General features: G+C 46.8%; 3 protein-coding genes across 3 annotated transcripts in view; all 3 read left to right on the plus strand.

The window, feature by feature from the left end:
* LOC129546036 (uncharacterized) overlaps positions 1 to 4,245 on the plus strand; it is a 9,987-nt gene extending 5,742 nt beyond the window's left edge. Inside the window, exons 5-6 of the mRNA XM_055410731.2 lie at positions 1,662 to 1,753; positions 3,966 to 4,245. Coding sequence (XP_055266706.1) covers positions 1,662 to 1,753; positions 3,966 to 4,148 — 275 coding nt within the window. The 3' untranslated portion in view covers positions 4,149 to 4,245. The remainder of the gene's footprint in view (positions 1 to 1,661; positions 1,754 to 3,965) is intronic.
* Positions 4,246 to 12,650: 8,405 nt separating this feature from the next.
* Positions 12,651 to 19,097, plus strand: LOC129546028 (uncharacterized). Its single transcript, XM_088830445.1, has 6 exons — positions 12,651 to 12,728; positions 13,325 to 13,416; positions 14,658 to 14,814; positions 17,068 to 17,157; positions 17,624 to 17,715; positions 18,808 to 19,097. Exons 1-6 carry the CDS (start codon positions 12,659 to 12,661, stop codon positions 19,012 to 19,014), a joined length of 708 nt encoding a protein of 235 aa, XP_088686571.1. The 5' UTR covers positions 12,651 to 12,658; the 3' UTR covers positions 19,015 to 19,097.
* A 12,548-nt stretch (positions 19,098 to 31,645) lies between these two features.
* On the plus strand, positions 31,646 to 51,469 carry ZIM2 (zinc finger imprinted 2). The gene is made up of 7 exons (XM_055410619.2): positions 31,646 to 31,700; positions 34,601 to 35,102; positions 36,808 to 36,911; positions 37,515 to 37,562; positions 40,875 to 41,001; positions 43,383 to 43,475; positions 45,057 to 51,469. Exons 2-7 carry the CDS (start codon positions 34,724 to 34,726, stop codon positions 46,007 to 46,009), a joined length of 1,704 nt encoding a protein of 567 aa, XP_055266594.2. The 5' UTR covers positions 31,646 to 31,700; positions 34,601 to 34,723; the 3' UTR covers positions 46,010 to 51,469.
* Positions 51,470 to 62,633: the final 11,164 nt, after the last annotated feature.

Here is a 62,633-nt window from a genome sequence, read left to right on the forward strand (position 1 = left end):
GTGGGGAAGATCCCCTGCAGAAGGAAATGGCAACCCGCTCCAGTGTTCTTGCCTGGAGAATCCCATGGACAGAGGAGCCTGGTGGGCTACAGTGCATGGGGTCCCAAAGAGTCGGACCCGATTTAGTGACTAAACACAGAGCTCCTTGCTGGTCCTGTTCGTGGTCTGGCCTCATGAGGGAGGGCTCCTGGGTTTGCTGTGACACTCCCTTTTTTGAAAACTTTTACTTTGCAATAATTTTATATTCACAAGACATTGCCATCATAATTCATCAAAATTCCAGGGACCCTTTATCCCATTTCTCCCCAGTAACTTGATCTTATTGGATGATAGTCCAACGTGAAAACTAGCCCACTGATAGTGGCCCCATCCCCATGTGTTTTTACTTCTGTTTCAACACATCTGTAGCTCCGTGTAACCATCCTACAAAATAAGATGCAAGCCACTTCCTTAGCTACCTACTTCCTTGCCAGAGGTAGCGACTTCCCAGCTTCTCGTCCAATCTTCCAGAATGTTCTGTGCTCACTCATACAGACAAGGACGTGTGTGTACCTGGCACTGGGTATTTATGTCTGATAGGCGGTGTGTACTGCAGTTCTCGCTCCCACTTTCTATTCTGTCTTATTTCACCTAATTCTCATCTGGCACGTAGTACCGGTCACCGGCCTGGTGCTTTCCCTGCATCCGGCCACCCACACTCCACGACAGCCCTGTGAGAGAGTGACACCGACGGCTTCATGTTGCAGATGGGAAATCTGAAGGGTGACAAGTGCGAATAATCAGCTCACAGTGGGATCTGAACCCTTCTGGTCTGGGGGTCTTTGACCTTAAGCACCGGGTCCCCTGTCCATCTTGAGGACCCTCCCCAACAAGAGGCCCGGTTTGTGTTCCAGCTGCCTGGCGTTGCACGGTCTGTCTGTGCTGTGTGCGCTAACTGGTTCAGTCACGTCTGACTCTTTGTGATCCCATGGACTGCAGCACGCCAAGCTTCCCTGTCCATCACCAACTCCCAGAGCTTGGTCAAACTCATGTCCATGGGGTTGGTGATGCCATCCAACCATCTTATCCTCTGTCATCCCCTTCTCCTCCTGCCTTCAACCTCCCCAAGCATCAAGGTCTTTTCCAATGAGTCAGTTCTCATCAGGTGGCCAAAGTATTGTCTTCTTTGGGGAAACCTTCTTTGGGGAAATCTTCTTTGGGGGAACCTGTCTTCTTTGGGGAAACCGAAGTATTTTCTGGAGAGATATGCCACAGAGGCGCCTGTGTATCAGCTGTGCCTTCCTCCTGGACACGGGTGCCCCAGGGCGTCACTATCTCCACAGCCCCCTGTTGTCTGATTCCAGCCCCTTCGGTCACTGACATTCTGTCTGTTCCCTGGGGACCTTCAGGATGCAATTTAATGCATGATTGCAGGCATTGCTGTGCAACCTCCTGCAAGTGTCCTAACCTCTCTGTGCCTGTTTCTTCATCTGAAAAGTTGGATGAAGATAATAACCAAATTAGATATTACAGTGTAATATATGCAAGAGTGCCTGGCACAGGACAAGTACTCAACACATGTTCGTTTTTGTCAATGGTTTCATGATAGAGATCTTATTATTACTGAGTTTCTCAAGCCTCAGAGGGCACGATTGCCTCACACCTCTTTTCTCCTTCCCCAGCCCTGCTTTCTGAGAACCCTGAGGAGCCTCGAAAGAAGCCCAGAGGAATGAAGGGAAGACTGTCTTTCAATGTCCTGCCGTTCTGTCCCATGGTAAGCCTGCTTGTTTCCTCCCTTTGACCAGAGATCCCCTAGGTTATGAGAGGTTAGGCACCCCCACCACCCTCTCTGCCCAGGAGAGACCCTTGGGTGGCTGGGTATCCCTTGTCCCCCACCCCAGGATGTGCCCCCCTCCTCTCAGGGGTGCTGCCCTCTTTCCTGCCTCCTCTCTTTCCTAATTCCAACTTCCAGTATCACCTCCTCCATGAAGCCTCCCTTGCTCACTTTTGCCCCATTTCCCTCTGACCTCTTGCCTTCCTGAATTTTCTTCAGCGTTATTATTGCTACCTGAGAGCATATCTTGCAGCTATCTTTTTAATCATTTGTCTCCCCTATTAGAGTAGTTTTGTGGGGTCAAGAGCCTCCTCTATTGTGCAATGACATATCCCCTGTCTAGATCAGATGTAACTGTATACGCTCTGTATCAGGCACTGTATACTCTCGGGCTGATTAAATGAGGGAATGAATTAGGGAACGGTCCCTCCTGCGGAGGCAGCTGTGGCCTTGTCCACCTGGGTCCCAGTCCTCCTTCTCCTACTACCCACCCTGACTTTTCTGGGGGGACCACCTGTCTCCACGCACTTTGTATGGATCTGACCCCATCCTCAGACCAGCTCCCTTGACCAATCAGAGCCGGCAGTGCCAAGGTTCCCAGTGATTGGTCCTGGGCTGGCACGTGACTCATCCTTGGCCAATGAAGTGTCTGCTCTGACTCTGGGCTTCATGACCCGCAAAGCGAGAGGCTGGAGGGACCCTGGTGAGAACCAGGGGGCCCGTGGGGAGGGGTCAGGGGAGGCAGAGGGTCAGACGCCTGCGAGAACGTCTTTTCTATTGGTGCCTGCAGCAGTCCCGGGGAGGACTCTTTAGAAAATCTTGTTAAGAAATAATGTAATCAAAAATTTTACAAAAACAGTCCAGAGATCATCCGAGTTCACCAACTGTTATCACTTTTTTCTGTTTGCATGTTTTCTCATATATGTACTATATACATGCTCCTATTCCTCCGTGTGTTTCACTTTAGAAAAAGAATACTCTCTTATAACTGTGGGCCTGCTGTGATCTTTGAGGTTTTAACCCTGATACGCACTTTCCTCTCACCTGCTGTCCATATTCTTGGTTTGTTCACTCACTACATGCAGGCTGTTTGGCGTTCTTTCTCCTCCTACCTGGGGCCAGGTATCGCACTTGGTAATGTATCTTTGGGATTCCCAGGTGGGACTAGTTGCAAAGAACCCGCCTGCCAGCGCAGGAGACATGGGTTCAGTCCCTGGGCTGGGAAGATCCCCTGGAGGAGGAAATGGCAACCCACACCAGTCTTCTTGCCTGGAGAATTCCATGGACAGAGGAGCCTGGAGGGCTACCGTCCGTGGGGTCGCAAAGAGGTGGACACGACTGAAGCAACTGAGCATGCACACAATATATCTTTAGTTCTCTTTGAGCTAGACAATCCCCTCAGTCTTCCTTTGCCTCTTATGACAGATGATTTTGAGCATCCAAGTCACACCTTGCACAATATTGATTGCCTTTTCTGTTTTGTTTCACTTCTACAGTTGTTTGATTTTTATGCTATCCCCCAAATGAGATTCAGGGTAAGCTATGATCTCTGGAGCACCACCTAAGTGATGCCGTGTCTTTCTCAGTACATCGCATTTAGATGCACTTGAATTTTGATCCACTCAGTCGAAATGTTTATCCCATTTCTCCACTGAATATTTACTGATTTTTCTTTTCTCTGTGCAACTAACTAATAAGAAATCAGTGGGGAGATGCTTGTAGATGAGCCAAATAGTCTAGAAAGAGAGAGCTTTCTGACCAGTTCATTTCAGGTCCTATTCCCACCACGGAACTAACCGTCAGCTTATGAGATGATAACCCTACATCTTGTATCCATGGGCGTGTACGGGGCAGACGGTCCTTGCCTTTCCCTAACCGCTGTTAGGATGGGACGAAGCAGTGATTCTCTCAACCAGAGGCAATTCATCCCCCAGGGGACACCTTCAGTGTCGGGATACATTTCTTCTTTGTCACAAGTAAAGGAAGGAAGCTACTAGCACCTGGTGGGTAGAGGGCAGTGATGGTGTTTAACATCCTGCAACGCACAAGATGCCCCCCAAACATACACACTGCGCTGAATGGCCTGACTCTGAAACATCGCGAGTGGGACACCACCATTCTCTTCCTGCGTCTCTGTTCTCTTTCCTTCCAGCCGAGTGTCTGCTTCACCTATTACGTGGAACCCGATGACACTGAGTCTGAGCCCCAGGTGGCTCCTGACACTTCGAAATCGGACCCGAATTGCACCTTTGTCCCTCTGCCGGTGCTGGAGTTCCGCGAGGTCAAGGTGTGCGAGTGCCCGCTGTGCTGCCTCAGCTTCGTCACTGCTTCCTAAACGCTGAGGGCCCTCCGCTTCCCGCTGCTGACCGCGCGCCCCCGAATCATGCATGCTGGGCTATCGTGATGTAAAATCCCCCAATCCAGCGGCTTCAGTAAACCCAACTTGCTATCTCTCTCAAGGCTGTGGTCTGTGTGTGAAACTCCCAGGGCTGGGGCGGTGCAGCTCCGTGGAGTTGGGCAGCCAGGGTCCTTTGACCTCGGTGCTCTGTGCCACGTGGCTGGAGACGGCTCACCCCCACACCCAGTCCACATTCTGGATCGGGCAAGTGGGGGGATGGGGAGAGGGGAAGCCAGGCCTCAGTCCTTCAAAGGGCGACTCCTACAAGAAGCCGAGATCAGTTTTCCTCACAGCTCATTGGCCAGAGCAGGTCACATGATGACATTTAGTTGCAAGGGATGCTGGGAACTGTAGTCCTTAGCTGGACAATCCCGTGTCATCTAACAGCTTCTGTTATTATAGCAAAGGAGAATGAATAATGTGTCCACCTCGGATCAGGTCTATTATATCAATTTATCCCCAGCACATGTTGTGATGAACACATGAGTGAATAAATGTGCTCTTCAGTTATGTATCTCTCTCCCATTGATTAGGGTCCCCTCTGTTTTTAGCAGGATAAAAGTGTTTGAGCACTGACCCTGTGTTAGGCACTGAGCTAATGTCTTTACACATGTTGAGCCACTTAATTCTCACAACCTGTGGCTGGTTCTACTATTATCCTTCTTTCTGAGATAAAAGAACAGAGAGTCCACGTCACTTGCTTCAGGTCACACAGATCAGAAGGAGCCAAGGCAGCATTCAACCCAGGCAGGCTGGCCCCAGAGTCTACGCCCTTAACCATCATGGTATCTGCCTCACAGAGGTGAATAAGGGGAGATTCCCAGGTGGTCACGCAATTGTGAGTCGAAGAGCCTCTTTCAACACTCAGACCTTTCAATTCCCTTCAGTTAGCTCTTCAGATGCTGCAGAAATACTTGGAATATGTGTGTAGCAGGTATCTGTAGCCACAATAGTGCCAGCTAACAACCACCACCACAAAATCCATAGAAGGTGTTCACGGAGGTGAAAACACACAATGTGAGAGTTTCTGTTTTATCTGGGGGATTTGGTGGGGATTATAGCCCAGAAGACAACCTCTCGGAGAGCTGTGAGGAACTGCTCCAAACAGGTAGGTGAGAGGTCAGTTTGCATGTGATTTTGGAAAGGGGTCCATGCAATCAAGGGCATACCTCAGCACAAGGTTCATGTTGGTCATGATACATGGACAGTTAATGTGATAGTGCTTTTCTAATTGGAAGGACTGATGCTAAAGCTGAAACTCCAATACTCTGGCCACCTCATGCAACGAGTTGACCACTGGAAAAGACTCTGATGCTGGGAGGGATTGGGGGCGGGAGGAGACGGGGATGACAGAGAATGAGATGGCTGGATGGCATCACCAGCTCGATGGACATGAGTCTGAGTGAACTCCGAGAGTTGGTGATGGACAGGGAGGCCTGGCGTGCTGTGATTCATGGGGTCGCAAAGAGTCGGACACGACTGAGCTACTGAATTGAACTGAACTGAAGTAAGGAAGAATCTAAGACTCTTGGGTCCTATTAGTTTCTCCTGAACATATCTAGCATCAGAGGTGTAACTGAACCCAAGTTTGGCTACCTGGCACTCATAAGTCAATCATTCAAGAGGCAGATGTCAGTAGACAGGAAAGGTGCTTTAATCAGAAAAGGTGAAATCTGGGGAGATGGTGGACTTATGTCCAGGGACCAACTCAAGAGATTCTGCTCAGCCTTTTGCTTGTTCAGTTGCTAAATGGTGTCCAACTCTGTGACCCCATGTTCTTTACCATCTCTCAGAGCTTGCTCAAACTCATGTCCATCGAGTTGGTGATGCCATCCAACCATCTCATCCTCTGTCGTCCTCTACTCCTCCCACCTTCAATCTTTCCCAGCATCAGGGTTTTTTCAAATGAGTTTGTTCTTCGCATCAGGTGGCCAAAGTATTGGAGCTTCAGCTTCAACATCAGTCCTTCCAATGAATATTCAGGGTTTATTTCCTTTAAGCTTGACTGGTTTGATCTCCTTACTGCCCAAGGGACCCTAAGGAGTCTTCTATAGCACTGCAGTTTGAAAGCATCAATTCTTTAGTGCTCAGCCTTCTTTATGGTCCAACTCTCACATTTGTACATAACTACTGGAAAAACCATAGCTTTGATTATACAGACCTTTGGGGAAATGGAGGAATCTCTGTGAATTGTCAAGGCAGGAGGTTGGGTTCTACACCATTCTCCATTCTATGCAGAACTGGCTGAGGTCTCTTCAGATGTTACCTTGCCCATTCAATCTGCCTTCTGGATGCTTAGGGGCACTTTGGGGGAAGAGAGCTAGTCACGCTTCTATTTATCCAGGAAAAGTATCAACAGGTTAGACAAGGCATTCAGGAGAGCATATTAGTTCAGTTCAGTTGCTCACTCGTGTCTGACTCCATGTGACCCCATGGACTGCAGCACACCAAGCCTCCCTGTCCATCACCAACTCCCGGAGCTTACCCTAACTCATGTCCATCGAGTTGGTGATGCCATCCAACCATCTTGTCCTCTGTCGTCCCCTTCTCCTCCTGCCTTCAATCTTTCCCAGCATCAGAGTCTTTTCCAATGAGTTTGTTCTTCCCATCAGGTGGCCAAAGTATTGGAGTTTCAGCTTCAGCATCAGTCCTTCCAATGAATATTCAGGATTGATTTCCTTTAGGATGGACTGGTTTGATTTCCTTGCAGTTCAAGGGACCCTCAAGAGTCTTCTCCAACACCACAGTTCAAAAGCATCAATTCTTCATAAGTTAGGAGTTAATTTTGATTACTTAGTGATCTCATTCCTATGATTAGTTTATTTTAGGTTGGGGGGGAACATAAATGAGCAGACAGGAAACGGACGAAGGACTTGCTTTCAGAGGATCCTTTCTGCCACTTCTCCCAGAACATAAGTGCCTCACCTGGATCTTCACTCTGAATTCCTTTCAGAGTGAACTGTAGGTGGTGGTGTGTGGTGGGGAACATCCTTTAGTTGGCAAACTTCAGGAACAAAAGACATATGAGGTCAGGGAGGAGGCTCTGCTGCTGTTTCTGAGCTCCTCCTGGTGCCTGGTGGACACTGGTCCTCAGCTCTCCTAGGCTGGCTTCTCCTGGGGGACTAGGGAGACCTGGCCCTGCTCTCAATGTCTTTTCTCCTCCAGCACAGTGGCTTGGGCAGGTTCATCCTCATGGCACTGGTAGAGGTGCAGAGGAGAAATAAATGTCATTTCACAAACACTTTTCAACCTTCTGCTGAATCATATTTTGCCAGCCTCCTCTGGCGAAAGCACATGCCATGGCCAAATGCAAATTCAGAATGGGGGGCACTGCACACTTAAGCGGAGAAGGCAATGGCAAGCCACTCCAGTACTCTTGCCTAGGAAATCCCATGGACGTAGGAGCCTGGTAGGCTGCAGTCCATGGGGTCGCTACGAGTCAGACATGACTGAGCGACTTCACTTTCCCTTTTCACTTTCACACATTGGAGAAGGAAATGGCAACCCACTCCAGTGTTCTTGCCTGGAGAATCCCAGGGACGGGGGAGCCTGGTGGGCTTCCATCTATGGGGTCACACAGAGTCGGACACGACTGAAGTGACTTAGCAGCAGCAGCAGCAGAAGCAGCACACTTAAGGGGCAAAGGGGGTAGACATGAGGCAGGGTGGAAAACAGGCCATGTCTGCAATCTACCTCAATGCAGAGTTGTGATCACATCCCCAACTTCCATGGGCTTCCACCTGTCACAACACAAGAGGGTTCACCAGTCTGGCACCTGGGAGGGAAGCCAGGGATAGGGGAGAGCCCTCAGCAGCCATGTGACCCTTCTCAAGCATCAGAAGAGCCTCTGGGAGGATGCAGTTATCAGTGTGAGGGGTGAGGAGAAAAGACTTTCTGTGTAAGTCAAATGTCCAGAGACCTCAGAGCCTGCATGCCACAGAGAAGCCCACAGGAGTCCCAAGGGCGGGGGGCTCACCTCAGGTGAACTTCCGCAGAGGGCTCACCCCTTACTCATGACGCAAAACCCATACCTCCGGGAAGTGACGATGCACCGAGGTTGGAGGGGGGTGGGGGGCTTCAGGCAGGTCTCCTCCCTGCTGCTCCACCAGAGAGTTCAATCTGGAAAGACAGTAAACTTTTTGAGTGTGGAAAAAACCTACAACTGAAACGTACATGAAAACCATGGAGAGCCTCTGTAAATAGTGATTTCCTTCATTTCACCGCCAACATCTTCGGGTAGACCAGAAGTTCTCATGCGGGGTGATACTCTAGCGCCCCCTTCTGGAACTTCTCTGCAACGTTGGCGCTATTTCAGGTTGTCCCGAATTGGTGCCCGCTATTAGGCTCTGATGAAGAAGCAAATGGCAACCCACTCCAGTATCCTAGCCTAGAGAATCCCATGGACAGAGGAGCCTGGTGGGCTACAGTCCATGGGGTCGCACGGAGTCAGAGATGACTGAGAAACTAACACACTAGACTCTAATGGATAGAGACCATTCTAAACATGGTGCAATGCACCAGGAAGACCCCCTGCACAAAGAATGTTCAGGTCGCAAATGTCAGTGACACTCTGGGGGATTGCATTTGAGAAGGAATTAGGTACAATTTTCTGGCTCTCCAACACAGTAATGACTAAGTAACCACATGAAGCTAATCGATGTAAACAAATCAATCTTAAGTAAAATTCAAAACAGAGTTTCTTGGCAGCTCAGGGCAGGATTCAGCGAACGAACGTGGCCAGAGGCTACCGCCCTGGACACTACAGATACACAACATTTCCGTGGCCACTGAAGGGTCTGTGTCAGGACTCATTTATATCCCTTAGGTTATCACACACCGTGGCCCCCAGAAAGTGAGGCTGTGGGCTTGCAGCTATGAAAACGTGGAGGAGCACAGTCTCCAGAAAAAATTTTATCAGTGCATCTTCGGGACTCTTGACTCCTTGCACAGTCCTCTGGGCACTTTGAGTCTCAGAGTGGCCAGTGCCTGGCCCAAAGGGCACCCCCTCGCCTGGGAGAGATTAACCAACTGGTTACTGATAGTATTAAATAAACCCTAACACTTCCCTGGCTCTTTCCATCTGTCAGGTCCGGTGCTGAGCACTTTCCACAGATGAGCTCATGTAACCTTCACCAGAGTCCTATGAAATAGGAACTAAAATGATCCCCAACTGATAGGAAAGTCACCCAGGCTCACCAGAGCTGTTTTTAAAGGTGACTGTTTCAAGTTTTGCACATATATCAAGAATATATTACTATTTTATAGTATATTTTACAGGATTTAAATTTCCATAAACTATATATATATATATATTGAAAACACAGATCTGTTCACCTTTCTGTCCAAACTGCACTTTTCACAGCAACTTTTTGGTTTATCTACTCCAGGAGCTGGCACAAAAAAAATTCTTTAGGACAAGGATGGGCAGATTATGACCATCCAGCCCACAGACTGTGTAAACAAGGACATGCTGACATAACTCCATCCATCCTTAGGACTGTCTAGGGTAGGTTCATGCCAAGAGGAGCAGCTGCCGCACAGAGCTGATGGCTCAGGTGTCTAAAATACCTGCCACACACCCTGGCCAAGAAAGGTGACTGGCCCGGAACTGAATAGACGCAAACTGCAATCAACACGGGTGAAGGTGTGAGAATGATCAGAAACAGGAGGGAAACTCTTGAACTTCCCGTGACCGTGATGCCCAACGTTAAAAGATATTTTGTGTTTGAGTCCAGGGCACATGCTATTAACACATACGTGTGTTTCAACATGTGTGGCATTTCTTCATACTCTAAGCACAAGTTTAGAACCACTGACTTACTCTTACGACCTGCACAAGGTCATTCTCATCCCCTTAAGACCTGCCCATCACGACCTCCTAAATCGGTTTCTCGAAGCAACGAAAACAGGTCCCCGACCCTCCCCCCCTAATAAGCAAGTTGCCGCGAACCTTCTGACGCCTGTGCTGGTGTCAGAGGCGGTTTGAACCACCTGACTCGGCCTTGGGGGCGGGCTTGGGGGTTGCGCGAGTCGCCGAGCGGCTCAGCCTGTACATAAGCGCGCGTTTGTCCACCGCGTCCCCGAGCGTCTCCGGAGCCGGCTCTGCTCAGGCACCAAGGACGCGCGCGGAGCCAGCCCGCCTGCCCAGCCCAGTGGTCCAGACCGAAGCGGTCCCGAGGTCAGTCCCGCGGCCGCCGCTCCGCGGGGTCTGCACCCGCAGGGCGGGGGGCGCGGGCAGGGTCCCCGCGGGGAGGGCGGGGGCGCCCCGGGAGGAGGTGCGGGCGCGGGGGCTGCTGCCTGGGGGCCCCGAGACCCCAGGGCGCGCGCGGTGGGGGCCCTGGAGAAATCCAAGTTTTCCCCTGGAGGCGGTGGAGACCCTCTGATCCTCTCCACCTCGGGGAGACACCAGGTCTAAAGATTTCACTGGTCACTGGGAGAAGCGAAAACTGAAGGAGACACAGGAGGCTGGGGTGTCCGGAGGCGGGGATCCCCTCCAGGGCAGGCGGAGCGGAGCCCGGGTCCTGGTCCCCAGGATTTGGGAGCGGGAGGGCGTGCCCGGGACTTTGCAGTTTGCTGGAGGAGGCGGGAGGCACAGGTTTGCTCTGCACACCAGACAGGGCAGTCGGTATCGGGGCTCAGGTAAGAAACTGGCCACACAGAAGATGGGAACATGATTCTGGGGGAGTCCAGAGGGCAGTGTGACGGGTGGGGAGCCGGGGAGACCCTCTGGGTGAGTTTGGGGTTCACTAAGGGCGCAGAGCAAGGTTCGCAGATGAGGAGTGCGCGTGGAAAACAGCTTTTGCGCCTCCAGCGGTTCTGTGCGCCTGCGTGGCTGCGGGTGGGGGCTGGGAGCACGTTTGGGGCGCGCGGTTTTGAGGGGCAGCCTCTGGGGAGGGGCCCGGGCGAGGCTGAGGGTGGGCCTGGGTGTCCGCCAGAGGGAAAGAGTGCTGGGGAGGGTGAGGGGTCGTTTCAGCCTGTGGGTCTGCCTTTGTGCCTGTCTGGAGGGTGTGTGCGTGAGAGAGAGAGAGAGAGAGAGAGATCAGGACTGCCTGTGAGGAGTGCGCTCAGCGCTGAGAAGCAGGCCTGCCCACCTGAGCGGTGGGGGTCTCTGAATTTCCCTGGACTCGTCTGCAGGTGTGTTTATGTCGTCACGCCCTGCTTTCCGCAGTCTGCATCTGAAAGCGTGTGTTTCCAATGATTGTGTGTGTGTGAGTGTGTGTGTACTGGCCTGCGGTTCCCGCGCTATTTGACGCACCCTGTATTCGCAGGATTATGTGTGAGGGTCTGTGATGGGTCTCATGCTTCTTCAGAAAAGGCTTAGAGGAAGAGGTTTGGCTCTAGGTTACCAGATAATGTGTGCTGAGTATATGTTTTTAAGCATATTTAATCCTCATGTTTAATCATTTATAGTCTTCATTTTCATGGAGGGGAAAGCTGACAGCCCAAGAGGTTAAAAAAACCCCGAATCAGGGCTTGCCAGGTAAAATGCAGGCTGCCTTCTTAAATTCAGACTTGAGACAGACACTGAATTACCTTTTAGTATAAATGTGTCACAAATATTTCCTGGGAGCCCATCTGTAAAGATAATCTAATAAATTTTTAATAATTTTTTAAAAATGTAGACATGACCCACGAAGTGTTTAAAGACTACTTAAACTAAAACGTAATTTGTGTATCTGAAATTCAAATATCCGTTTACTGTATATTTATTATAACGTTGCTGTTGTTAAATGTGGCCAACTTGATCGTTAAGATTCCCAGCTAGTGACTGGCAGGCTGGAATCCCCCAGTTCTCATCCCAGACACACTGGCCCATGTCCTGCCCAGGGTGATGCTGGGGCGGAGGTGAGGAGCCTCCTCCTTTCAGGGCTGGCCCTGCCCCAGGGCTGTGCTGGGGGGTCTGGGGCCCGGCCCCTCCCTTCACCACAGTCCTGAGGGTGGGACTGATGCCTCCTGTACCTGGACGGGCAAGGACAGGAGCGGAGGGCCTGTCTGAACCCCTTGGGCAGGCTGCCTGGTAGCCCTGGGACAGAGCTGAAACACAACACTGGGACTGCTCCACGAGTGCACTTACTGAGTGCCAGCTGTATGCCAGGCTCCAGAGGCCCTTTCTATCCTAGTTTACTGAGCTGCACATCCAGGGTGCTGGCACTTTGTGTCATATTTCTTGTGTTTCTTAAAGGATCATAAACCCACGGAGCCTGCCCTTTCCCTTGCCAGCCACCATGCCACACACTTTCCCCGGATCACACACTGGACCTTGAAGCAATTCTGTGGGGGTGGCATTGCCAACATGCCTGTTCGGCTGTTGGGGCCCTGAGGACTTGGGGAGGGGATGGAGCTGTGAGTCCACCCGACCTCTGAGTCCACACCCAGGCCGCCTGGCTCCACCGCCCAGGCACCAACTGCTCTGTGTCCTGTCCTCAGGGAGCACCTGTGGAGTCACCATGCTGCCTCTGAGCTCCATCGAGGGCCGGGAGACTGAGGAGGTGCAGACCAAGCCGCCCAAGAAAGGAGGTGAGACCCGGAGAACTGTGGGCAGTCGGGAGTGGGGGGTCTCCAGGGCACAGCAATGACCCTGAAGATTGGCCCCATCACCAGATGTCTCCACTGGCTCTTCCGGGCAGGGACACCCAGGATGCGGCCTCCCTGACATCACCTCCCGTCAGCGGGTCCTGTCACGGCCCTGCTCAGAGCCTGCAGGGAGCTCCTGGGAGCTGAGCCCATTTGGGCCCCTTTTTGTGGCCTGGACACCCCTGTTTTCTTACCCCAGCTTCTCCCCTCCCTGACACTTCTGTCTGTTCCCTGGGGGCCTTTGGGGTACAAGTGAATGCAGGTCTCACTCACAACTAGGCGACCTCCAACAAGTGTCCCTACCTCTCTGTACCTCGGTTCACTCATCTCTAAAGTGGGTTGATGATAATACCCATCTCAGAGAGTTATTATGAAGAACCACATAAACGAATGCGTGTACAATACTTAAAAGCACGTCTGGAACATACTCCACACGTATTAGCTCCCGTTACCGGCTCCATGATGAAGACTGCATTACTACCGAGTTTCTCAAGCCTCAGAGGGTCAGATGGTCTCATGACTCTCTCCTCCTTCCTCAGGCTTCTTTTCTAAGAAGCCTGATGTTCTGCCGAAGAAGTCCAAGAGAATGAAGGGAACAGTGTCCTTCAGAGTCCTGCCGTTCTGCCCCGTGGTAAGCCTGCTTGCTCCCTCCCTGTTCACTGAGGCCCCTGCGGCTGAGCGATCACGGGGATTGGCCACCCTCTCTGCCCACCAGAGACCCTTGGGTGCCCCTTGCCCCTGCCTCATCCTGGATGTGGCCCCAGCCTGTGGGGTGGGATGGTTTTCCTTGAGGGTGCTGCCCTCTTTCCTGTCTCCTCCTTGCTAATTCCAACTTCTGCTCCAATATCACCTCCTCCATGAGGCCCCCCTTGCTCCCTTTCACCCCGTTTCTCTCCAGCCCCTTGCCTTCTTGAATTTTCTTCAGAGTAATTATTAACAGCATACCTTGTATCTATTTTTCAACCATCTCTCTCCCCTACTAGAGTAGTTTTGTGGGGTCAAGAGCCTCTTCCGTTGTTCAATGACATATCCCCCTCTGCCTAACATAGGTGTAACCAGCGCCAGGCACACATACTCTCGGGCTGATTAAATGAGAGACTAGGTCAGGGAACGGCCCCTCCTGCGAAGGCAGCTGTGGCCCTGTCCACCTGGCTACCAGTCCTCCTTCGACAACACCCTTGTCTTTCCGGCAGAAGCTAGCACAAAAATTTCCCTAGGTCAACGGTGGGCAGACTACGGTCATTCAGCCCACAACTTGTTTGCATGAATAAGGGCTTCTCGGCGCATCCACCCCCAGCCTTAGGCAGAGTCAGGGCTGTTTTTATGTAAAATCCAGTAGCTGAGAGGCAGACTGGATGATCCAGAAAGGCTACGCAGTTTGCCATGACACTTTCCACGACAGCGGTGAATGTCGGTTCTTCGAATAGATGCAGGCTGACATCAGTTCAGGTGAAGGTGTGAGAATGCTTAGAAAAAGGAGGGAAACTCTTAAAGTCCTGTGACTCTGATGCACAGGGTGAAAGGGACTTGCTGTTTGGGTCCAGCACACAAGTGACATACACGTGTTTCTGCGTGGGGGCGAGTGTTTCTTCGTATCTGAGTAACAAGTGTAAGAACCATTCCTTACCTTGCTACCTGCACAACTGATTTTCCTCCACCTAAAAGCCGCCCAGGGCCACCCTCTGTATCAGTTTCTCTAAGCATTGAGGAGAAGGAGGAGGCCGGGACCCTCCCGCAGTAATAAAAGTGGTGCGAACACGCCCGCGCTGGCGGCAGGCACGCTGGTAACCACCCGCTTGTGTTGGGGGGTGAAGGGGGCGTCGTGAGTAATGCTGAGCCGCTCCGCGCTCTTCATTCCTGCGAATTCATCAGCAGGTACCCTGGACTTCTTCGGAGCCAGCCCTGCCCGGGCCCCCAGGACAAGCGATGAGCAAGCCGGCGCGCTCCAGCCCAGACGTCGAGACCGAGCCCGGGGCCGGAGGTCTCTCCCGCGGCCGCGGCCGCAGCTCCGAAGGGTCGGGCCATCAAGGTTGGCGCAGTTCGGGGCGGGGGCGGCGGGAGGGCGGAGGGGGGTCTACGCGGGGAAGGCTGGGGAGCGCGCGGTGGGGGCTCCCCGAGGGCGGCGGGCGGCCTCGGATCCTTCCGAGCCGCGAGGGGCCTCCGGGCCCCAGGATTTCTGGAGCCACGGGGGGGAGCGAATCCTGGAGGGTACAGAGGAGTGGGTGACCCCCGGAGTGGGGTGTCCGGAGGCGGGGATGGCGGGGACCCTCTCCAGGACAGGCGGAGGGGGGGCCCCGGTCCTGGTCCCCAGGCTTTGGGGGCGGGAGGGGCGGACCAGGGGACTTTGCGGTTTGATGGGGGAGGCGGAGATCCGGGGGCTGCGCCCAACCTGGGAAGCCAGCAGGGTGTCAGGGGTCATCTAGCGATTGCGGAATGAAACATAGGATAACGACTTTGTGGGGAGTCCAGAAGGCAGTCTGAAGGAGGCAGGAGGCCCAGTGCATGTGTTTGGGGGTTCACGGAGGACGCATCAGAAGTTCGCAGATGAGGAGTGCGCGTGGAAAACAGTTTTTGCGCCTTCAGCGGTTCTGTGCGCCTGCGTGGCTGCGGGTAGGGGCTGGAAGCACGTTTGGGGCGCGCGGTTTTGAGGGGCAGCCTCTGGGGGAGGGGCCCGGGCGAGGCTGAGGGTGGGCCTGGGAGTCTGCTAGAGGGAGTTCCCCCAAACTGATGCATCTTTTCTTTGCGGGATTATATGTGAGGGTCTCTGATTGCATCTTATGTTTCTTTAAAATGTTTAAAGAAGGTTTAAGGAAGGCAGAGGTTTGACTCTGTTTCCAGATAATGAGTTCTGAATACGTGTCAATTTAATCATATTTAAGCTTCATGTTTAATAATTAATTTTACTCATTTTTCTGGAAGGGAGAATTGACATAACAAGAGTTAATAACCCCCGAATCAGAGCTTATCAGGTAAAACGCAGGATCAGTTCAGTTCAGTTCAGCTGCTCAGTCGTGTTCAACTCTTTGCGACCCCATGGACTGCAGCACGCCAGACCTCCCTGTCCATCACCAACTCCTGGAGCTTGTTCAAAACTCATGTCCATCCAGTGGGTGATGCCATCCAGTCATCTTATCCTCTGTCGTCCCCTTCCTCTCCTGCTTTCAGTCTTTCCCAGCATCAAGGTCTTTTCTAGTGAGTCATTTCTTCTCATCAGGTGGCCAAATACTGGAGCTTCAGCTTTAGCATCAATCCTTCCAATGAATATTCAGGATTGATTTCTTTTAGGATTGATTGGTTTGATCTCCTTGCCATCCAAAATGTAGGAGGGTTACTTACATTTGAATTTCAGACAAATAATGAACTACCTTTGGACATAAGTATATCTTAAGTATTTGCAAGGATATATACATAAACATAGGTTAGTATATTAAATAAATGATTTTTAGGTAGATACTTACCATGCGGTGTTTGGGACTTGTTATAGTACAATATGATCTGTGTATATGAAATTCACATCTCAGTTTGCTGTGTATTTGTTGTAATGTAGTTGTTAAATCTGGTGAACTTGATCCTTGAGATCCACAGTTAGTGACTAGCAGGTTGAAATTCCCCCAAGTCCACTCCCCAGACACACGGCCCAAGTCCTGCCCAGGGTGATGCTGGGGTGGAGGTGGGGTCCCCACACTGAGCCTGTGCCGAGCCCCCTCCCTGCAGGGCTGGCCCCGCCCCAGGGCTGTGCTGGGGGTTCTGGGGCCCGTCCCGTCCCTTCACCGCGGTCCTGAGGGCGGGACTGAAGCCTCTGTGCCTGGAGGGGCCTAGGACAGGAGGGGAGGGCCTGTCTGAACCCCTTGGGCAGGCTGCCTGGTAGCCCTGGGACAGAGCTGAAACACAGCACTGGGACTGCTCCACGAGTGCACTGACTGAGTGCCTGCTGTATGCCAGGCTCCAGAGGCCCTTTTGTTACCCAGCTGGCCGAGCTGCAGCTTCCTGGTCCCAGCACTTCGTGTCACAGTTGTTCTAGTTTTAAAGTGGGGTGAGCCCCAGGTACCACAAGCCCTGCCCTTGTCCTTGCCAGGTGCCATGACAACCGTTCTCCCCAGATCACATCCTGGGCATTGGAGGAAACCAGGAAGAGGCATTGCCAACAAGTCCCCTTGGATGCTGGGGACCTGGAGACGTGGGAGGGGATGGAGCTGTCTGAGTCCACCTGACCTCTGAGAGCCACCCCCGGGCTGCCTGGCTCCAGCGCCCAGACACTAACTGCTCTGTCTCCTGTCTCTAGAGAGGGCTTGCCGTGTCATGATGCTGCCTCTGAGCACCATCGAGGACCAAGAGACCGAGGAGGTGCAGACCAAGCCTCCGGAGAAAGGAGGTGAGACCCACACAGGGCAGAAAGTGTAGGCAGGCGGGAGTGGGAGGGTCTAGGGCAAGGGTGATGAGGAGGGGTTGACCCTGGAGACTGGCCCAGTCCCACCCAGGTATCTCCTCGTGGCTCCTCCTGGGGAGGGGGCCCCGAGGACACCCAGGATGAGTCACTGACATCACCTCATGTCAGTGTGTCTGTCACTCCTCTGCTCAGGGTCTGCAGCTTGCAGCAGGGGTCCTCACCTCTCTGCCTCAGTTTCCTCTTCTCTAAAGCGGGACAATGATAGTATCCATCTCAGAGAGTCATTATGAACAATCAGTTGAGCTAATACATGTAAAATACGTGAGTGCCTGGACATGGCAAGTACTCAGCACGTGTTAGTTTTTGTCACTGGTTTCGTGATGAAGATACTGAGTTTCTCAAGCCTTGGCAAGCAAGATGGTCTCACACCTCTTTCCTCTCCCCCACGCAGCCCTGCTTTCTGAGAACCCTGAGGAGCCTCAGAAGAAGCCCAGAGGAATGAAGGGAAGACTGTCTTTCAAAGTCCTGCCATTCTGTCCCATAGTAAGCCTGCTTGTTTTGTCTCTTTGACCTGAGATCCCCTAGGTTATGAGAGGTCAGGCACATCTACCACTTTCTCTGCGCAACAGAGACCCTTGGGTGGTTGGGTGTCCCTTGTCCACGTCCCCCCTCCCCAGGATATGGCCACCATCCTCTGGGGGGTGTTGCCCTCTTTCCTGCCTTCCTTCTGTTTCCTAAATTCCAATCTCGGCTCCAATGCCACCTCCTCCATGAAGCCTCCCTTGTTCACTTTTGCACCATTTCTCTCTAACACCCTGCCATGCTGAATTTTCATCAGATAATTATTGCTACCTAAGAACATATCTTGAATCTGTGTGTTCATCATCTCTCTCCTCTCCTAGAGTAGTTGTTGTTCAGTGACATATCCCCTATCTAGATAAGATGTAACCAGTGTCAGGCACTGTATACACATGGGCTGATTAAATGAAGGAATGAATTAGGGAACGGTCCTTCCTGCGGAGGCAAGCATGGCCTTGTCCACCTGGGTACCAGTGCTCCTCCTACTAACCCCCTTGACTTTTCTTGGGGGAGCCCCTGTCCTCACGCACTTTGGGTGAATCTGATCCCATCCTCAGACCAGCTCCTGCTAGCCCCTGACCAATCAGATCCGGCAGTGCCAAGGTTCCCTGTGATTGGTCCTGGGCTGGCATGTGACTCACCCTTGGCCAATGAGGTGTCTGCTCTGTCTCTGGGCTTCTTAACAGGCAGGAGGGGAGCCTGGAGGGACCCTGGTGAGAGGGGTCAGGGGAGGCCCTGGGTCAGATGGCTGCGAGAACATCTTAGCTACTAGTGAGACTAATACTACTCTTAAAGAAGTTTTCTTATTAGGAATTAATGTGAGAATCCAAGATTTTATAAAAACACTACAAAGATTATAAAAATTCACCGAGTCTTGCCACATATTCTATGTGCATGTTTTCTTATATATATTTAGATATAATATTGATGGTACTCAAGATTCTGCAAAGCGCGGGATGCCCCCACACATACTCTGCAAGGAATGACATGACCCCAAAATGTCGCTAGTGTGACACTGACATTCTCCTCTTGTTTCTCTGTTCTCTTTCCTTCCAGCCGAGTGTCTGCTTCAGCTATTACCTGGAACCGGATGACGCTGAGCCTGAGCCTGAGCCTGAGCCTGAGCCCGAGCCTCAGGTGGCTCCTGACACTTCGAAATCGGACCCGAATTGCACCTTTGTCCCTCTGCCGGTGCTGGAGTTCCGCGAGGTCAAGGTGTGCGAGTGCCCGCTGTGCTGCCTCAGTTTCGTCACTGCTTCCTAAACGCTGAGGGCCCTCCGCTTCCCGCTGCTGACCGCGCGCCCCCGAATCATGCATGCTGGGCTATCGTGATGTAAAATCCCCCAATCCAGCGGCTTCAATAAACCCAACTTGCTGTCTCTCTCAAGGCTGTGGTCTGTGTGTGAAACTCCCAGGGCTGGGGCGGTGCAGCTCCGTGGAGTTGGGCAGCCAGGGTCCTTTGACCTCGGTGCTCTGTGCCACGTGGCTGGAGACGGCTCACCCCCACACCCAGTCCACATTCTGGATCGGGCAAGTGGGGGGATGGGGAGAGGGGGAGACAGGTTTCAGTTCTTCTGAGGGCGACTCCTACAAGAAGCCCAGATCAGTTTTCCTCACAGCTCAATGGCCAGAGAAAGTCACATGGTGACATCTCGTTGCAAGGGATGCTGGGAATTGTAGTCCTTAGCCGGGCCATCCTGTGTCATCCAATAGCTTCTGTTTCTATAGCAAAGGAGAATGGATAATGTGTTCACCTCTGACTGGGTGTGTTATGTTAATTTATTCCCAGCACGTGTTGTGATGAACACATGAGTGAATAAATGTATTCTTCAATTCTGTATCTCTTCTCCATGGACCAGAATCTCCTCCCCTCCTTTTTTATGCAGATAATTAGAATGAGGAACTTTTCTTGGGCATTGACCATGTGGTAGGCAGCAAGCCAGTGTCTTTACACATTTTGATCCCCTTAATGCTCATGACTATGTGGCCAATTCTGTTATTCTGTCTCTTTCTGAGATAAGAGAACAGAGGCACAGAGTTCCTGTCACTTGCTTCAGGTCACACAGATCATAAGGAGCCAAGCCAGGATTCAAATCCAGGGAGGCTGACTCCAGAGTCTGTGCCAACAGAACTTAGCAGCTAAACAATAACAACAATCCTTTGTATCAGACTCCTTCGGTGGCAAGCAACAGAAACCCTGACTCGGGGCCTTTGCACTGGCTGTTTACTCCCCCTGCAGTGCCCTCCCCCAGGGTTTTTCTGTTGCTGACTCAGCATCTTTTCTAGTTCCTCCTTCTATGCAAGCATTGGTGACTTTACGGCTTATGAGGTATTTATGACAGGTCTTTGGTGCTGGCTGGTTTTAACATTATCACCAGTTTCCAGCCCTCTGTTACTTAGGAAAGCACCCGCTCATTTCTGAGAAGTAAAATGATCACCCATGAGCTTCAGCACCTCAACAATTTAGAAGACTATAGAAGGAGTTTTCTCTTTAAGATAATACATGCATTTCACAAGAATCCCAAGTCGTAACAAGGTGTATTCATTAAAACAAAAAAAGCCTCTCTCTCTTTCTCTACCTTCTATATTTAAAGGTTTAATTGTGCTGATATTTATAATCTATTCAGCTTGAGAAATTTCTTTCAAAAGTTTTGCTTTCAAAAACCAGATTCCAGGGGTATAAGCACATATCCCTAAGAATGACTAAAGGAGAAACATGAGAGCTGGCGCGGCGGTGAAACCCGTGGGCCTCTTGCGCACTGCTGTGGAAGTGTGGATGGTGCTGCTCTTCAACAGAGAAAGCTGGCGGCTGGCACGACTGCACATGTGCACGTCCAACCCCGCGACCCTGCTCTTGGGCATATTCCCAATAGAAATGCGTACTAAGCTAACAGAGTGTGTGTACAAAAAGGTTTCACAGCACCTCCTACACTGTTGGTGGGAATATAAACTGGCACAGCCACTCTAGAGAACAGTGTGGAGGTTCCTTAAAAACTTAAAATAAAGCTATCATATGATCCAGCAATCCCATTCCCAGGCATAAATCTGAAGAAAATGCTACTTGGAAAGATACATGCACCGGTATGTTCAGAGCAGCACTGTTTACAATAGCCAAGACATGGAAGCAACCCAAGTGTCCATCAGCAGGCGAATGGATGAAGATGTGGTGCGTATACATACCAGAATATTACTCAGCCATCAGAAAGAATGAAATTATGCCATTTGCAGCAACATGGATGGACCTAGACATTATCATATTGAGTGAAGTCAGAGAAAGACAAATACCTTATGATATAACTTAGAGATGGAATCTCATACAAATGAACTTAGGAAACAGAAACAGACTCACAGACATAGAAAACAAACTTACAATTACCAAAAGGGAAAGGGGTTGGGGAAGGGATAAATTAAGCATTTTGGATTAGGAGATACAAACTGCTATATCCAAAAATACATAAGGTGCTGCTGCATAGCCCAGGGAGCTCTATCTAATATCCTGTAAGGAAAAACAATCTGAGAAATCATATATGTTTCTATCCCAGTCACTTTGCTGCACACCCGAAACTAATACAACATCGTAAATCCACCACAATTCTATAAAACAAAAACAAAAATTCACTTGTATATAGATGTACTGTCACTTCGGTAGTGTCTGCTCTTTGCGACCCCATGGACCACAGCACGCCAGACCTCCCTGTCCACCACCAGCTCCCAGAGTTCACTCAAGCTCACGTCCATCAAGTCGGTGATGCCATCCAGCCATCTCATCCTCTGTCGTCCCCTTCTCCTCCCACCTTCAATCTTTCCTGGCATCAGGGTCTTTTCCAATGAGTCAGTTCTTCACATCAGGTGGCCACAGTATTGGAGTTTCAGCTTCAGCATCAGTCCTTCCAATGAATCATATATATGCTGCTGCTGCTAAGTCACTTCAGTTGTGTCCGACTCTGTGTGACCCCATTGACGGCAGCCCACCAGGCTCCCCCGTCCCTGGGATTCTCCAGGCAAGAACACTGGAGTGGGTTGCCATTTCCTTCTCCAATGTGTGAAAGTGAAAAGTGAAAGTGAAGTCGCTCAGTCATGTCTGACTCGTAGCGACCCCATGGACTGCAGCCTACCAGGCTCCTCCGTCCATGGGATTTTCTAGGCAAGAGTACTGGAGTGGCTTGCCATTGCCTTCTCCGAATCATATATATATGTATGTATATATAAGCTTTACATATATACATGTATATGTATGAAGAATGTTCATAACAGGCCCATTCACAATAGTCCCAAAATGCCAGCTACCCAAATGCCTACATCATATCTCATCTTTTGTGCTGGGAGTCCATTTGATTAAGGTCTGACCAGACACCATCCTTAAGGGTAAGGACCATCCTTAACAGACAGGCCAGGCAGGGTGTGTTTTGGCAAGTGTGTGCCCATCCCAAGAGTGTCTCAGTTGCCACCATCTTGGGGGTTTGAAAGTAGGCCATTGTGAGCAGCAGTGAATGTGTGGATGTTTGGGAGAGGGATCACCGCGTGCCTGGGGGTCACTGTGTATTTGAAGATTGTGCAGGGCGGGCCCCCAGACCCCAGTGCCACTCCTGCCCCGGGCATCCAGGCCCTTGTGTCTCCGCGGCTGGGCAGTATAACACGGTTCTTCCCTGTGAACCCCACCTGCCGTCTCATGGAAGACCTGGGCCCTGGTGGGGTCCAGGTGGGGAAGGGCAATGGGGGGACCCAGGTGGACCCCCCCGCCAGGGAGACAGTGATGCGGGGACGCTGGCTCACAGAGGGGGTGTGAGGCCGGAATTTCCAGTCCTCAACCCTGATGACAACAAATTTGTTTCAGGCACTGCTTTAACTGCTCTATCTGAAAACCCGTGTGGATCGGGGGTAGGGGGAGTGCGGGGGTCGTGAGCCGCTCCTTCCGCGCTTTTGTCCTGGTGGTCCCCAGGCAAGTTTTTAGGACCCCCGCCCCGCGCGGGATGCCAGGACCAGCACTGCGCCAACCTGCTCCCCCCGCCCCGATTCCGTGCCCCTGGGCACCCGCGCCAGGTCGCAGCCGGGTTGGGGGGCGGGGGACAGGCCCCCGCTGCGGCTCTGGAGGGCGGGACGCGGTGCTCACGGCTGCGGGGCTGGGGGGCCGGGGCTGCAGGCGCAGAGGGAAGGCGCGGGGGCGCCCTGGAGCGGGTCTGCGGGTGCGGGGTGGTCTGGAGGGCGCGCTGCCCGGGAGCCTGGAAGGGACCGACCGGCTGGGCGGGCGCGCGTGGCGGTCTCCTGGGCAGGCCCACGGTTCTCGGCCCGGCCGGGCGCACAGGCAGCCTGGGCTCCCGCGGAGGCCTGCTGCCACCTGGCGGGCCGGCGCCGGGGGCCAGCGCGGCTGCGTCTTCCCGGCCGGCGGGCAGCGCGGGACTCAGGGCCGGGGGCACAGAGGATCTGAGACCCCGGAGAGCGGGTGGCAGGAGAGGTCTTCTGACCCTCACCCGCTAAGAACAATAAAATTGTCGCTTAGTCGCTCAGTCGTGTCCCAGTCTGTGCGACCCCGTGGACTGTATGTAGCCCGCCAGGCTCCTCTGTCCATGGGATTCTCCAGGCAGGAACACTGGAGTGGGTTGCCACGCTCGCCTCCAGGGATCTTCCCCACTCGGAGATCGAACCCGCGTCTCCTGCATTAGCGAGCAGATTCTTTACCCCTGTGCCATAGGCGAAGCCCGAGTGACACGTGCTCAGTAAGAATTTTTCACTTTTGCAATTCCCAAGCCGGGAGGGGGCAGGAAAGGGATTGAAGGTTAAGGAACTGAGGCTGGTTTCTGTGTGTGTGTGTGTGTGTTTCCCAGCTGTTTCTGTTCCCAAGCCGGGAGGGGGCAGGAAAGGGATTGAAGGTTAAGGAACAGAGGCTGGTTTCTAACTCCTGCTGGAGATTTTCCAGTTGCCGTCACCCAAAGCGAGACCCTGAATCCTTGAGCTGAACCCCCTGAGGGGCAGAGAAGGGTGGGGAGGGGAGGGGGTGCAAAACCTACATCAGGCGTCAGCTGCCACGTGTGTATTTTTAAAATAATAAACATGGACTTCTGGTTTCAGAAATGCTATCCGGTTCACAGTGGTACTCAGTTCAGGGTTTAAAGTCACCTAGAGCCACGGCCTCCTGAGATGAATGTAAAGTCACGTCTGGGGAAATCCTCGAGGGCGTTTGGAAATGATGTTGCTCTGCTTTCAGGAGTAATGAGGCGTGAGGAGGAGATGAACGCCTGAGGTTCACGTGCTCAAAGGTCTCCATCCTGCGGGACCTGCCCGTCTCCTCTCCCCGGGGAGGCCAGGAGGTGACTCCTTTCACCAGCCTCCTGGGAACCTGTGTTTGCTGTGTCCCCGTGAGGGAAAAATGAACTTATGTTTGCCACCTTTTTGCCAGGTATCAAAATGGCATTTCTGAGAACGGATTCATGTATCTGTATGACTGAGTTCCTTTGCTGTACACCTGAAACTGATACGCAGCGCAGACCTGCGCAACAGTCCCCAGCCTCCCCAGCCAGCGGGGAGATTCTTTAATGTCTCAGCCAACAGGGAAGCCCGTAAGTTAGGTACAGACTGCAAATTCTGACCTCTCCTTGAGTCACTCATCTCTGGGTGCTTCCGTGTGTCTCACACTCGACAAGACACATGCTAATAAGCCTTTGTTGGTTTTGCTCTCATTCACTTGCCTTGGTGCAGTTTCTTTCAAAGAATTTGGGGTCTATATACCTAACTTGGTGGGGGGTGCACAAGACTGCCCTCTCTTTAGACACGAGACAAGTGTTCTGCGGGTTCCCAGCCTGCCCACACTTCTTATCAATTGGCTACAAATTTTGGATTCCTCAATTCCCTTGAGTTCTGTTATTCACTAGAGGGGCTCGCAGAATTCAGGAAAGCGCCGTGCTCACAGTGTGATTTCTATATATGGACATACACATTAATAGCTATTTTCCTTCATTTGGCTGTGCCCAGTCTGAGTGGCAGCATGTGGGATCTAGTTCCCTGACCAGGGATGGAACCCGGGCCCCCTGCACTTGGAGCCAAGAGCCCCAGCCCTGGGACCACCAGGGAGTCACTGTGATGCTCAAATGCAGAGAGGCACCATGCTTCAGGGTCCTCGGGACGCCTCCCCTTCTTGCACATCCAGGAGCATCCCCAGGGAGGCTCATTCTAGCATTGAGATTCCCGGGTCTTTGTCAGTGTTCCATCATGGGGGTCCCGGGTCTTTGTTAGTGTTCCATCATGCAGGCTGGGTTGATTTCATCATTTGCCACATGACTGAATTCCATCTCCTGTGCCTCCTTCTCCTCCCCGGAGGTCAGGGTGATGTTTATTGGCCGCTCAACATTCTCCATCACTAGGCTCACGGCCCTTCAGATGTGGTGTGTGTTTGCGTCTGTGCTCGGGCTCATAAATGTTCAAAGATATGCAGGAGATAGATCACACTGTACAAAAACACATTCTTCACATCGCTTTGGCCTCTGTTTCTCAACTGGGAGTGGTTGTCTGTCCCCGGAGGGTGCCTGGCAGCATTTTATCACAGTTTGAGGACAGGGGATTAGTGGGTGGAGGCGGAAGACGCTGCTTCCAACAGTCTGTGATGCACAGAACGGCCCCCCAGTCATCCAGGCCCCAGTGAGCAATGCTTTGAGGTTAAGGAGCCTTGAACTAGGCTGAATGTCATAAAATTCACTTGAACATTCAGCTTTTTTTATCAATTTGGGTATTTATTAGATTTTCAGTTCAGTTCAGTTGCTCAGTTGTGTCCAACTCTTTGTGAACTCATGAATCGCAGCATGCCAGGCCTCCCCGTCCATCACCAACTCCCGGAGTTTACCCAAACTCATGTCCATTGAGTTGGTGATGCCATCCAACCATCTCATCCTTTGTCGTCCCCTTCTCCTCTTGCCCTCAATCTTTCCCAGCATTAGGGTCTTTTCAAATGAGTCAGCTCTTTGAATCAGGTGGCCAAGGGATTGGAGTTTCAGCTTCATCAGTCCTTCCAATGAACACCCAGGACTGATCTCCTTTAGGATGGACTGGTTGGACATCCTTGCAGTCCAATTAACTCTCACGAGTCTTCTCCAACACCACAGTTCAAAAGCATCAATTCTTCGGCGCTCAGCTTTCTTTATAGTCCAACTCTCACAGCCATACATGACTACTGGAAAAACCATAGCCTTGACTAGACAGACCTTTGTTGACAAAGTAATGTCTCTGCTTTTTAATATGCTGTCTAAGTTGGTCGTAACTTTTCTTCCAAAGAGTAAGTGTCTTTTAATTTCATGGCTGCAGTCACCATCTGCAGTGATTTTGGAGCCCCCCCCGCCCCAAATAAAGTCAGCCACTGTTTCCACTGTTTCTCCATCTATTTGCCATGAAGTGATGGGACCGGATGCCATGGTCTTTGTTTTCTGAATGTTGAGTTTTAAGCCAGCTTTTTCACTCTCCTCTTTCACTTTCATCAAGAGGCTCTTTAGTTCTTCTTCACTTTCTGCCATAAGGGTGGTGTCATCTGCATATCTGAGGTTATTGATATTTCTCCCAGCAATCTTGATTCCAGCTTGTGCTTCCTCCAGCCTAGCATTTCTTATGATGTACTCTTATTAGATCTTAGGGATACTAATTTTAAAGAGACAACATAATAAGTTATGTAAAGTGTAAAATATACACATACAATAAGAGTCGTACACAGTATAATGGAATATTAGCCATTAAAAAGAATGAAATAATGCCATTTTCAGCAACATGGATGGACCTAGAGATTGTCATACTGAGCAAAGTAAATCAGACAGAGAAGAAGAAGTATCATATGGCATCCCTCATATGTGGAACCTAAAATGAAATGATATAAATAGAGTTACAACACAGAAAGACTCTCAGAGAACAAACTTATGGTTTGTTCTTATGGATAAACTTATGGATAACCAACAAAGTTCTACTGTAAGCACAGGAAACTTTGCTCAGTGTTACATGGCAGCCTGGATGGGAGGGGTATTTGAGGAGAATCAAATACCCCTCCCATCCAGGCTGCCATGTAACACTGAGCAAAGTTTCCAATATATATATATATATAAGGCTGAGTCCTTTCACTGTTTACCTGAAACTATCACAACATTGTTAACTGGCTACACCTCAATACAAAACAAAAAATGTTTTTTTAAGTTGTATAAAGATATGATGACTAAGTAAAGTATTTGCACTGGAGCAAGAACCACTGGGGTAATATCATGTTCAGGGGGATGATTTTCCGTTTTGTTTTAATAATATTTTCTTTCAGCAAATAAAAATCAAGAGTAAAATGTGCATAAATTGTTTTTAGATGATTACATATTGTGACATCTTAAATATGTATGAACACATAACCCCTTTATCTACTCTTGCTGCTCTGATTTTAACATAAGGAGTTAGAAAACCATTGAAGACAATGCAACCTCCTAGTTATGATCTCTTAAGAGGTGCTACTAATATATCGAACACGAAGTTTTTAACTTTTCATTTTATTCTGGAGTATGGCCAATTAACAACGCTGTGATAGTTTCAGGTGGACAGCAAAGGGACTCAGCCGTACATGCACATTTTTCCGTTCTCCCCTTGCATCCAGGCTGCCACTTAACACTGAACAGAGTTCCCTGTGCTCTACAGTGTGTCCTTGTTGGTTCTGCATTTTAAATACAGCCGCATGCACATGTCCGTTCTAAACTCCCTAACCATCCCTTCCCTGCATCCTTCCCTTGAGCTTTTTAACGCTGACTCTGTGTCGTGCCCCTGGCAGGCACCCTGGACAAGACCCCCACGCATAAGAAAATATTCGTGAGTTACCTTCAGCCTAGGAAATAAGAAAAAGTGAGAAAAACAAGGTCCAAAACAAGATATGAACTTCCAAGAAGTTGACATGCACTTCAGACACGTGTGTGACTTAGAGGTGGGAGTCTCCTGACCTCTGGATGTTTCATGCTGCTGCTGCTAAGTCATTTCAGTCGTGTCCAACTCTGTGCAACCCCATAGACGGCAGCCCACCAGGCTCCCCCGTCCCTGGGATTCTCCAGGCAAGAACACTGGAGTGGGTTGCCATTTCCTTCTCCAGTGCATGAAAGTGAAAAGTGAAAGTGAAGTCGCTCAGTTGTGTCTGACTCTTTGCGACCCCATGGACTGCAGCCTAGCAGACTCCTCTGTCCATGGGATTTTCCAGGCAAGAGTACTGGAGTGGGGTACCATTGCCTTCTCTGGTTTCATGTGGATTCTGAGAAAAATGTCTGCTTCTTTAATTAAATGGCAACAGGGAGCTTTGCCTCAAGTCTGGCATTTAGTGCATGACTCCCGGGGACATTCCAAGCTTGGTTGTTGACCTATTTTTCCTCTGGACCCCAAGTTGTGTTAACTCCTTGATGACTTCTAATCATGAATAAGCGATCCCTGTTGGAAATGCCTGTCTTGCTGCCCCCTTATCTCCCTTCCTCCCTGAACCACTGTTATTTCTTACTTTTTGTGTGTTGCTGTTGTTGTTCCGTCACTGTCATGTCCGATTCTTTGCGACACCATGGACTGCAGCACGCCAGGCTTCCCTCTCCTTCCCAATCTCCCAAAGTTAGTTCAAATCCATGTCCATTGAGTCAGTGATGCCATCCAATCATCTCATCCTCTGCCACCTCCTTCTTCTCTTGCCTTCAGTCCTTCCCAGCATCAGGGTCTTTCCCAAGGAGTCCGCTTTTCGCACCATGTGGCCAAAGTATTGGAGCTTCAGCTTCAATGTCAGTCCTTTCGATGAATATTCAGAGTTGATTTCCTTTAGGATTGACTGGTTTGATCTTCTTACAGTCTAAGGGACTCTCAACAGTCTTCTAATAAAATTGTAGCCAACATATAAACTGCCTGTATAGATCTCAGACACCACTTTAATCATTTGACATGTGATGGGGTTCAGTATACCTCACCCCAAAATATGGCACGTGGCATATTGAAGGTGAAGCAGGTTGAGAAAACAGCAGAAGCAGGATGTTCACTTTCATTTCCGCTTCCCCCTTCTTCAGTGAAACAAGTCATAATTCCCTTATGGGAGATGTACCCTCCCTATACCAGGAGGAAAGGAGCATTCTTCTCTCCAAAGGCTGAGGAACACTTCCAAGAAGAAGACTAACACACAGGCCTTGCTAAGTTTCTGCCAGCTTATTACACTTACCTCTTGTTCCTTAACCTATCATATTCTTCCACAACTGTCCACGCCTCATCAAACCTAGTTTGAAATACTCAAGTCTGTTACTTTCAGTTCAGTTCAGTTGCTCAGTCGTGTCCGACCCTCCGCGACCCCATGAATCACAGCACTCCAAGCCTCCCTGTCCATCACCAACTCCCAGAGTTCACTCAGACTCATGTCCACAGAATCGGTGATGCCATTCAGCCATCTCATTCTCGGTCATCCCCTTCTCCTCCCGCCCCCAACTTTTCCCAGCATCAGAGTCTTTTCCAGTGAGTCAACTCGTCGCATGAGGTGGCCAAAGTATTGCAGTTTCAGCTTTAGCATCAGTCCTTCCAATGAACACCCAGGATTGATCTCCTTTAGAATGGACTGGTTGGATCTCCTTGCAGTCCAAGGGACTCTCAAGAGTCTTCTCCAACACCACAGTTCAAAAGCATCAATTCTTCGGGGAACAGCCTTCTTCACAGTCCAACTCTCACATCCATACATGACCACGGGAAAAACCATAGCCTTGACTAGACGGACCTTGGTTGGCAAAGTAATGTCTCTGCTTTTTAATATACTATCAAGGTTACTTTAGGTCTTTATTTTCTTAGGAAGGCTCCTGTGTCAGTTAAAACATATCAAAATAAGTTGTAAGCTTTTCTCCCGTTAATCTGTTGGTTAATTTTCAGACCCACCCAGTGACTCTCAGCAAGTGGAAGAAAAGATTTTCCACCTCTACAAATTTTAATCCTTACATTTAATAACTTGCTGTCCTTTTATTTTAGAAGGACAAAATGAGGCTCAAAGAGCTTAAATGACCTCCAAATTGTAAGTTTTCAGATAAAATACATAAGAGAGCACTTCTGGGGAATCCCCCACACCAGGGGTTTGTGAGCTGCATGTGTATACCTAAAAAGTCATCACCAAATCTCAGGTCATAGGTTTTCTCTTAATTTCTCTTCCTGGAGTTTTCTAGTTTTGGTTTTACATATGGGTGTGAGATCCATTTTGAGTTAATTTTTGTCACAGGTATAAGGTCAGTGTCAAGAATATTAACCATTCATCATCATCATAATCAACATCACAATGCGTAAAATAATTATTGCATGTTTCACTATACTTTCCCTACATATCTTAAGGCTCCGGTAAACGTTCTTTAGTTAAATATAAATGGCTCCTCAACACAGGAAAATATATTCTACCTTGCTCATGAAAAATTTCTGAACACTAGTTTTGGAAAAACTGAAAAAGCATCCTATAACACTGAGAATGAAAGTTTGCTCACACAGGCTGGTGGTCTGAGATGCAAGTGTCTATGGAAGGCAGCTTAGAAATCTCTATCAAATGACACACACATGTGCACTGTGGCTCAGCAATTCCACTCCAGGGGATTTATCTTCCCAGAAGGTTTACACACCAGCAGAACTGCTGAAGCTCATAGTTTTCCACAGAATACTGGTAGCAAAGGGCTGAAAACAACTCAACCACCCAGTAGTCAGGAACGGGTTAAATAAATCAAGTCACAACAACAGTACAACAGAATTCAAACAGCTGTTCAAAAACAGTAGGCAAATTCTCTTTGTACTGATGTAAAAAGTTCTCCGAGATAAGGAAAAAATTAAGGCATAGAACAATGTGTACAGTCTGCCACCTTTTGTATAAAAAAAGTAGGAAATGAGACCATATTTTTGCAAACATAAAAATATATGTATTACATTGTACAAATATATAATTTATATAATATGAATCTGTGTGTCATCATGATATATATATTATAGTCAGTCAGTTGTGTCTGACTCTTTGAAACCCCATGGACTCTACAGTCCATGAAATTCTCCAGCCAAGAATAGTGGGAAGCCCTTCCCTTCCTTCTCCAGTGGATATTCCCAACCCAGGGCTCCTGCATTGCAGGCGGATTCTTTACCAGGTGAGCCACAAGGGAAGCCCAAGAATACTAGAGTGGGTAGCCTATCCCTTCTCCAGCGGATCTTCCTGACCCAGGAATCAAACCAGCATCTCCTGGATTGCAGGCGTATTCTTTACCAACTGAGCTTCCAGGGAAGCCTTACATTACTATCAAGGAAGTACATATATTACTTAAGTACACATTTTAAGCTACAGTATATACCACATTGTGTCACATTATAGATTGTGTTATATCGTCACATTTCTTATTTAGAAAATATATTTCATATTTTAAAATATTTATATCTATTACAGATATATATGTGCCCGAAATTATAGTATAGATATGTCAATAATAATCACATGTATGTGTGTATAATGCACATACGTATGTATACATATATCTCTACATATACACAAAGACACTGTGGAAGGACACTGAAAAACATGTTCAAGCTTTCATAATTATTCAATATAATTATTCATAAATATTCAAATAATTACACCGGTCCAGAGTGTTACGTGGTTTATAGCATAAAAATTTGGTCGGTGGCACACCCACAGTGAGAAGGCTTTTCACTGCATACTGTTTATTTTTTTTTAAATTTTAAACCACGTGCTAACAACTGAAAAACTTAGTAAAGCACCTAAAGGAAGTAGTCCTCCGGCCCCTCCCAGCCCTCTCTATGCAGCGTGGTCCTCGCGGGCCCCCCAGCGGAGCTGGCCGGAAGCTGCCTGCGTTTTCTGAGCGGCGCTCCGGCCTTCCCACAGTGCGCACGCGCAGACCGTACGTTGCGCATGCGTCGCGGATTTGCGCGGCAAGTCGGAGGTGGAGGGGTTCGGTCAGGCGAGGGTGTCCGTCTGTGAGGTGAGCGCGCGGCGGCCCGGGCTCGGGCCCGGACGCGAGGGAGGGGAGCTGGGGGCGAGGGGACGGCTCGAGGGCAGGGAGGTGCGGGCGTCCCTGAGAGGACGCCGGGACAGACGCGCCCCTTCGCGGGGAAGTCGATGGGAAGGGAGGCGCGAAGGAGCGGCCCTGAGGGGAAGGGGTGCGGGAGGCCGCGCGGCGAAGTCGGCTCTGAGGAGGACACGGCGGCCTCCCTGCTGCTCACGCCCTGGCTTCCTGCCAGTGCTTCCTCGGCCTGAAGGCCTTTCGGAAGGACGGGTTCGTCCGTCCTTGTCCTCCCGCTTCGAACACTTTCCTCCCCACACCCAGGACCGCACAGACCCTCCCTTTTTAGGGCCTCTCCGCTCTCCCGGCCGCAAGAACGCTTTCCTTCGTCCTTGAGGACCCTCCCCCTCCTCCTCTCGGATCCCTGCCCTCCCCTTCGAGGACCGCACGGGCCTTCCCCTTCAGAGACACCTGTTGGCCTCCTCAAGGACTCCTGCTCTAGAAAACCCTGCTTCCCCCTTGAGGACCCCTCCCTTCCCTTCTCTTCCCGCCCCCCCCCGTTTCGAGGATCCCCCAGTTTTCCCCCTCAGAGACCCCCTGCCTTCCCCTCAGAACACCCTCCTTCCGCCTGGAGGACCTCCACACTCCCCGTCGAGGATGCCGCCCAGCCCTCCCTCTAGGACTCTACTCTTGCTCTCCCCCACCAGAACCACCCTTGTTCCCCTTTGAAGACCCCTGTTCCTCTCCAAACCCCCTGTCCCTTCCCCCCAGCCTCGCCCACAGTCAGACCCCCCTTTTTCCTTAGGCCCCCACCTCTCCCCTCAGCCTTGGCCCTGCCTTTCTCCCTCCCCTCTGTCCTGCTCCTACGTCTCTCCAGGCTCCCCTTTATCTACCCCAGAGGCGCTTCTTCATTCAGCTCCCCCTTTACCTCCTGTCCCACCTTCATCTGTGTTTTTCCCCTGGCTCTGGCCCACCTCTGCTCTCCCAGCCCTTACCTTCCCTCAGCTTTCCTGCTGTCCCCCACTTCTGCCTTGGCCCTGGTCCTTCCTTCCTGCTCCTTCCTGCGCCTCTTCCCTCAGCCCTCCTCCTCCTCCACCTCTCCTCTCTGTATCCTTTCCCTCAGTCCTGGCGCCGCCCCCCCCCGCCCCCCCCTTCTCTCCTTAGTTCTGCCTCTCCTTTCTGCTCCTCCTCTACCTCAGCCCACACCTTCTCTCTGGGTGCCTACTCCCTGGACACCTCTCCTAGCCCAGATTGGTTCTTCCTCTTTATCTTGCCCCCCTCCTCCTCTGCTCCAGCTCTGTATTCTGCCTGGCCTTGCTTTACTCCTTTCTCCATACCTCAGCACTTCTCTTTTGGTGGCTCCCTTCAGTCCCTGCTTCCTCCTGCCACAGCCTCTGCCCACCTGGAATCTCTTGGTCTCCACTCCCTTCTCCCAACACTCCTCCCCATTTCTCTGGAATTTCTTCCCTACTCTGAAATCAAGGAACCTACCACCATTCATACGTTTTTTAGGGACTCTCTGGATTTTTTTCCCAAATATTTAACATTAGCTGCTTTTATTTCTACTTTTCCCTCTCTGGGAGGAGAAAGGATTGTGACTCTAGCTTGGGACCTGGCTAGCCTAGGGAGGCAGGCTGCCAGGATTTCACAGTCATTTCTGCTACTCCTTTCTCAGAATCTTAACACTGCAGCCTGTAGAGTTAGAAATTCAGTTCAGTGGGGGTATTATACATCCAAAAAAAGAAGTAATAACAAATTTAAAATTGATGGTAGGTGGAAAAGTATTTAGAAAAAATTACAGTCTTCTCATAGGTTATTCCCAGAGAAGGCAATGGCACCTCACTCCAGTACTCTTGCTTGGAAAATCCCTTGGGTGGAGGAGCCTGGTAGGCTGCGGTCCATGGGGTTGCAAAGAGTCCGACGTGACTGAGCGACTTCACTTTCACTTTTCACTTTTATGCATTGGAGAAGGAAATGGCAATCCACTCCAGTGTTCTTGCCTGGAGAATCCCAGGGACGGGGGAGGGTAGTGGGCTGCCGTCTATGGGGTCGCACAGAGTTGGACATGACTGAAGTGACTTAGCAGCAGCAGCAGCATATGTTATCCAAGACTAACTTCTAGCTAAAGAATTAAAATGTTTAAATAAATAAGAAAATATGTTTGAATATTTAACTGATCTCTGCCTTTTTCTTACAGATTTGCATGATTTCTTTATATGTTTTGCATATGAATTCAGTCCTTTGTAGGATGAATGTATTGTAATGATCTTTCCTCATTTTGCATTAACTCATTTTTAAAATGATATTCTTATATTCTTAAATGATATTCTTATTCTCATCAGTTAGTTCAGTTCATTGTGGTTGGGGGTTCTAGTCTCTTCCCTTCAGTGCCATTTGTGAGGTTTTTCTAGCCCGTGTCTGTGGATCTTCTAGACCTGATACTGTGACCTGATACAACCTGTCTGTAGATGTGCTGCTGCTAAGTCACTTCAGTCGTGTCCGACTCTGTGCGACCCCATAGACTGCAGCCCACCAGGCTGCCCCGTCCCTGCGATTCTCCAGGCAAGAACACTGGAGTGGGTTGCCATTTCCTTCTCCAGTGTGTGAAAGTGAAAAGTGAAAGTGAAGTAGCTCAGTCGTGTCCGACCCCCAGCAATTCCACGGACTGCAGCCTACCAGGCTCCTCCATACATGGGATTCTCTAGGCAAGAGTACTGGAATGGGGTGCCATTGCCTTCTCCTGTAGATGTGCAAATTTGTGTGAATATTCATTTTAGGCATTTGTGTGAAATGAGCTAACTTTCTTTGATTCACATAATCTCTACTGTCCAGTTAAACTGTGCAAGCCATTTGTGAGTCTCTCTGTATAATTTCTGCAGATCTTAAGGTTTCTGACTCTTCTTCATCTGATACAACTCAGTCCACCATCTTCCACAACAGTGTGCTTTGAAGCAGCCTGCCTTTTAGAGTATCTCCATCCTTTGAAGGATCAAGCTGTAAAAATGCCCCACGTGAAAGATGTTTTCAATACCTCAAGGAATCCCCAGCTTGTTCATCTACGTGATCAAGAAGAAAATCCAGAAACCACCCCCATAAGAAACCCAGAGGCTCCAAGAGCTTCTCATCAAAACTTTAGGTATTTTCAATCCCTGTCAGTGACAGGGCCACACCAAGCTGTGAGCCAAATCCAGGAGCTCTGCTGGCGATGGCTGCAGCCAGAGATCCACACCAAGGAGCAGATGATGGAGCAGCTGGTGCTGGAGCAGTTTCTGAACACCTTGCCAGAGAAGGTTCAGATATGGGTGAGGTCAAAACAGCCCAAGAACAGCAAGGAAGCAGGAGACCTGGTGGCAGACTTGATCCAAGCATGTGAGGAGGAAGGTGAGAGGAGGGACTTTTTGAACATGTGCTGTATGCCTGGCACGTAAGAGGGAGCTAAGTGAAAGCTTGTTAAATGAATGAATTTTATGATCTCCAGTCTAATCTTATGTGAAATGAAAGAAACTTGAGGTTTGGCTTTTGCTTTTAATGCTATTTTCTGAGAGTATGCCTTCTCTCTGCTTTGTTCCCCACCCTTCCACATTTTATTTTGAGCCTAAACCTTAGTGTCAGCACAAAACAATACACAGTCAAAAAAAAAGAGGGCATGCGATGTGGGAGATATGAGACCTGAAATTTAAATTCTGTCAAAATCTGACTGGTCTCTTAGAAACTCAGAGTTACTAGATTGGAACTAAGGGCATTTCAGTGATGATAGAAGAAAGCCATTCACTCCTAATATCAATTTGAATGAAATTGATACTAAAAACAAAGTTGAATGAAATTGATACTAAAAACAAAGCATTGTTTGTATATATATAAATAGACAAGGAGAGAAAGGCAAGGGAACAAGACTGGGATGTGGACCAGTGGGATGGGTTGATTACATTGAAAAATATAAACAAGTAAATTTGCAATAAACGAGGGTCATGCCTGGCTGAATGCTGATGTATCAAGGAGTATGATTAGTCCAGTTCTGTGCACTTGCATTCATTAAAAGAATTTTGAAGATGCTAATAGTAAACATGTTGGACACTTAAACTGTACTACATTCTAAATATTTTATAGTAGTGCTTTACTTCTCTTAGTAGTTCTTGAAATAGGTATTACCCTCCTTCCACAAATGAGAAGACAGAGGCACAGGGAGGTTGAATAACTTACCTGTGAAAGTGTTAGTCGTTCAGTCGTGTCTGACTTTTTGACCTCCGCCAGTGGAATTCTCCATGCAAAAAGACTGGAGTGGGTTGTCATTTCTTTCTCCAAAGGATTATGTCTGAGCCACCAGGGAAGCCCAACTTGCCTGTGGTCCACAATTAGTAATTGGCAGTCAGGACTCAGACCTGCGTGGCTGGCTCCAGAGTCTGTCCTCTTATTAATCATGGCTGTTATACTGCCTCCAGTGAACATAGGGCATATTGTCCCACAGAATTTTTAAACTTGGTCAAAGGCACAGCCTTTGATGGAGCTGGAATTCAAGGGAAGGGAAAGAGCTTGCTAGGGTATGAGAAAGAAACTATAGAATTGTGAAAGGTACTCTTGGAAAGAGACCACAAGCAAGGAATGACTTCAGGTTTCATAAGGGAAGGTGGTGGTCATCTTCTAGATCCCTGAGTGAAAAAAATGTTATAAGAGTTGTCGGGATTTTTTTTTTTTATGCCAGCTTTGTGCTTCACATATGTAATGTTTAATCCTCACAGGAGCCCATAGAATTAGAGATATTATCGTAATTTTCATGTTACAATTGAGAAACTGAGGTTCCCTGTTGACTAAATGGATGGTGAAGCTAGGACCATTGATACAAATAAAGAGGGAACTTTTTTTTATTTGGAAGGCACTGAAAATCAGTTGAAGCATTTAGAGGTGGGAGATAACCAAACCTATTCTCTGGAATTGCCACACTGAGCTGAGAAATGTTTTTTTGGTCTTTCTCTTGTCATAGGAAGTGCTGCTTCCGCCCATGGCAGGTGAGGGGTTGGCAGGCTACGCTCTGTGTCTGTGGGTGCTGCCAGACTGGACTCAACTCTATGGTCATTCCTTTCCCTTCTAGGTTCCTCTGCTGAGAACTCTGTTCTTGCAGAAAAGAGAAACACCAATGAACACCAAAAGGAGGACACAAAGATGTCTGACAGTAAGCCGTTTGTTAGATCTCAGGTGAGTCAGGTTTTCTCCTGACTTAGTTCTCCAGTGTGAGGAGCTCCCCTTTCTGATTTCTAGACCTCCCCTATCTAATTAAACTTCCTCATTTCCTTAAAGTCTTTATATAAACTTTACCTAACTGAGCCTTTCCCTGGCTTCTGTATCAGAATTTTCTTCTGACTCTTTGTATTTGCTTTCCTGCTTTTTCTCACACTTATTGCCACCCCCACATACCATATCTTTACTGTTTTCTCTCTTTCCCTCTCTCAAATTAATTTTTCATTGTTTATTATTCCATTTTATCTCCACTTTTGACTTAATCAAAGCAACCTTCATGTGATTTGTACTATTATTGTGCTTCTTTTTATATATGAAATAACTGTTGTGAATTTTAAAAAATTTGCTCCTTAATGTTCTTGTTAAATCATGTTTTGAAACCTAGAAGAAGCTAACATGATGTGCTTCCTTTAGAAAAAAATTCATGGGTGGGGGAAGGCGTTTGACAATTAGGAAAACAAAGTGTTTAAAAATGCTCCTTGAGGGAGAGATATGGGGAAAAGGGTTGAGAAACATTGTTCTAGATGATCTGTTCCTGAGAATAGCCCTCTGTCCCTACAGTGTTCATGTCAAGGATCCCAAGTGAAGATGCCCACAGAGACTACTGAGGTAATATAAAAGAATTTGTAAGTGGGTAGATTATGACAAACTTGGGGCACCTTCTTCATCTAAGGGGCAGCTGTGACTCAGCTTCAGCTGATGGTGCCATGTGAGAATGTGGACCCAGATCTCTAGATCTTCTGATTTTTTAAAGAGAAGTCAAAAAACCCAACTAATATGAATTATACCAATATTTTGGTGTTGGCAAAATTTGAAAAAAGAATAAAAAACACATGTGAGCCAAATAAACTCCTCTTTAGAAGCTGGGCAGTCAGTACATACTCTCTAGTTCGTTGATTTGCATAATATTTCCATGAAAACACAAAAGATGTATATTAATAAAATGGGTATCATAGTCTTATGTAGTCTTCCAGTACCTGCTTTTTACACTCACCCTTCTGTTACCAAAAACGTTGCATGTAATTGTAATTAATTAGTTTGTATTGCTGGATTATTATTCCATGGTGTGATGATATGTGTGTTAGTCACTCAGCGATCATGGCATCCAGTCCCATCACTTCATGGCAAATAGATGGGGAAACAGTGGCTGACTTTAGTTTTGGGGGCTCCAAAATCACTGCAGATGGTGACTGCAGCCATGAAATTAAAAGACGCTTACTCCTTGGAAGGAAAGTTATGACCAACCTAGACAGCATTTTAAAAAGCAGAGACATTACTTTGTCAACAAAGGTCCGTCTAGTTAAGGCTATGGTTTTTCCAGTAGTCATGTATGCATGTGAGAGTTGGATTATAAAGAAAGCTGATCGCCAAGAACTGATGCTTTTGAACTGTGGTGTTGGAGAAGACTCTTGAGAGTTACTTGGACTGCAAGGATGTCCAACCAGTCCATCCTAAAGGAGATCAGTCCTGGGTGTTCATTGGAAGGACTGATGTTGAAGCTGAAACTCCAATCCTTTGGCCATCTGATGCGAAGAGCTGCCACATTTGAAAAGACCCAGATGCTGGGAAAGATTGAGGGCAGGAGGAAAAGGGGACGACAGAGGATGAGATGGTTGGATGGCATCACCGACTCAATGGACATGAATTTGGGTAAACTCCAGGAGCTAGTGATGGACAGGGAGGCCTGGGGAGCTGCGGTTCTTGAGGTCGCAAAGAGTCGGACATGACTGAGCTACTGAACTGACCTGAAATGAACTGAGTCGCTCAGTTGTGTCTGACTGTTTGCAACCACAGGGACTGTAGCCTGCCAGTCGCCTCTGTCCATGGAATTCTCAAGGCAAGAATACTAGAGTGGGTTGCCATTCCTTTCTCCAGGGGATCTTCTCGACTCAGGGATTGAACCCGGGTCTTCTGCATTGCAGGCAGATTCTTTACCATGTGAGCCACCAGGGAGCCCCAATATCATAATACCTTTATCTCTTCTACCATAAGTGAATGTTTGGGTCTTTCCTAGATTTTGGAGGTTATAAGACAGTACACATAAGCAGATATACCTAGGAATAGGTGTATTTCTGGACCCAAAGTGGTTTACCAATTTACATTTCCCTGGTGGCTTAGACGATAAAGCATCTGCCTTCAATGTGGGAGACCTGGGTTCAGTCCCTGGATCTACAAGATCCCCTGGAGAAGGAAATGGCAGCCCTCTCCAGTACTCTTGTCTGGAAAACTCCATGGACGGAGGAGCCTGGTAGGCTACAGTCCACAGGATCGCAAAGAGTCGCACACAACTGAGCAACTTCACTTTCAGCATCTTTTAAGAGGTCTCAAAAGTCCACATTCTAAGATTTTCCTTGGTGGCCCAGTCAGTAAAGAATCTGCCGGCAGTGCAGGAGATGGACGTTCAATCCTTGGTCAGAAAGATCCCCTGGAAAAGAAATGGGAACCTACCCTCTAGTATTCTTGCCTTGGGAATCCCATGGACAAACGAGCTTGCCTAGGGTGGGTGGGTCTCAGAGCGCCGGACGCGGCGGAGCAGCTGCACCACTGCCACCAGGAGCCCACGTTCTGGGCTGCGTGTGGCGTGTCAGACGTCCAGAGTCCTGCCGGGTGAATGGGCATAAAGGCATACTATGTTAGTGTGAAGTGCATGTTCTTGTTATAGTGGCTGTCTCTTCATGTTTATGAACTATGTGTGTTTTATGGATGAGTCACTGAGGCTTTAACCTGTCCACACTCACAGAGCTTATAAGAGAGAACCAGAACTTAAACCCACCTGTCTCTTTTTCCTGGGATTGAGGTATACTGCTCAGCTTTTATTTGCATTTTCTCTCTTTATAAAGGAACTCAAAAGGATCTTTGTCCTCCAACACAAGTCTCTAGAAGTTAGCAGCAGGAGCTATCTTAGAAATGTTCCCACTGCTCTCGGACTTCAAGACCAGAGACAGATATACTTCTTTTTTCTCTTTCTTTTTTCTGTCTTCAATTTTGAAAGTGTGATAACACATTTACAGGAGTCTTGGAGGGTCCAGAACAAAGGTACATTTAGTCCCACTGTATAGTGGTTGGTGGTTTAGTTGCTAAGTCATGTCCAATTCTTGTGACCGCATGGACTGTAGCCTGTCAAGATACTCTGTCCATGGGATTTTCCAGGCAAGAATACTGGAGTGGGTTGTCATTTCCTTCTCCAGGGGATCTTCCCGACCCAGGAATCACACCCAAGTCGCCTGCATTGCAGGCAGATTCTTTACCAACTGAGCTATGAGGGTGCTATGAGGGAAGTTCCACTATAAATTACAATTATATTTAAGTGGATAAATTAAGACTTTTAGTTGGACTTTCAATATCAAACTCAAAATTAATAGAATGAATAAAAGTAGAAGGATATAGTAGATCTGAAGAGCACTATGAACCAACTCAGCATAATTCAGATATATGTAGTTTTCATGCAACAAGAGAATCCAAATTCTATTCAAGTTCCCATAGACTATAAACTAGGAGACACTGGAACATATCCAGGGACATAAAGTGCAAAAATTTCATGGTCTGAAGGTATTAAAATCATATACAGTCTATTCTCTTATCACTGTAGAATTATGTTAGAAATGAATACCAGAAGATACTGGAAAAGAACCCACATGTTTTCAAGTGCAGTGTGACATTTCCCAAGAGAGATCTGACTTAGCCATTGAAAGCTGCTATAAAGTTCGAAGACTGAAAACAACAGAGGGTGATTGCCGAAAAGAAAGCATTTTAATGAGAAAGACTTAAAGATACACTTCTAGGTCCCTGAAACCTTGGGATTAGAGTCTTTCTGCTTGTCTGAATGTCTGCTTCATGGTCAGTCCCCTCTTATCAGGCACCTTTCCCCTCTTTGGGATAATTCCAGATTTCAATCATTTAGGAGTATGTCTGGCATTTCAGGAATTGGTGACTTTCGAGGATGTGGCTGTGGACTTCAGTCCAGAGGAATTACCCTACCTCAGTGCTTCTCAGAGGAAACTCTACCGGGAGGTGATGCTGGAAAATTACAGGAACCTGGTCTCCCTCGGTAAGCTGTGATGACCAAAATTGTTTCCGGACATTGACATATGTCCCTAGTGGCAAAAATCTTTGGAAACAGGCTTTATTTTTCTTGTGTGTAAATTGGCACTTTCTCTATTATCTCAGAGTCTTTAGAAACCAGGCTGGGAGTTCCTGAGGGTGCAGGACAGAACCCCCAAGTTATAAGTCTCCTTCTTCAACAGGGTCAGTCAGTCAGTCCAGTCGCTCAGTCGTGTCCGACTCTGCAACCCCATGAATCACAGCACACCAGGCCTCCCTGTCCATCACCAACTCCTGGAGTTTACTCAGACTCACCTCCATCGAGTCAGTGATGCCATCCAGCCATCTCATTCTCTGTCGTCCCCTTCTCCTGCCTCCAATCCCTCCCAGCATCAGAGTCTTTTCCAGTGAGTTAATTCTTCTCATGAGGTGGCCAGAGTATTGGAGTTTCAGCTTTAGCATCTGTCCTTCCAGTGAACACCCAGGACTGATCTCCTTTAGAATGGACTGGTTGGATCTCCTTGCAGTCCAAGGGACTCCCAAGAGTCTTCTCCAGCACCACAGTTAAAAAACATTAATTCTTCGGCGATCAGCTTTCTTCACAGTCCAACTCTCACATCCATACATGACCACTGGAAAAACCATAGCCTTGACTAGACGGACCTTGGTTGGCAAAGTAATGTCTCTGCTTTTTAATATGCTGTCTAGGTTGGTTGTAACTTTCCTTCCAAGGAGTAAGCATCTTTTAATTTCATGGCTGCAGTCAGCATCCGCAGTGATTTTGGAGCCCAAAAAATAAAGTCTGACATTGTCTCCACTGTTTCCCCATCTATTTCCCATGAAGTGATGGGACCAGATGCCATGATCTTAGTTTTCTGAATGTTGAGCTTCAAGCCAACTTTTTCACTCTCCTCTTTCACTTTAATCAAGAGGCTTTTTAGTTCTTCTTCACTTTCTGCCATAAGGGTGGTGTCATCTGCATATCTGAGGTTATTGATAATTCTCCTGGCAATCTTGATTCCAACTTGGGCTTCTTCCAGCCCAGTGTTCCTCATGATGTACTCTGCATATAAGTTAAATAAGCAGGGTGACAATATACAACCTTGACGTACTCCTTTTCCTATTTGGAACCAGTCTGTTGTTCCATGTCCAGTTCTAACTGTTGCTTCCTGACCTGCATACAGGTTTCTCAAGAGGCCGGTCAGGTGGTCTGGTATTCCCATCTCTTTCAGAATTTTCCACAGTTTATTGTGATCCACACAGTCAGAGGCTTTGGCATAGTCAATGAAGCAGAAATAGATGTTTTTCTGGAACTCTCTTGCTTTCTCCATGATCCAGCGGATGTTGGCAATCTGATCTCTGGTTCCTCTGCCTTTTCTAAAACCAGCTTGAACATCTGGAAGTTCACGGTTCACATATTGCTGAAGCCTAGTTTGGAGAATTTTGAGCATGACTTTACTAGCGTGTGAGATGAGTGCAATTGTGCGGCAGTTTGAGCATTCTTTGGCATTGCCTTTCTTTGGGACTGGGATGAAGACTGACCTTTTCCAGTCCTGTGGCCACTGCTGAGTTTTCCAAATTTGCTGGCATATTGAGTGCAGCACTTTCGCAGCATCATCTTTCAGGATTTGAAATAGCTCAACTGGAATTCCATCACCTCTACTAGCTTTGTTCGTAGTGATGCTTTCTAAGGCCCACTTGACTTCACATTCCAAGATGTCCGGCTCTAGGTGAGTGATCACACCATCGTGATTATCTTGGTCGTGAAGATCTTTTTTGTACAGTTCTGTGTATTCTTGCCACCTCTTCTGTTAGGTCCACACCGTTTCTGTCTTTTATCAAGCCCATCTTTGCATGAAATGTTCCCTTGGTATCTCTAATTTTCTTGAAGAGATCTCTTGTCTTCCCTATTCTGTTGTTTTCCTCTATTTATTTGCGTTGATCGCTGAGGAAGACTTTCTTATCTCTCCTTGCTATTCTTTGGAATTCTGCAATCAGAGGCTTATATCTTTCCTTTTCTCCTTTGCTTTTCGCTTCTCGTCTTTTCACAGCTATTTGTAAGGCCTCCTCAGACTGCCATTTTGCTTTTTTGCATTTCTCTTCCATGGGAATGGTCTTGGTCCCTGTCTCCTGTACAATGTCACGAACCTCCGTCCATAGTTCATCAGGCACTCTTTATCTATCAGATCTAGTCCCTTAAATCTATTTCTCACTTCCACTGTATAATCATAAAGGATTTGATTTAGGTCATATCTGAATGGTCTAGTGGTTTTCCCTACTTTCTTCAATTTAAGTCTGAATTTGGCAATAAGGAGTTCATGAGCTGAGCCACAGTCAGCTCCCAGTCTTGTTTTTGCTAACTGTATAGAGCTTCTCTATCTTCAACAGGGTACCAATTCCCTAAACCTGACATCATCTCACAGCTGGAAGAGGAGGAGTCACATGCTAGGGAGGAAGACGGAAGTACAGTGACATGTCAAGGTGAGCAGTGAGCCCGGAATCTTGAGGAGACAACCCTGCTCAGTGAGCATGGGCTGGGAGCTGGTCCTCAAAGCCCACTCAGCAGAGGGAGAAGGCTGGTAGGTGCTTTCACCTCAGGGGCTCATTTGGCCTCACCACATCATGCTCACTCAGTACTTCTTTTATGTCCTCTCCAAAGCTCATCTCTTCCTCTCCCGCTCAGCTCCAGGGAGGCCAGTTTCCCTATCCTCTAGTGTTCAAGCTCCTGCATTCATTTATGCCTTTCCCGTGACAGCTGGAAATCACAGGTATTTCCTCTCTCACTGAGACAAGCAAAAACCTTGGTGTGATACCACTGCTCCTTCTAGCCCCACTCAGGGAGTTGACTTTATAAAGCACAAACTTTTGATCAGGTTCTTACCACTCTCAAAAGAAAATCCAAACTTCTAGCAAAACATTTAAATACATCCCAGTCTGGCCTAAAAGTCACATCCAGCTTCACCTTTCATAGATACTCCTAGTAGAACCCTGTAGTGCTGCTCCCCAGGACTGTGTACTTTCACAGTTCAGTGTCTGCTCAGAATAAGCTTGCCGCTAACTTCACTGCTCACTGAGCCCTAATGCCTTCCCCTCTTTTTCTGTTCCCAAAAGAAATTAATTCCCCAAATTCTCGTTTTGTACATTGTAGCCTGATTAGAGTCTTTATACAGACTTATGAGCATCCAGTTGGATAATGCTTTGCTCAAAATCGACGTTTCATAAATGTTAAATTGAATGGGTAAAACGAGAGATTGGGAGCCAAGAAAAGAGTTGGAATTCTCTTGCTTTATTCTGAGTAAGAGGTTGTTGACCGCTGTACTCCAGTGTTTCCCCAATAGTCCTACAGACTTACGATAATAGGGGTTCTTTAAAAAAAAATGTGTTCCCTAACAAGGTCAGTTAGAGAAGTGCTACCTCTCATATCTCCCCTCTTTGAGATCTGAGACGCTGGTTATGGGATCTGAAGAGTCCTACAAGAGTGAAAGCTGATTTGCATTACACGGTATCTCTCAGACTGACCTGACAATAGAATCCCTTTATGGCCACAGTTACTTTCAGTTCAGTTCAGTCGCTCAGTCGTGTCCGACTCTTTGTGACCCCATGAATCACAGGCCTCCCTGTCCATCACCAACTCCCAGAGTTCACTCAAACTCATGTCCATCGAGTTGGTGATGCCATCCAGCCATCTCATTGTCTGTCGTCCCCTTCTCCTCCCGCCCCCAATCCTTAGTTCCTCCAAACAGCAGTGATGTATCAAGCATGGTCTGGAAGTTGCAGCCAAAGCCTAGTCCCCCCTTTTTCTCTGGTTTCCTTCTCTATCCTGTCGGTATCTCTGGCATCTTCGTCAATCTTTAGTCCTCCTAGATGATCTTTTCTGCCTCACCCTCACCTGTCCTTGCTTACTCTCTTCTCCATCCTTCTCCCACTCTCTCCTTAGGTTCCCAGAAAACTCAATCCTCTGTACTAACTATTCTGTAATTTGTGGTCTCTTTCTTCTGTTTCTACTATAATGATGTTTCTCTCTGAGTAAAAATAGTAGAGGACCTTCTACATTTCTTTTAGATTGGGAGGAACAATCTGAAACCAAAGATCTAACTCCAGAGCAAAGCCTGCCTGTAGAAAAATCATCCTTGGGGGCAGGAATAGAGGATTTGGAGGCAGATGACTCCTGGTGTGCCCACACAGGAGAGTCTTCTGCTGATGATCCCCTGGAGTCGCAACAGGTCAAGCCAGCGGAAGTTTTGAGTCCCACAGAAATGACTGACCCGGAGACCCTTGCTCAGGAAGGAAGCCACGAGGGTGATCAACTAGAGGAAAGCTCAGAACTAAACAAACCATCGGAGAGTCTTCCTGGAAAGGATCCCCAGGAGCGCAGTACTCTTGGAGTCTGCACCAGGTCCCAGCTGGCCCACAACTTGTTTTTCCTCCAAGACAACAAACACTACAAATGTGAATTTTGCGAAAGAGATTTTAGTACCCGACCAGGCCGGGAGAAACACCAGCAGGTCCATACGGGGAAGAAGCCCTTTGTATGTAAACAGTGTGGGGAAGCCTTCTACCTCATGCCACACCTCACCAGACATCAGAAGACTCACGCAGATGGGAAGTCCTTGACCCAGCGTGCAGATGTCTACGGCCGCGTGAGAATTCAGGGTCAGGACTGCCATGAGTGTTTCCAGTGCGGCAAAGCTTTTATCCAGGCTGCACATCTTTTCCAGCATCTCAAAGCCCACGAACCAGCAAGAGCCCTGCCGCTTGAGTTGCCCCAAAACAAGATGTATTTGATTCGATATAAGCGGCAGCATGACTACATTGGAGAAAGAGCCTGTCAGTGTTGCGACTGTGGCAAAAGGTTCCGTCAGAGTTCACACCTCATCCAGCATTACAGGATTCACACTCCGGAGAGGCCTTACCAGTGCCAGCTGTGTGGGAAGTGCTTCAGCCAACCATCCTACCTCACTCAACATTACCAGCTCCATTCCCAAGAGAAGCCCCTTGAGTGCCGTTACTGTTGAAAAACCTCCCGTCAGAACATTCTCAACATCTTAGGCTTTCTCCTGGAGAGAGACCATTCAAGTGCTCTGAATGTAAGGTCTTCCACCAGCCCTCCCACCTTGTTAACAACTTGAAAACGTGTCATGGTGTAGTCAGAAAACAGCAAGCGGCTGCAAGGGGATAGAACAATCTTTTTGCAGATGGACAGTCAGCACGTGTTTCAGTCACTGAAGCAGAAAACCTTACAGAGTATTTTTGTTGCATGGGAAAGAAGCCGAGAGTTTTTGCCCTTCTGTGGTGGTGTCCATAGAATGGAGAACCTCGATTTTGACATCCCGACAAAAAATTTGTGACTGGCTGGTGGGCTTAACACAGACACTCTGTTGCCTGAATTTTTGCAGGAGTGTTCACATATAATATCTTTACCACATGGGATGTATCAGCAGAGGGCATAGTAAAAAGGTTTCTGAGGTGTACCTATAGTGCTCAGTCCACAAAGCTGAAGTAACTGGTAATGTGTTTACATAGCTCATAATTTTGAAAACATTGCCATATGTATTATTTGATCTTTTAAGGAATGCTGCACTGCACCTAGTTTGACAATACTTATTTCATATTTACAGATAGAGCAAACTTGAAACTCCACGTTGTCATTTGATTTGACCTGGGTTGTAAGTGCTGGGGCAAGAACTGAACCCCATCTTGGTTTGGTTCAATTATTTGGTTTTTGAGAGTCCATGAAGTACTTATTTTAAATCTTGATGCTCAACCCAGGTTTGTTTTATTCCTGCCACATCCTCTCTGAAGAAAAGTAACAGCTGTACTGACTGAAGCCACCTTCCTTTTTAGTAATTTCAATCCTATTTCATGTTAAATCTGATGGGGACACTTGTAGTGTTAGGGGATCAAAAAGATTTTTAAAGTGAAGTTCTGATAGCTATTTCTCTTACAATTTAGGATTAGATGAATATTGGGGACACTGATGAGGGAAGTATATTTTTGCTAAACACTTTTTTATAATTAGTCTTGTAGATCATAAATCTGCTACTGATCAAATAGAATTTTTTGTAATTTTATATTTGAGGGTTTGGGGTTTTGTATTTTTGAAAAAGGAAAGGGGTATTTGAAAGCTGTTTCTGTTCTTGGACTCTGGCATCATCAGCACAGCCAGCTTCAACCTAAAGTCGTATTTCTACACTGGGCATACTTCACTCAAAAGTATGAGCCACGGATTGCACTAAAAATCGCTTTTAAACCATACTGTTCTAATGTAAAGGTTTTGCATCACCAACTTGAATGATGGTCAGATACAAAGACACATGGGAACCAGGTGGACCTGGTGTCTCAGAATCTGACTCCTTGCCTGGCAGGGTGGGTTGTATCTATCATTATTCACTGCCTTGCTTTTTCTCATCCTGCCATTTCTGATCTATGGTGTGTGGCTCCAAAGTCAGGAAGTTAAAAACAAACATGACTCATTAGGACCTGCACCAGCCAAATGAGCACTTGCTCCACATGAGGGCTCACTCACAGCCCCTCTTCCTCGGTTCCCAAGGTCCTGATGAGGTAGCCCTCACTAACGCCCTGTTTCCTCCCACAGACCACCCTCCCCCACCCACTGTATGTTTGTTTCTGATCCTGCCACCACTGCCTCAAAAGAACATAATGTCAGTGTAGCTTATTGTTGATGTTGTTAATTAACCTTTATTTGTTTCTCTTTGTAATTCATAAATCTCTCTCAGGAGACACTTTGAGGAGAGCTTCCAATTTCTCCTCAGACTTTTACCTACTGAATTCTAGCATCTAGCAAGTGGATCTTACCTACAGCCGTTTTTACTCTCTCATACTATAATGGTGAATTTTTAATTTTCCTCATCCCTTCTACATTTAGTAATTAGAATTCTGTGAGGAAAAGTTGCTTCCCTATATTTTTATTCAGTAATTTATTTATATCAGGACGGATTTGTGGCATGGGCTGTAATTCAACACGACCATTACTTATTTTAGAATTGTTCCGGCTTTGGCCACTGGGAGTCCTTTCAAGTTGGCTCCTTTGCCTTTTCAACAAGACCGCTTCCTTTTGTGAACAGTTGTAACTTTTCCTTAATCTCTCCATTCAGCCCCAGGAAAACCCTGTCATTTCTTTATGATAACTTCTACCTCACCACTACTTGTGAAATCTGCTTCTTTCCCCAGGATCATAGCTTTACTCACGCCCTTGTCAGTCTGCCATTTCATTTCTTGCTTCACCATTTTTGCTAAATCTACATACTACCTCAATTATTATTTGTTTAACTCAGTTTCTTTCAATTGTGTCATCTCTGTTTTTTTAAACTTCAGTATATCTACCTAAAAAGGAAAATTTTAGATCAACTCAAAGTGTCTTACCCAGACCATAATCAAATTTTCCTAGTCATTTCCGAGATGTCCTTTTGTAGCTGGCTTATTTGAATCTGGATCCAAATGTGCTCCACTGATTGCATTTGGTTGTCTGATTTCAAGTTTCTCTTAATCTAAAGCAATCTCCTCTCACTTTTTCTTAATGTCTTGTGTGACCCCAAGAATAATGTAGAAATATATCCCTCTTCCACCCAGTTCCTAATATAGCTAACAGTTTTTATATTCCTTATATTAAAGTTTTAACTTTTTAAATTTAGAAGCACTCATTTTTAAGTTTATTTTTAATTCTGATAAATACATGACATAAAATTAGCCATCTCAAGGATTTTTAAGTGTACAGTAGTGTTAAGTGGAGTCACATTATTGTGCAGTGGATACTTAGGACTTTTTCATCTTGAAAAACTCAAATTCTGTATCCATTAAACAATAACTCCCCATTTTCCCTTCCCTCCAGCCATGGCAACCATCATTTTAGCGCTCTCTTTTTTTTTTAAAGCTTTGTGTGATTATGCAAGTAGTACTGGCAGAAACTAGGTCAGTTGTCCTGTGGAGTGTCCCCCCTTCTAAATGTGTCCCTTTACTTCCTGTGGTATCCTTAACTTGTCCCTCTCTATTTTCTATAAATGGAAGTTAACACTAAACTCTGGAGAATTTAATTTGATTCATCTTCAGCTGCTTTGGCAAGAATACCTCATACGTGGTTTTGTGTACTTCATATCATATCCCATCAAGCTTTTTGCCCTTCCCGAAGGTCTAGGCTCTTGAAGTCATTCTCCAAGCCACTGCACCATTCACAGGCAGGAAGGTTTAGAGTTTTCACCATCTGTGGACTCTTCACGACCAGCTGCATGTTCCTTCTTCACCACCTCTTCTAGGCTTTTCTTTATGTGCCTCCCTCCATTACTCCATCCTGGTCTTCAGATATTTGACTTAAGAAGTATGGAGACTCCTTGAGGGGGTCTGCTGTGGGCCATTTGTCGAGGACCCTGGGCCAAGGCTTCTTAAGAGGCCTTAACTCTGGAAAGCCAGGGAGCATCATAGTTGACTTGTTCCGATGCTTCTTTCATACCACAGATGGCAGCGGTGACAGCATGGATAGTTAACTCTGCCGGTCATCCCTGGACTAGTGGGAATTTATGGAATGTGCACAAGCCACTGCCTCCATACTTTACAAGCTGAACTCAAGCTGCCCGTGGCGGCAGGTATCTCAGCCTGTTAGCTCTCAGCTTGCTGCTCTTCTTGCTGCTGTTCTAGTGGGCCCCCAAGGATAATGCTATTCTTCCTGGCTTTCCCCAACCAATTCCTAATGCATCAGACAGTTTGGGCACTGCTCTTACACTCAGGTTAATATTTTTTAAATTTAGAAACATTCATGTTTTAAGCTTTCTTTGATTGTGCAAGTAATACATATCCTTTGAAGATAGTTAGAGAATACTATCATCTTTAAGATTTTGGGTTTTTTAAAAAAATATTTGTATTTCTCTGTCTTAGGTACACTTGCTGCTAAAAGAGGTATACACTGTTCAGACATTTTTTCCTGTGTATAGATTTGTATAGATTTTTAAATAAAATACTGTTTTAAAGGTTGCAATTTTTATTCTAATATATCATGAACATCTTCCCACATTCCTAAATATATCCCCCGGTTTCATCTTTCAGGACTTCCTGATACTTGGTTGCATAGGTGTGGCCTCGTTTACTTCACTAGATTTCTAGGATTGGAAACTGGGGTTACTGTTCTTTTATCTTTTTTATTCCATTGTGAACCTTTTAAAAATTTGATTTTATTTAGTTATAATGAACATACTGTATTATGAGGATGGGGGGTAGATTGGAAAGGAGCAGGGGGTTAAGAAGTACAAACTTGCAGCTATAAAAGAAGTCAGGCATGCAGTGTACAAATAGGGCATACAGTCAGTGTTGTGACAGCTTTGTGGTGGCAGATGGTGACTGGGCCCCTGGGGTGATCGGTGATGTATAAGAACACTCACTCCCTGTGTTGCACACCCGAAACTTAGCTCTTCCATGTGCGCTGCTTCCCCATTACCTCCTGGATCGTGGACTTTCCAACAGCAACTTGCTCTGGCGTCTTTGCATGTGGTTGTGTTCCCCAAGGGGAAGTTCCCAGCAACAGACTTTCTGGGCCAGAAGGTACATGTATCTTGAAGGCTTTGGAAGCACTCCTGGCTTCCTGCCTCAAGATCTAAAAGATTTTTAGATTTTTTTTGTTTTCTCTTGGGAGCAACTGAACTCAGCTCTCCCCTATACTCACTTTCTCCGTGAAGAATTTGCACTCTTAACCCCCCTTAGGGAATAAGAGTCCTGATGTCAGGCCTGGAAAGAGCCACAGATGAAGTAGTTTGTTCAGACCCTCATTTTATCAGTTATGTTAGGTTTACTTTCCTCGTTAAATAGTATTAAGCTTATTAAATAAACTTTCAGAAGCACAGCAGGCTAATACACTCCCCCGGGGTGCTCTCATCAGAGCACACACCCAGGACCATGCTTGTGCTCACTGGCTGAGGAGCCGCTTGGCAGGGCAGGGAGAGTGTGGGCTTTGGAACCAGGCCAACCCTGAAGCCAGAGCCAGCCCCCTCAGAGACTGATGAACCTCACTTTCTTAGGGAATGTGGTAGCAGTGCCTCCCCTTGGAACTCTTGAAAGGCCTGGAGCTCATCTGTGCAGCAGAGCCTAACAGTGCCTGGTACATAGGAGGCCCTCGGGGGGTGCTTAGAGTTCTCCTAGTGACAGCTGGTAAACCACAGAATTACAAACCACAGCCACACATCAGACACAACCACATCTCATATTTTAGTATTCACTGTACTTTAAAAATTTTTTTGAGTAAACATTTTTCATATAATTACAGATTTAAAGTTCTCTTTTTCTCACTAATTTGTAATGACAATTTAAAAATGACAGTGATGTAAAGGTTCGATTAACAGACCATAAAGCATTGTATTTGTAGTTGCTTGCTTAAGATAGATTTCCAAAAAGTGATATTACCAGATGAGGCGTGAAAAGCGTTTCTGTGGTTCTCAAAAGGTAGTGCAGAATTTGTTTCCCGAGGGGCAGCACTCACAGCCGCCAGCTAAGGGCGGGGTGGGGGTGGGGGATGGGCAGGGATGTGCATAGCTAATCAGTCACACTGGCCCTGAACCTAAAGACTGGCCCACAACCTTTCTTAGCATAGCACTCCAGATCAGACAGAATGAGCAGTTCATATTTGCAAAGAAATGACTTTGCCATGCCTGGTATAAATAAGCATTTGAACAACTTTGCCAGCATTGAATATTTATTACTTAAACCAACAAAATGTTTGCTTGTCTGATAAGCCAAAAAAGTGACTCTTGCTAACTCATGAATTCCCTCCCGCCCGTGTGTGCTTTTAAACTTCTCTGTGTATAAGCTGGGCCTTTTGCACATTTTACTATTGTGTCTTTGTGCCTTTTTTTTTTTTACTGATTTGCATGAACTGGTTTTGCTTTTTTTCATATATGCATTTCTGAAGGATTCCTGTTATTTGAGAGCAGTACTTGACTCATTAAAAACAATTTCAATTTTACGAAAAGGTAGATCTCTCTCTCTGCCTTGCCGTCCCCCCGCCCCACTCCAATGCACCATAAACACCATTAACATTTTGGTCATTTTCATTTATTTTCTCGTAATTTTTTTTTTTGGCTGCATATACTGCATGCCGGATCTTGGTTTCCCAAACAGGGATTGAACCTGAGCCCCCTGTGTTAGGAAGCGCAGGGTCTTAACCACTGGACCGCCAGGGAAGTCCTCTGTTTTCTTATAATTTAAAAATAATTACCAGACTATGGAGGTGCTTGCCTCTAGGGAATAGCGGGGAGAAAGTCTGGTTTCCATGGTACCTCTGTTCTATCTCACCTACTCACGTGTGGCCGTAACTATTTTAAGATGTTCATCCTTTTCATTCAGCTGTGATCATCCCGTGTGTGCATGGCATGTTTCTTCCACGCAGTCGTGCACCTCACGCGCTGCTCTGTCACCCCGGTCAGCCTTTTCCCCTTGTTCGCAGTTGCACAGTATGCCCGGAGATGTATCTGTGTGGCCCTCCCTCTGTTTGAATGTTTACTTTGGTTCTGGTTTTTCACAATTGTAAAGAATACTGTGATGAACATATTGGTCCTTAAATTATCTTTCTAAACTTAGGATTCTTTTAAGATTTCGCCAAAGGGGAGTTCCTGTATTGGAAGGGGAATAATTGTATTGAAAGGGGAATACTTGTTTAAGGTTCCTGATACACATCTACGTTTTCTTTCGAAAACATACCGATTTGCACTGCCACGGTTAACTCATGACTGTTTTCCGCACATTCTCGCTAGCATTATGTATTAAGAGTACTTTTCACCTTTGCTAATTTAACAAGGGAAAGGACATCTAATTTTAATTGTATTTATTTAGTTTTTAAGGACACTGAATATTTTCCTCTGAACTTCTTATGCAATTATATTTCTCCTCTTTGCATTCATTGTGTGGCTTTAATATCTTCCAATCAATTTGAGCAGTCTCTTTATATAATAAGGATATTATCTGTCCTCATTTTGGCCAGAAACATTTTCCCGTTTGGATAATTTTTTTGACAAGGTTTCAACTTTTATATAGCTCAATTCTTCTGATATCTTTTCTAAACTTAAAAATCTAACCTTCTCTAAACATTAACGTTTTATTCTGCAGTTTTTATTATATAAAATATACTTTATTATTGAATTTACTTTGAATGTACTATGTGAAAATAAAAATGGTCTCCCATTAACTGCCCCAACATCAATTTTAGTAAATGACACATCAAGTCATAATATGTTATTTTATAATACAGTTCTGTATCTGTATCATCCAAATTGTTTGTTTTGTCACCCTTTACATATCCTAGATCTATACTTTTAACTTGCATATAGCCTTATATGAGTTTTCTATCATTGTGCCTTTAAAAAGTACATTTATGTGTATTTATATGAGAAAGATATAATTGTTACTCTTCTGAATAAAAAATTTGTTTACCAATTAAAAACAGCCGTTTGATGATTATTGAAGCGAACTTACAAATCAGGAAGAATTGACATTGTTACATTTATTAGCATCCAGGAATATGATGTTCTTTTATATATTCAAGCATTCTTATCAACTGGTAAAGCTTTGTGGGTTTTTGTTTTTCTCGTAAGTTTTCTTTCGTTATTCCCACATACTGTTGTGTTGTAGGCTTCGTTGTGTAGGCTTTTTCTTGTTTGTTATAATTGCCCCAAAGGCCAGCATCCTAGGAATGGGGTTACTATTGCTAGTGTTGCCCCACTGCATGCACTCAAGGTAGCCAAACCCTATGCTTCCAGAAGCAGGTGGGGGCCACAGATTCCCCGAAGGAAAATGCAGAAAAAGCATAGCATTAAGTATGTGAGCACATGTACACACACACACAACTTATAAATACCACCCCCATACCCCACCCCTAGCCTCAGTTTTGAATCTCCTCTCACTCTGGGTCCAGGGCTGGGACCCAGGCTGTCTGATTATCAGGTCTCCTCCAGGGGGGCCCCTGAAAGAGGGAAGAAATACAGGACCCACTACCATGATACCTGGCCCACTTCAGCCTTTCAGATAAAAGCCTGGTTTGGATCTGTTGACCATAGGTTTCGTCGTTTGTTTTCTTGGGCTTTGGTTTTTCTTGTGTGGTGGGGCAGAATTGGCCATACTACATGACCTACGGGATCTTAGTTCTCCCTACCAATTGTAGGAGCCAGCCAGAGCTCCAGAGGGTGGCGCCTGACTGGGAAGCACTGTCTCCTGCTTTATTTTAGTTTCGTTCTATTATAGAATGCAAATCAAAAATTAAATTTCCAGTTTTAACACATTAAAAAAAAAGCCAACCCAGTTCACTGCAAAATCCCAGGCCTTCCTACCGGGAACTTCCCCCTGGGTCCTTTGCCTAGAATAAAAGACTGTCACCCTCTTCAGACTCCAGGTCTTAAGGTAACAGCTCAAATAAAAGTTGTGGACCATCACTTAATATAAGGAGATCCAGATATTGCAGAAGGAGAAGGGGGTGACAGGATGAGTGGTTGAATGTCGTCATTGACTGAACGGACATGAATTTGAGCAAACTTTGGGAGATAGTGAAGCACAGGGAAGCCTGGCGTGCCGCAGTCCATGGGGTCACAAGGAGCCGGACATGGCTTAATGACTGAACCACAGATAGAAGGAAAAGCTCACGGAATCACCTGAGGGCGCTGTGGCGCCGCAGGGGCTCAAAGGCCCCGTGCTTGGTACCGAGCGCTGGCCCAAAGTAGACTCCAGGTGAGCGTGGGTGGGCTTTTTGGATATCCTGCTCTCTATGCAAAGCAGTGCCAGTGAAAATAATAGTAGTCTATAATAAGAGAGAAAAGTTGTGTTTACTTACGATAGAAAAGTCTTGATTTTTATAAGCCAAACTGAGGACAAACCTGAAAGTCACCTTCCCAGATTATTCTGAGAAGCTGCTTCTAGGTTTTCAGCACAGTTTTATATATTGTCAGAACAGAGGTTGTCAGAAGGCCAAGTGCTGAAGAATTGATGCTTTTGAACTGTGGTGCTGGAGAATATTTTTGAGAGTCCCTCAGACAGCAAGGAAATCAAACCAGTCCATCCTAAAGGAAATCAACCCTCAATATTCATTGGAAGGACTGATGCTGAAGCTACAATACTTTGTCCACTTGATGTGAAGAACAGACTCTGGAAAAGACCCTGATGCTGGGAAAGATTGAGGGCAGGAGGAGAAGGGGATGACAGATGATGAGATGGTTGGATGGCATCACCAACTTGATGGACGTGAGTTTAGGCAAATTCAGGGAGACAGTGGACAGAGGAGCATAGCGTGCTGCAGTCCTTGATGTCACAATGAGTCAGACATAGCTTAGACACTGAAAAACAACAGAAAAAAAAAAAAGTCAGGGGGATTATATTTCTTCAGTGTTAAAAGAGAGACCAGCACGTACATATTGAGTCAGTGTGGACTTGGCACCTGGGAAGGGAGTCTTACTATCAAAGAAGGACAAGCCCTGGCAACCCAGAAGGAGGGTCTTTAACCTTTATTTTTAACATGCACATTATTTCTGGTCAAGTTGCCCTTTTCCTAAATAATTGAAGCAGATGTACAATGCATATATGTTAGGCCAAAAAGATGCTGTTTTAGTTAGCATGGAATTCAGGTTAACCCATATATGAGCCGGAATGGCTTCCCTATGTCTCAATACGTGAAAACTTCTTTTTTCAACAGCCACAAGGAAAATGTGAGGCCTGTGAGGCTGAGTTTCTGGATCCCTCCCCTGTCCTGGGGCTCCCATGTGGCCCAGTGGTAAAGAATCTGCCTGCCAGTGCAGGAGCCCTGGGTCAGGAAGAGTCCTGGAGGAGGAAATGGCAACTCACTGCAGTCTTCTTGCCTGGAGAATCCCATGAACAGAGGAGCCTGGTTGCTACAGTCCAGGAGGTCTCAAAAAATGAGAGGCCACTGAGCATGCCCGCACACACACACAGGAAGGAAACTGAAATCAACCATCTTCTGTAACGTAGTTCAGTTCAGTCAGTCGTGTCCGACTCTTTGCGACCCCATGAATCACAGCACGCCAGGCCTCCCTGTCCATCAACTCCCGGAGTTCACTCAAACTCCTGTCCATCGAGTCAGTGATGCCATGCAGCCATCTCATTCTCTGCCGTCCCCTTCTCCAGCCCCCAATCCCTCCCAGCATCAGAGTCTATAACGTAGACAGGACTGAATTACAGATTACTATGGCTAGGCTCCTAAAAAGCAAGCAAAAACAAACACAAAACCACACATGCATGATTTGTCTTCCCTGGAGTTCTGAAAATCTAATATCTTCAGAGGCTGGCAAACACATCCAGTGAATTATTAGTGTATTAGTGAATCCAGCCAATTGATAAAATAGGGAGTGATGGGAGCTCTGGAGAAACGGAATCTTGGAAGGAGGCAGACGCTCCAAGCTCTTGCCAGCTGCTGGTGGTGGACCGAGCATTGCCAGATTCTCTGATATTTTTCAAGAGAACCCGAATTCCAGGTGGTTGTTGTTTAAACTTCTTGACTTGGCAGTTATTTCAAATATAAAGGGCTTCTCAGCTGGTGCTAGTGGTAAAGAACCTGCCTGCCAGTGCAGGAAGACAAAGAGACTTGGGTTCAATCCCTGGGTTGGGAAGATCCTAACCAACCAGAGAGAAGAAACGGAAATGGCACTGTGCATATCAAATGCTCCCCTCCGAGGTTCAATACTAGCCGAGTCATGCACCACCTGTGTGATGCTAGACAAGTTGCTTAAGCTCTCTGTGCTTGGGCTTCTTTATCTGAAATGTGGGAATAACAATGTCCCCTCACCCACCATAGAATCACCACAGAATCAGAGTGATGATTAAGTAAAGTCAGTACAGGCATAACTGTGAGAACTCTGCCTGGTATAGGAAACACTGTGTCTCTATTGTTTTCTCCAAATGGGTGTGTCTGTTCTTCTCAGAACTGTGTGGTATGACCGCTGCGTGGATATAAATAACAATACCACACACATTGTAATCCGGGACTTCCCTGGGGGTCCAGTGGTTAAGAATCCACCTGCCAACGCAGGGGACCCGGGTTCGATCCCTGGTCTGGGAGGATTCCACATGCTGCAGGGCAGCTGAGCTTGTGCGCCACGACTACTGAGCCCATGTGCTGTGAACAAGCCTGTGTGCCCTGAGCCCATGCTCTGCAACAAGAGTGAATGAGTGTGAGTGAAGTCACTCAGTCGTGTCCGACTCTGTACGACCCCAGCCTACCACGCTCGTCCATCCATGGGATTTTCCAGGCAAGAGTACTGGAGTGTGTTGCCATTTCCTTCTCCACTGCAACAAGAGAAGCCACCGCAATGAGAACGCCACGTAGTGCAACCCTAGAGTAGCCCCCGTTCACTGCAACTAGAGAAGGCCTGTGCGCAGCAACGAAGACCCAGTGCAGCCAAAAGTAAATGAATAACTTAAGAAACGTCATAATCTGAAGCAGTGGAGGGGAGCAGACACCCTGGATTTGAGCCAATGCGAGACGTCAGCTTGGCTGCTGAGTGGCACGGAAGCATCGCTGCAGGGGTAGGATGAGATTTTAGGAACTGCCTCTCCATGAGTGCTGCGCACAGTATTTCCACCCTGCCATCTCATAGCTCTGGCTTACATGCCTCCACTCATGGGGATCTCACTTAGAGCAGCGGTTCTCAGACAAGGAGGATCATACCCCCCAAAAAAGGTTCTGTGGCACCATCTGGGGACATTTTTGAGTAGAGACAGGGGATATTGCTCAACATCCTGCAATGCACAGGACCACCACCACAGCAAAGACGGATCCAGCTCCCAAGCAACAGCAGCTTGACCAAGCTTGCCACTTTGACTACTCAGTCTTGAATCCCTGATACTACATCAGCAGAATGATAACCACAATTTAAATATCGTTCCCTTTCCAATGCAGGGGGTGCAGGTTTGATCCCTGGTTGGGCAGATAAAATCCCACATGCCTTGTGGCCAAAACAAACCCCTATAAAACAGGACCAGTATTGTAAAAAAAATTCGATAAAAACTTTAAAAATGGTCCATATTTTTAAAAATCTTTTTTTTGTTTTTTTAATATAAATTTATTTATTATAATTGGAGGCTAATTACAATATTGTATTGCCTTTGCCATACATTGACATGAATCTGCCCAGGGTGTACATGTGTTCCCCATCCTGAACCCCCCTTGCACCTCCCACCCCATTCCATCCCTCTGGTTCATCCAGTGCACCAGCTCCGAGAATCCTGTATCATGCACCGAATTTGCACTGGCGATTCATTTCACATATGATAATATATATGTTTCAATGCCATTTTCCCAAACCATCCCACCCTTGCACTCTCCCACAGAGTCCAAAAGACTGTTCTATACATCTGTGTCTCTTTTGCTGTCTTGTATACAGGGTTATTGTTACCATCTTTCTAAATTCTATATATATGCATTAGTATACTGTATTGATGTTTTTCTTTCTGACTTACTTCACTCTGTATAATAGGCTCCAATTTCATCCACCTCATTAGAACTGATTCAAGTGTATTCTTTTTAATGGCTGAGTAATAGTCCATTGTGTATATGTACCAAAGCTTTCTTATCCATTCGTCTGCCGATGGACATCTAGGTTGCTTGCATGTCCTGGCTATTATAAACAGTGCTGCAATGAACATTGGGGTACATGTGTCTCTTTCAATTCTGGTTTCCTCAGTGTGTGTGCCCAGCAGTGGGATTGCTGGGTCCTATGGCAGGTCTATTTCCAGTTTTTTAAGGAATCTCCACACTGTTCACCGTAGTGGCTGTACTAGTTTGCATTCCCACCAACAGTGGAAGAGGGTTCCCTTTTCTCCACACCCTCTCCAGCATTTATTACTGTAGACTTTTAGATAGCAGCCATTCTGACTGGCATGAAATGGTACCTCATTGTGGTTTTGAGTTGCATTTCTCTGACAATGAGTGAATTTGAGCATCTTTTCATGTGTTTGTTAGCCATCTGTATGTCTTCTTTGGAGAAATGTCTGTTTAGTTCTTTGGCCCATTTTTTTTATTGGGTCGTTTATTTTTCTGGAATTGAGCTGCTGGAGTTGCTTGTATATTTTTGAGATTAATTCTTTGTCAGTTGCTTTGTTTGCTATTATTTTCTCCCATTCTGAAGGCTGTCTTTTCACCTTGATTATAGTTTCCTTTGTTGTGCAAAAGCTTTTAAGTTTAATTAGGTCCCATTTGTTTATTTTTGCTTTTATTTCCAATATTCTGGGAGGTGGGTCATAGAGGATCCTGCTGTGATTTATGTCAGAGTGTTTTGCCTATGTTTTCCTCTAGGAGTTTTGTAGTTTCTTGTCTTACATTTAGATCTTTAATCCATTTTGAGTTTATTTTTGTGTATGGTGTTAGAAAGTGTTCGAGTTTCATTCTTTTACAAGTGGTTGACCAGTTTTCCCAGCACCACTTTTTAAAGAGATTGTCTTTTCTCCATTGTATATTCTTGCCTCCTTTGTCAAAGATAAGGTGTCCATAGGTGCGTGGATTTATCTCTGGGCTTTCTATTTTGTTCCATTGATCTCTATTTCTGTCTTTGTGACAGTACCATACTGTCTTAATGACTGTAGCTTTGTAATAGAGCCTGAAGTCAGGCAGGTTGATTCCTCCAGTTCCATTCTTTCTCAAGATTGCTTGGCTATTCGAGGTTTTTTGTATTTCTATACAAATTGTGAAATTATTTGTTCTAGTTCTGTGAAAAATCCCGTTGGTAGCTTGATAGGGATTGCATTGAATCTATAGATTGCTTTGGCTAATATACTCATTTTCACTATATTGATTCTTCTGATCCATGAACATGGTATATTTCTCCATCTATTTCTGTCATCTTTGATTTCTTTCACCAGTGTTTTATAGTTTTCTATATGTTGGTCTTTCATTTCTTTAGGTAGATTTATTCCTAAGTATTTTATTATTTTCATTGCAATGGTGAATGGAATTGTTTCCTTAATTTCTCTTTCTGTTTTCCCATTGTTAGTGTATGGGAATGCAAGGGATTTCTGTGTGTTGAGTTTATATCCTGCAACTTTACTATATTCATTGATTAGCTCTAGTAATTTTTTGGTGGAGTCTTTAGGGTTTTCTATGTATAGGCAAATCTTTAAAAATAAATAAATATTGCTTCCTGAGAGACAGATACCAACCCAAGTGAGCACTTTTGCATGTGACACACTTAATTCTCCCAACCACCCCAGGAGGAAGGTGCCATTTTATCATCCCCCCTTTCACAGAAAAACTGAGGCACAGAGGTTAAACAATTTGCCGAGGTCTCATAGATGGTGCTGAAGAAGTCTCCTGAGAGTCCCCTGGACAGCAAGGATACCAAACCAGTCAATCCTAAAGTAAATCAATCTTGAATATTCATTGGGAGGACTGATGTTGAAGCTGAAGCTCCAATACTTTGGTCACCTGATGTGACGAACTGACTCATTGGAAAAGCCCCAATCCTGGGAAGGACTGAGGGCAGGAGGAGAAGGGGATGACAGAGGATGAGATGGTTGGATGGCATCACTGACTCACTAGACACGAGTTTAAGCAAGCTCCAGGAGTTGGTGATGGACAGGGAGACCTGGTGTGCTGCAGTCCATGGGGTCACAAAGAGTCAGACATGACTTAGTGACTGAACAACAGCATAGATAGTAAGTGGCAGTGGTGGGGTTCAAACCAGCTGACTATCCCTTATAACCACAGGTTCTAATCATTCTGCTGCCTCCAGTCACCCCAGGTATGAGATGCAACCCACTCAGAAACTTGGAGCAGCCTGACCTACCTAGCTGGGTGTCCTGACAGCTCCCTCCTGGACATCAGGTGAGACCAGCTCTTCCAGGTGCAGAGGTGGGCTGGTGGGAGTCCAGTTCTTCCAAGGGGATGAGGTGATAGAGAGGCAAGACGAATCCTGACTCTGGGGTGGAGCCCGCCTTACAAGCTGCAGGCTTGTAAGGAAAGCAGGGGGGAGGGCCAGTGTTGTGGACGTCTGTCGGCATGTGCTCTAGGACACCGCACCTCCTGTCACCTGTTTCCTGTTTGTCTAAGGAATTCATCCAGCGTCACCTCTGGGCACTTTCTGCCCCACAGTGGATGAGAACAAGGCTCTTTGACAAGTAGGGCATCAGTCATGTCTTCTGGTTACAAACCTTTCTAGAATGTTCTGGTAATATCAAAAGCCATGATAGTTAATGTTATTGAACATTATTAATACTGGTTATTATCAAGAATAATTTTTCTGCAATGTGCTTTTTTTTTTTTTTGCTTATCATGCTTTGGAGATATTCCCATTGAATAAACATGGATCACACAAAAATACATCTTTCTTTTTGACTGCTGCAGAGTACCCCATACTATGAATGAAAAATCAGTGTAGTCATCCCTATGTTGGTGGACTTTTAGGTTGTTTTCAACACTTTTTTTTTTTGCCAAGAAGAACAACACTGCTGTTAGCATTCTTGTACTTTTCTCAGACATCTTATGTTTTTCAGAAAGTCTTTTTAAAATTTTTTAAAACCTTTTTATTTTATATTTGCATATAGTCAAATGACAATGTTGTGACAGTTTTAGGTGAACAGTGAAGGGACTCAGTGATGAAAATATATTTGTATCCATTCTTCTCCAAAATTATGCACCCATTCAGGCTGACACATAACACTGAGCAGAATTCCCTGTGCTATACAGTAGGCCCTTGTTGGTTATTCACTTTAAATATAACCGTGTGTACATGTCCATCCCAAATTCCCAATCTGTCCGTCCCCCCACACTCAGTAACCATAAGTTCGTTCTCTAAGTCTGTGAGCCTCTTTCTGTTTTGCAAGTAACTTCATCTGTATCATTTCTTTTTAGATTCCACGTGTAAGGGATGTCATATGACATCTCTGTTTCTCTGTTTGACTTACTTCACTCAGTATGATCATCTCTAGCTCCAACCATGTTGCTGCAGATGGCACTACTTCATTCTTTTTAATGGCTGAGTAATACCCCACTGTGTGCATGCACCACATCTTTTTATCCATCCCTCTGTCAGTGAGCATTTCTCTTGCTTCCATGTCTTGGCTACTGTAAAAACTGCTGCAGTGAACACTGGGGTGCACCTGTCCTTTTGGACCATGTTTCTCTCCAGATATATGCCAGGAGTGGGATTGCAGGGTCATATTAAATCTTTTAAAGTAATTTTCTTCATGAAGATTTCTAAGTTCTCACCAAACACACAAAAATATAATTGTGAGAGATGATGGAGGTGTTAACTGACCTTATTGTTATCACTTTGTAATATATGTATGTACCTGATGCACCTGTATCACACATGCACACGTATGCACCAAATTACTACATTGCATACCTTTACGCAATGGTATATGTCAATCATATTGCAGTGTCTGACATATATCTCTCTCTCTCCATGTATGGAAGTCTGTGGGAAGCTCCGTCACAACAGAAAAACTTTGTCCCCTTTGTGCAAGGCTCAGCGATGCAGTGTCATCCTAAAATGAACGTCTCTGATTTCAACCTGCTTCCTGCAACAGAAGCTTTGGTAACAAAGTCCCTGTGAAGCACAACTGTTCACTCACACGTTCTTATGGACAAGTGGAGAGTGGGATGTTTCTCTTTTGAGAACCAGGTTTCTTAGCTTTAAAAACATATTTAACTCC

This window comes from Moschus berezovskii, chromosome 22 (genome assembly GCF_049115385.1).
Source record: "Moschus berezovskii isolate FMDL1 chromosome 22, NW_MosBer_1.0, whole genome shotgun sequence".
NCBI classification, from domain to species: domain Eukaryota; kingdom Metazoa; phylum Chordata; class Mammalia; order Artiodactyla; family Moschidae; genus Moschus; species Moschus berezovskii.

Excerpts from the sequence above, each read along its gene's own strand:
- LOC129546028 (XM_088830445.1), top strand. The coding sequence starts at position 12,659 with ATGCTGCCTCTGAGCTCCATCGAGGGCCGGGAGACTGAGGAGGTGCAG. Across the intron at positions 17,158-17,623 it reads CAAGCCTCCGGAGAAAGGAG|CCCTGCTTTCTGAGAACCCT; the intron begins GTGAGACCCACA and ends TCCCCCACGCAG. Across the intron at positions 17,716-18,807 it reads TCCTGCCATTCTGTCCCATA|CCGAGTGTCTGCTTCAGCTA; the intron begins GTAAGCCTGCTT and ends CTTTCCTTCCAG.
- ZIM2 (XM_055410619.2), top strand. The coding sequence starts at position 34,724 with ATGCCCCACGTGAAAGATGTTTTCAATACCTCAAGGAATCCCCAGCTT. Across the intron at positions 35,103-36,807 it reads CCAAGCATGTGAGGAGGAAG|GTTCCTCTGCTGAGAACTCT; the intron begins GTGAGAGGAGGG and ends TTTCCCTTCTAG. Across the intron at positions 37,563-40,874 it reads TGCCCACAGAGACTACTGAG|GAATTGGTGACTTTCGAGGA; the intron begins GTAATATAAAAG and ends CTGGCATTTCAG.